We start from the raw sequence: 72,089 nt of genomic DNA on the forward strand, positions 1-72,089 counted from the left end.
AGTTTTTTTAGTATGACCTGTTTATGGATTCTTTACAAGAGAAAATTCGTGCTTTGCCTGTTGAGTTGAGAGAACGCATTTACCGAGAGCTGGTCAAAATACAAGTCAAACGTAAAGAACAATTGCATCCGTTACGTCATCGGTGTTTGAACCACTGGTACCTGAATGATATAAGAGAACTGATTCGTCAGAAATTGTTTCAGTAGTCAGACCTTGTTCAACACTTTGAGTTAGTGAATGATCGAAATGTTTTTCATTTTGGTTACTTCGAGATTCACCTAGTGCAATGCATTGAGGAAGACGAGTTAAAGGATTACAAAGGTCTATTACGTGGAATCTGCTTAGCGGAAGAGGAAACTTCTAAACGAAGTTTGAACTGTAGGTTACAGTTTGGAGCAGTTAAATTTCCAACTGGAGAACGAAGATCTCTGGCTAGAAAGTACGTGTATTGCTTCCGAAACAAAGAGACTATAAAAACAGGAATCCATGCCACGACTTTTGTCAGATGTGATTCAACAGATTCCGTGGAAGGAACTCGATGACCATATTCAAACTGTATCCGTTCAATTTGGGTCGACAAGTGGTGTGTGTCTTAGTGACTTATTTTCTAGGATTTCGTTTACCAGCCGATTCCTTGTGGACTCTTTACGAACAGTACTTACCACCCCAATGGCCTTAAATGGTCACGAAAGACTCCTTTTGCTCAAAGCCTTGCGTTTTCATCTGGATACTTCTCGACCTCTTCGGGAAAAAAAGATTCGTCAACTTTTAGCTACCGAAGATGTGTATGACGTTGTATGTGTAGCTTGTCACTTAAACCCCCACTGGACAGATGTACGTGCCTGGAAAAAAGAGGGTTTTGAGGCTTGGACCCAAGAAGTGGCCCAGTATGCTCGAGAGTTGTGATCCTTCCATTCAACGTCCAAAGAAAAAAAAACACTTTTCAACCTGTGTTAGTAACAGTACCAGAATAAAAACTCGTCACTCAAGATAGGACTATCGTGAACATTCCTGAAAGACCCTTTCGGAAGGATACTTGTGCGACCTTACCCGCTGTTGAACTGGTCAGAACATTACCCAAAACATGTTGTACAGAAACTAGTTTCTATTCCACGTTGATGGATTTCATGTGCCTTTTATCATTGTACTTAAGCCTTTGGCTTTTATGTATTGTTGTCTTTCGTGTTCATGTTTCAAACATCAATAAACGTGTCCTGAAAAAAGTATAAAAACTCTTGTCTTTCTGTTTTCGTGTAACAAGTGACATTCCTAACACTATGGCTACCTCTGTTGTCTCTGCTCCCTCTTCCTCCACTGTCAAAGTCATCGACGAACACTTAGATCGTGCCAGTTGGGAGGCTTTGTATCTTCGCCATCCTTTTAGCATGCCCATTGCTGGAATAGTGGTTCAGGCAAAACCGAATTCGTCAAACGTTTGATCGAACATAAACATCATTTGATCGATCGGCCACCTCAACGCATCGTGTGGTGTTACAAAGAGTGGCAGTCGGCGTACAGCCTCTTGCGAGAAAGTCAAGGCGATTCCATCATGTTTGTGGAAGGCATTCCTAAAGAAGACGACGGAATCGTCTCTGACTCCCGTCAAACCCGTTTGGTCATTTTCGACGACATGTTAGGAGAAGACGAAGAAGAAATTAAACTTTGGTTCACGCGCAAAGGGCATCATCGTAATGCCAATGTCGTTTCCATCACTCAAAATTTGTTTCAACAAAGTAAAGCCCATCGCACCATCAGTCTCAATGCGCATTACGTGGTCTTGTTTAAAAGCCCTCGAGATAACAGTTAGGTTAGCCAAACAGTTAGGTACGCCTTGGCTGACTCAGGCGTACGACGATGCCACTCAAACTCCACACGCTTATTTACTCGTCGATTTGAAACCTACTACCCCTGATGATTTGCGATTTCGTACCCAATTGTTTCCCCACTGGTGCCAAGACGGAGGGCTTGTCCTGTACACGTCTCCGTCCAATAAAATATCTATAAAAACCTCAGACACTTTTCGTCTGTCTCACACAGTTTGAACATGACGTCCCTTCAGTCGCATCTTCCCGTCAAATTGATTCCTGCCTTGTATGGCATCAGTCGAGAAAAAAATCCACAAATACGGGCTAATGTCTTAGAAGCTAGTCTCAAAGAAGTCTTACGATGGTTCACGGTGACAGCACGTCAATTGCTACAAGGGATCATTCAGATTCCTCATCAAACCAAACGCTTTTTTGATCGAAACAAAGTCGCTTTGACCCAACTGGCCGATCTCCGCATCGACACTCGGACCAAAAAACAAATCAGTTTGAAACCTGGAGGGAGCGGTACTCTAGAAGGTGTCATCATTCGCTCTCTCTTAAGATGGGATCCTAATGCTCCCAAAGTTTTCCCCAAGAAGAAAGCCAAACGAAGCTCCAAGAAGAAGAAAAAGAGCCACGGTGTCAAGACCAGGACCCCAAGGAGACCCGTGTCTCCAAGAACTTCTCGAATGGCGAGACCCTCCTCTTACCAGTCACCACCCCGGAAAAAGAAAAGCCCCCAGAAAAAGAAATGGAGAAAAAGTCCCCAGAAAAGGTAAAGCCCACAGAAAACTAGTCGCAAGAGAGGCACTTCGGCCAGGACACAACCTTACACTCGCAAACCACGACCTGCAACGGCGGTGTCCGCGTCTCCGGTAGCCTCAGGTTCATTCACTTCTCCATTGATGACACCAAGAACTGAGAAGTACTTGGAGACGTTGATCACAACCTTACACTCGTAAACTACGACCTGCAACGGCGGTGTCCGCGTCTCCGGTAGCCTCAGGTTCATTCACTTCTCCGTTGATGACCCCAAGAACTTCCCCAGTGGCAGGACCTTCCAATTTAGCGGCAATGGCCGGTGCTCACAAAGTACCTTCTCCCAAAATCAAAGTCCAAGAGAGATCGGGCATGTTACAAAGTTTACTGGATTTGTCCAAGCAACAACTGGCTCGATTTAGTCCGTTGCGTACTCTGCACGACGTGTCATGCCTGTCCTCAAGTTGATACGACGTAAAGACAATCAGTGGCGAGGCGTTCCAGTATCATTTGACAAAGCGCTTAGCCAAGCATCGACGTTACCCTAAGAAAAGAAACAGTCGTTCAAAGAAAAAGAGGCGTCAACAAAGGGGAGGATTCCTTGGCGATTTTAGAAAAAACATTGTCACCTTTATGACTAAGCGATAGTCCCAAAAAAGAGATAAAAGGGCGTGTGTTAAGTCATCGACGTTAGTGTATGTATGGTGAATGTCCCGGGACCCACAAGCAAAGATGTCACCCTCCAGAAAACATTCCTCTTCTAAACCCCAAAGAAAGAAAAGGAAAGGACTACCTCCACGTTTAGTCAAACATAAGGACATGTTATCTGTTCTGTCCAAAGATTATCCACCCCTGCGAAAAAAACTCATTCAAACGGCCTCCAAAGAGGTCATCGATACCGTGTGCGAATGTTATTTGAACGTGTTTAAAGGCACGATCCCTTTGTCCAAACACGAGAAACAATGCTTAGGCAAACATTGTCACGTTCTTCGCCAAATGGTTCAAAAGAAAATCCCCATCGGACAAAGAAGAAGATGTTGGTCCAACGTGGAAGAATTTTACCCCTCTTGCTAGGCCCCTTACTGAAAGGAGTCTTGGGAACCGTGTTGGGAGGACTGGTGGGAGCAAGATAAAAAGGCCCTCGGAAGTCCCTCGATCTCAGAATTGACCCTTGACATCCCATGGAAGGTCGAAAACTAGCTTTAGTGCCTTACAAACGATGGATGGAATACCATCGTTGGCAAGAACAACGCACCCCGCATTTACCTCCCAATCCCACTTTGACTGAGATGTCCCAGTTACAACATGAATTGCAGTCCTTGATGGATCGCCAAGATTTGTCCGAAACAGAAAAATCGCAAAAGTACGGTCAACTCTTGCAACGACTGCAACTCTTTCACCAGAAAGCTTTAGACGAAACAGCTCTTCCCACTCTGAAAGATTTTAAGACCTTGATGAAAAGTCCATCTCCCACACTACCACCACTACCACTACTACCATCCTCAGGGGTCACCAGAGACGCTACCCCACGAGTACCTGAGGAAGAAGAGATACGAGAACTGTTTCAAACACCGTCAGCAACTCCCATTTCTAGTAAGATTGCAGCATCCTTGTTGACCCCGTCCCCCACACCCCAACGAGAAGAAATGAAAGCTTGGGTTAAGAAGATGATGTCCACTCCTCCTTCGACAGAAGTGAAAAAGAAAGAAGGAAAACCAGAAGTGAAAAAGAAAAGAAGACCAAAGCCATTCCATTGCCACGTCCACCACTACCTTCGACTTCTACTCCCGTAGCCCATCGGACACGTAAATCCGTTTCCAAACCACCCTTTCGTCCCACCCAAAGTAGCATCCTCGAAGAGTGGGTGCCTTATTAAGAAACAAACAAAAGTCGCACCCGAGTGGAAGGCATCGATCATCAATGGCAAGCCGACTTAGCTGATGTCTCTCATTTGGCCAGCTACAATTGTGGCTACAAATATTTGTTTTGTGTCATCGACGTCTTTTCCAAATTTGCCTGGGTAGCGCCCTTGACTTCCAAATCGAGCCACGAGTTAGAGCGAACCCTGCAACGGGTGTTGAAACAAAGCGGTCGTCATCCTCTTCGATGGCAAACGGACAAAGGCACCGAAAAAATCTGAACCAAGCTTTCCAAAAAGAATTAAAGAAACGTGACATTCATTTTTTTACCACCGACAATCCCGAAACCAAAGCTAGCATCGTGGAACGTTTTCAACGCACTTTGAAAGAACGCATGTGGAAATATTTTACGCATCACCACACTCTGAAGTACATCGACATCTTACCGCACCTGGTGCAAGCGTACAACCAATCTTACCATCGAAGCATTGGACGTGCCCCACAAGAGGTGACTCCCGAGAACGAAGTGCTGGTGTCCGATCGCCTATTTGGTACGTCCCCGACGAGGACTGTCCCCAAGAAAAGTGGAGTGTTGGACGTAGGAGATTGGGTACGCATTGGCAAAACCAAACGCACTTTCGACAAAGGTTACTTACCTAACTGGACCACCGAATTGTTTCGTGTCACTGGACGAGGGCATGGCCGTTATCCTACTGTCTATAAATTGGAAGACATGAACGGAGAAGTGCTCAAAGGAACGTTTTATTTGCCCGAGTTACAACGTGTGACCAAAAAAGAAGACGACGTGTACGACATCGAAAGCATTCTCGAACGCAGAACCCGTAAAGTGGGCAAACGACGTGTCAAAGAAGTCAAAGTACGTTGGAAAGGATATCCACCTAGTTTTGATTCTTGGATCGACGCTTCGCAAGTCATCGACTATAAAAAGAAGTGACCATCATGCCCTTTCACACAGACGCAGCTACGGCGACCACTCCTTCACCCAGTTCTTCTCTGCAAGATTTACAGAAACAGCCCTTGTGGGTGTGGTGTGGAGAACGTGTGCCTAAAATGCAAATCGTCTTTTTCTGCCAAATCTTCGTGATGTATTGTGTCATCGGTGCAGCCATTGCCAATTTGAGTTTGCAACAAGGAGACAAACAATTGTGGACCATTTTATTGAGCAGTTGCATCGGTTACCTGCTTCCCAATCCCTCCTGAAATTCTCTTCCAACGGGAACAACGGGAACCTTGTGTCCAGTGCCAGTGCCAGTCACCACTCCAATAACAACAACAACCCCATTTTGAGCGGAGACACTCCTCTTACTTCCAGTAACCCCTCGGACAGTCACAGAACTCTGAGTCACACTAACTACCAATTTTACTTAACCTTACCCAGTGACAGTTCCATGGAGGTGTTTCCCAAGAACACTTTGTGCTGTTACACGGCCAAATTACCTCAGGCCATCAAGTTAGATCAAGAAGCTCATTGGGAAGTGGCTTTGGTAGAAATCATTCACCCGACCCAAGTCCTCAATGTCCTTCCCATCAAAATATTTTTTACGGTGGAAGTTCATGATTAGCCATTGCAAAGGTACTTGGATGCCCATGTCAAATATGATAAGAAAACCCCTAACACAAAAAGTCAAAAGTCGACCACTTATCACTTGTTCATTCCTCCAGGCTATTAATTTAGTGGTCAACATTTAGTGAGCACCATAGTTTCGATTTTTAATGTCGTGTTCCTTAAAGCTTTGGAGAGTGTCAACAAATTGTCACCCTGGAATACTACAAAGTAGCTCGTCGCTTCCTAATGAAATTTCCTGAGCGGGAATAAAATCATGTCCATTTTATTTTGTCAAGATTTGTTTGACATGTTGGGTGGGGACACGAACATGAGGATGGCCATGCTCAAGAAAAACGAATTGCCAGTCATTTCCGACAAGGATTCTTTTGCCAAGCTATTTCGTTCCCCAGTAGAACTGAACCAAGGACTGAATCTGATCTTTGTGTACTCGGATGTGGTGGAGTATAACGTGGTGGGACACACCTACGTACCGTTACTGCGTGTCATTCCTTTCAAAGTGGATTCTGCCACGAACGCTGACGAGGAAGGTGAAAACACCTATCACTTACACCGCGAATTTGTACATCGTCACTATTTGCCTGTCAGCAAGTCGTATTTGGACACGGTCAACATTGCTATAAAAGGAGATCTGGGACAAAATATTCCATTTACCAAAGGAAAAGTCACGGTGAAACTCCATTTTCGAAAAAGATTCTCTAACGACTCGTAAGTCATGTATCCAGTGTACCGAGGGGTTGCTCGACAACGAGGACACGGTTTAGGATATATGTTAAAATCGGCTTTTCGTTCGGTGGCTTCGGTGTTGAAACCGATGGTGACACGCGGATTGCATGCCTTGAAAGATGCCGCACTGACACAAGGCAAAGAATTTCTCCAAAATGTCATCATCGACAAACAAAACCCAAAAGAAGCTTTCTTGAGGGCAGGCAAAAATGTCTTGTTACAAACGGGCAAAGACATTTTGGGCCGACGAGAAACTTCTATAAATGCCCTAAACCCTACTGAGTCAGGCATTCCTACTTCCTTGAAGCCACAGTAAGGACAAGGCAGAAAGAGACGACAAAGAAAACACCCTTTCACCAGACTTCACATTTCTAAATCTAGAAAGGCAAAGAAAAGAAGAACCGTTCGAGACTTACACGTTTTCGATTATTAAAGTATTGAGAAACAGAAAAAATGATGCACCGAGAATCTTGCGCTTGTTCCAAGTCGGAACTGGATCTGTTTTCCATGCCACACCATGATGACCATGCAAGAATCTCAGTGGGTGGAATTTCATCAGGTCTGCTCTTTGACGGATTCAGCTCCCATCGAGTTTGAATCAAAGGACAACCCCAAGATTACATCGATCTGAATAGCAGTTACTTGTACTTGAAAGTGAAAGTGATCGAACCACCCAACACTGACCTAGACAATGATGATGCAGTAGCTCCCGTCAATAATTTCATGCATTCCTTGTTCAGCGAAGTGGACTTGTACTTGAATAACAAACTGGTCAGCAGGATACTTACCCTTACCGAGCGTACCTGGAAAATCTCTTGACGTACGGAAAAGAAGCCAGGAACACTCATCTGGATGCTTGCGTGGTATGGAAACCTGACAAAGCGACTAAGTTCGACAGCATTACAGTTGCTGGGGATGATCAAAATACAACGGGATTTGTAGAACGACGAACGAAAATTGCTAGAAGTCTTAGTTTAGAACTGATGGATCGTTTGCATTTGGACATGTGGTTGCAAGATAAGTATTTGCTCAACGGTGTGGATATCCGTCTGAGACTGAATCGTGTCAGTGCCGCTTTCCATTTGATGGCTGCTGCTGATGCCACTTACAAAACCAAAATCGAATAAGCCAGACTCTACGTGCAACGTGTGGAAGTGTTGCCTAAAGTGGGAAACGACATCAGTCACACGTTGACCAGAACGACCGCCAAGTATCCGATACGTCGTGTGGAAGTGAAAACGTTCACCATTCCTGCTGGACAGCGATCCATGATCGAAGATCATCTGTTCCAAGGACAGCTACCTAAACGTTTGATTGTTGGTATCGTCAAGAATACAGCCTTCAACGGAGCCTACAATGAAAATCCATTCCGGTTTCAACATTACAATGTGTCCAAGATTGAAGTCATTCGCGATGGCAAGGCCTTGTGTACCAGACCCTTCGAACCTAAGTTTGGTGACAGGGATTATTTGAGATCGTACTTGTCCCTGTACGAAGCCACCGATCAGTTAGGGACCAACACCAGTCACGGTATATCCTACGAGGAATATGCAGGAAGCTATGCTTTGTGGGCTTTTGATTTCACTCCAGACCAAGGTAGCGACGAGGGACATTTCCACCCTATAAAATCCGGTCAGGTTCGTGTGGAACTTCAGTTTGCCGAACCTATACCCGTAAATAACACGGTGAACGTCCTCCTGTATGCAGAATTTGACAATGCCATAGAAATCAACAGTTTGAGAGAAGTCGTTCTAGATAATTAGAAGCCATGGCAGACTGTTCTCCCTCTTTACCTAGTGGAGAAACTTTGGACATGGAATGTGAGGAGACTGTGGAAGAAGAAGAAGAATCCCAAGACGAAGAAGTTATCATGATGAAGTCAAGATGGCCGGAACAAGAAGCCCATTTAGTCTCCAGTTTTGCTACAGTCCTGGCAGATAAAATGAAAGAATTGATCAAGGAAGAGTGCTATGGGTGTCACAACGATCATCCTAGTCAAATTCAACACGACAAATGTCTGATGTTGAGTCAAGAAGAACAATTGGACGAATATCTGGACAAAGCTTGGAGTCTGATCGAGATAGAATTCGTATTGAATGCGTGGTATAAAGGCTTGGATAAACATTCTTCTCCTCCATTAACGTCTCTGGAGTGCCGTCGCATTGAATCTCTGTTTGACCAGAGTAAGAAGTCGGAGCTAAACGCCTTTTACTTGTCAGACGTTTTCAAGCAAAAAGTCAGGATCGAATTGATCACTTATCATTACCTGTGAAGAAGAAAAAAACCACACAAAACATGGATACCTGGGAACTTTATTACCTTTTGAACCACAGCTCGTACACGGCTTCTTGGAATCCTGTCGTCTGTGCTGAAGATGAACTCCCTCATCGCAAACCTCAAGACCATCAAGCTTATGTGATCAACACGGACGACAGTCATCTCCCAGGAACCCACTGGGTAGCCGTCTACTTTCCTCAAGAAGGATGTGTGGAATATTTTGATTCGTATGGATTGCCTCCTTTGGAAGACGATATCATTGACTTTATGAGAAGAAATGCTCAGACCACCCGATTCAATAATGTGAAATTACAAGGCACAGATTCCTTGGTGTGTGGACAATATTGTGTGTATTTTCTGCATCATCGCAGCCTGGACTATTCTTTAAAACATTTAGTAACTCATTGTGATCCTCGTTCTTCTTCTAGAAACGATGTGAAAGTAGATCGATGGTTCTGTGACCATTATAATTATATTTTGTCTCAAGCTAGGAAACGTAGTGTCCATCAATGGCCTAACGACTTCCAAGAGCGGAAATCACAATTTCATTCACAACGTTGTCAACCTTGTCCAAAATAATGTGTTAGTCAAAAACTGTTTGGTATTTGAAAAAATGTTTAATGTTATATTGAATGGTTAATGTTGGAAAATTTGTTACTTGTTAGTGTTAAGTGATTTTGAATAAAAACGTTGTGTTTTGAAGGAAAAAGGTCTTTGTGGTTTGTTTGGCTATAGGTATCCGAATTCATGCTCTTTGACTTCTCTCTATCCCTCACATGACACTCATTGAACGTTCCGACTCGAAAACCGTCTAGGTATGTTTTCCTTCACGTCCGCTCTTTGACTTTAAAACCGGGGGCAGTCTCCAGTCTAACCATCCATTGTCGACTCAAACGTTCATGAAAGACATCTCTGATTATATCTAAACATATGCATTACAATTTTAAAAGATTTACCGTCTCGATAAAATGTGTTTGATCATATGATCTAGGTATTAATCCGACGATTAATATATAAATTTAGGTTTCGAAATGTACATTTGGGTAACATCACAGTAGTTTGGGCCATACTTTAATATTTTTTGGTACTTGTTGGCAGTTCTGGTAGTCTTTTCTTGCTGCCCATTGTTTGTTGCCAGGAATTGACAGGAATATTTTGCAGTCTGTTAGTTCATGCTACCATTGGAGTTAAATTTGGTTTGAAATGCACGAAATAGTTTATTTTTTCATTCCAGAGTAATGGTGGGTTTATGGTCATTCCAGAGTAATGGTGGGTTTATGGTCATTCCAGAGTAACGGTTGGTTTTATGGTCATTCCAGTGTAATGCTGGGTTCATAGTCATTCCAGAGTAAAAGTGGGTTCATGGTCATTCCAATTAAATTTAGGCATGTTGAAGTCTCCTAAAATTAAACATGGGTTTCTTTAATATTGCTTGCTTTTTTCTCTACTGCTTTCTTCAGTTCCTCAAGACCTGTCATTTTCACTGGATTTATAGAATGCAGTTATATTAAAGTATGCACCAATAATCACAGCTTAATGGAGCCACTTTTAAAATTTGTCTTTAAATTTGGTTATTCTGTGTAAACATGATCATGTTTTAGATACATATACTGTAGTCATCCCACGAATATCGTGGGCCAAATCACAAAATAAGACAAAAGAAAATGTTTTCGAATTCTGCTTGAATGTGTGAGAGGATGTAAATATATATTTTAAAAACTGTCCTTTCATATTGAATTTTATTTTATTTTTTAAGTGATAACTTATTTAAGACAGCTAGATTATGTAACTATAATCGCATGTTCTTTAACAAGACCGTCACCGATACGTAGTACTAAATGAACATTAAGATTACATGGGAGAGTTGTGTCCCCTAGGTTATGAAAAGCTACAACACTTGTCAGTTGTGCAAATGATTGCTTTTTATTTTGTTAATTGCTCGTTTATTATAAGTCATTAATAAATTTCCAATTATCAGAAATGGGTGGTAAGGGTCAGAGGAAACTCGGACTACAAAACTTGTAGTAGAAATAGTATAGATTTAATTGCACTGTCTTGTCGATTTCAAACTGTCATAAGAATTCCATGGAAAATTTGTTTTGTGTTATTGTTAATTGCATATTGTAATTGCTAAACAATATGTCTGTACCCAAGAAATATCAACCAAACGCTTACATAACTACGCGTATATTTCCCCACTAAAAATTGCAGAGTGACGCAGCAAAGCAGGCAAGATGTTCAGTACGCCATATTCTAAAGATAATATGTAATAGTCCTGTAGAAATTATGGAGAACTCGCCCTGGGACAACTCATCCTAGGTGTAAGGAGAAGTCTCCCCATGGTGCTCGGAGAAGTCAACCCACTGCGCCTGGAGAAAAATCACCCCAAGGATCATATATACTATTTCTGAGATGTCGCCACATGGTTGTTAAGGCTTTATTTATTGTTGTTTTTCTTTAACTTAATAACTTATTAAATATATAAAATTTGCAATTTTCAACTTTTTCATTTGATCAGCTCCACTTCTGTGTTATCTGTCCCTTTTGCTCTGCACTTCAAATCATTAGATCATTTATTTGGAAAAATAGAACGGGTGTAAGCATGATGTGACATCTGCAGTTTTGTATAGGAAAAGGTTCCAGCCTAATAATCAAAGTCATCCTGAGATGACTTTATGGCATGGACCTCTATAACCCGAAATCGACAGAAATGGTGCTGACTGTCAATAAGCCAAATGGGTTATAGTTTCATCTAACTGAACAATTTAATCTGATTTTTCATTTGAGATTTGCTAACCATTGACCAATGATATCAAGTATCAAGTAGTTCAAGACTCGACAAAAAGCATCATTGTCGCCTACTCAGGAAATGCGGTCACTACTGTGTTCAACATGATGGCTAATGTGCATATTTGGAAGTTTCTGAAAACTCGCATGTACTAAGCCCATCATTTAGATTATTTCTTCTATTTTGTCAGTGTTCGTAATTTTATTATTTCTCAATAAAACAAACTATTTAAAGTTGAAAGAGAAGTTTAAAAAATATTTCACTACTAAATTGCCAATGCAAAATAAACAGGATTACGTTATTTTATCACGCATACTAACAGGATTTTGTTACCTTAAATGCATATTTAAACTGTTCGACGTACTTGGGACATGATGAGAAGATGATCTTTAAAAACAAAGTTAAATGTCACATTTAAATCCTGGTATAAACTGAATAATATTTCACATGGTCTGAATCAGCTTGGAAGTTTGGAGAATCAGCCAGAAAATCAAGGCCGAATCAGTCAGTAATTTGTACCGAATCAGCCTGGTCCGAGTTTGAGAGTAATTACCACATTAATGAATAATGTTGGTATAATAGATATATCGTATCAAAAACGTTAACAGCAACATTTGTTTAAAAAAATTCTCATGGTGTTTTGGTGTGTGTTATAAGAAATCTAACGAGTTTATATGAACACACAGACTTTCAATTATAAGTGATTAATTTTCTATTATTGACATTACACAAACAAGATGAATGCAGAATGGGAAGGAAAGGTTTATTATACAATGAGTGGAAAACAGTCTTTAACATAAGTGGGGAAGAAAAATCCATATTCATCCAATGCAGTTACATAAAAAATCAAAGGTGCATAATAAATTGATGTTGGAAACATTGAATGAAAAAGCATAAATATGTCTGTAATATTATATCATTTGGTAGATAATTCCATATTTTTCAAAGAATGAGAAAAAAAGAGTAAAAATATTGAGGATTGTACCAGTACCCATGTTAATATACTTTTACGGTATAAATGTCGGAGTTCAGCAACAATATAAAGTAACGATTTCAAATCAAATACATTTGCGAAGGCCGGTGCTGTTTGTAACAATGACCAACATTTCACACTCCAGTGATTTTATTAAGTTTTATACAGACATGAAACTTGATGGGTGCATTCAGTTCCTCCTGAAATCATTATGACTCTATGGTCGTAAAATAAGTACTGGAAAAGAGTGAGAAGAATCAAGCTTTGCCAAATTCAACAAATAACTCATTTCCTTAGAATAAAAGTGAAAAATGTAAAAAGAACTAACAGTATTGGAAAATAAATCCCAAATAATACTAGAATACCTAACACAAGTCTTAATTGTAAAAGTTCTTAAAAAACTTAAAGTGACATTCCAAAATAAATCCAACACTGAAAGTGTTGATGTGCCTGTGGTGGCCCATGTCTTTGTGATATGCTAACAGTATTTTGTCTGATCACAAATAATACAATCCAAGAATGTATCCTTATTTGAAATGTCACTATAATCCAAGTCTCTATTTCCAAGACTGTTATTGCTGAGCATTTTGTATTTCCAGAGAAGGATAGCTTGAATGAAATAATTTGATTCCCTAAATTCAAGCCCAATGAAATGCCAGACACAACAATAATATAACTGATTATAATTAGATCTTACAGCATGAATGAAGAATTTCTTGATAAATAAGATTATTTAGTCCTCTATTTGACCTCTTATCTCAAATAGCATTTTCTAAAAAAAATATATTATATAATGGAAAATTACATTCTGGAAGGTTCTAAATGTGTACAAGATAAAATCTTAGTTATAATTAAAAGGTCTGTTACTAAAATTATGATATAATATGTGGCAAACAACATGTTACCGATCCGGTGGCCTAGTGGTTTGAGCATCCGCCACGGATGCGGGAGGTCGTGGGTTCTATCCCCGGTCGAGTCATACCAAAGACTTACAAAAATGGTACTAACAGCTGCCTCGTTTGGCACTCAGCATTAAGAGGTTAGTGTTAGGACTGGTCGGCCTGTTGTAAGGATAATGTGTCTGGGTGGGACATCATGTTACATGTCTGCGACATGATGCCCCAGTGCTAGATATCATTATAAACTGTCACACTGCAGACATTGTAGCGATATGACTAAAAAAATGTTAAAGCTGCTTTAAAAATCCAAATCACACACACACACAACAAAAGGTTGACCTGACATTTCATGGGAAATTTCCATTGTTCTTGATTCAGATAAACATGTTGTTTACAAACTAAAATCAATGATTCAGGTCAGATAGAAAATGAACTAAATTTGAACAAGGTCTAATCCAAAATAGGATTATCCATAGCTGCATATAATGAATGAAAAGAACTAACAAACAGTGCAAATTAAATAATATATACACAACCACAAGGATGCAGGTTCGAATCTTGCCATTGGATCAGCTTAGGCTGGCTACACTTGTATGTTTTTGGCCATGGCACAATTATGTTAAGCTCTTGCATTTAGTTCCTTTTATCTGGCAGAGTTGTATATATAGTCATGAAGATTGATAGGGTTCTAGGTCACATTGCCCTAGCTTTCACTCTCCAATGATTACATTGTTTTTTAATCATAATCAGGGTTATCTATGCAGTCATAAAACATGGTTGTATCTATTCTGTAGTACTATACACACAGCAGATGTTTGAAACAGTGACCTGTTTTTCATGCTATAGTGACATTTTAAGGTTTATTGGATTATGTCACAATGGAACAGGCAACATATAATATTCCATGGACTTCTGGTTAATTTACTTGTATTTTGTCTTCCACATAAAACAAATTAAAAGCATAAGTGAATAATTTACAATAACTTAAGTCATGTAAAAATTATATGCAAGATGTTATCTCGATGCAGTAGTAAATATGTTCTTTTTATTTGTACCTATACAAATTTATTTTACCCAGTACCTAACCTTTAGCTATTCTACTGGAGGTGGAAAACCATCAATGTAATGGCAATGTACCATGTTATACAACAATTTATTGTACATGTATTGCACATTTAGGAATGTGGTCATAATTTCTATTTTCAGGCATTAAGTCATGGAGTCAAAAGAGGAAACTGTCAGCCCACCCAAATCGAAATGTGCCAAGGCAGGGAAAGAAGGCAATGGAAAGAAGCTGTCTCCAGACAGGTCTAGAAGGATGATGTCCCCACTAAAGAAATTCAGCTCTCTCAGGCTTGTGTCTCCAATTGACATTGACCAGGAGCAGAATGATTTGGAGGTGGCTTCAGTCCTGGCTGAAGGTATGGTGAAAATTCATAGTTCAAAGAAACCATTTTGAGATCTTCCCTTGGACATCCTAGGTGGTAAACTAGTTTTAGGATGCTTGTTGTTCATTTTGATTGGACATTACTGTATCTAGGACGACTTTTTTTTACTTACAGTTTCAGTGAGGGAATGATGATGGTCAGAATAGGTACTCCAATGTGGGCTTATTGGCTGGTAAAATGCATGGCCAAAAGTTGATTTGTACTCATCTTCAACTTCTATCTAATCTCTCACATGACACTGAAGAATAAAACTACCTCAGTGAATTTTTCTATCCTTCTATCATCCTGCAAATACAATTAAAAGACACTGTTAGTTATTTTACAAGAATATTTGGATATAGCTGACCTGAATGGCCAAACGCATCATGTTCTAAATTTGTGCAACCTATCCCCCCACATCCAATTGCTTTGAGAAAGATAGGCTTCAGTATAACTCAATCAAATGTATACAGAGCTAAAATAGAATTATAGTACTTTCTTTTCTTACAAAAAATACAGAAAAAATAAAAAAGGATCCATTTTAGTTTCCTTTGAAAATTTGTTGTCATAATAAACATTGGAAAGATGACAGTCTTTCTCATGTGTTCAATTAAAATAACAAATAAAATGTGTTCTTTTAAGCGCTTTTAATTTGAAAAGAAGAAAACTCATGGCTACCTGACAGAATTGAAATGTGTGTTTGATTATCATAAATAAAACTTATATGAGCTCTGAAATCAGACATCAAAATTGGACTAAAATATACATATTTTTTTGCACTTGAGCTTGTATTGTTTGAAATGCATATTTTTCATTATAGAAAAGACTTACCTTATAACTCTCCTTCATTATCATTATTTACATTTGTTTTTATCTTCTCTGTTGATGATTTATCACATCTATTGTTGTATTTCTATCTCTGTTCATCCATCACTTGAATTCATCAACACCATTGAAGGAAAGTTATTATATTTCTTTAACAGCGTTGTGGGAAGAAGACAGTAAAGATTAAAATCCAATATGAAACCATCAAAGGGAGGGACTAGCAGTGTTGGGGGTCAAACGTCATATAGATAATATAGACTCTGACTGGTAACCTTATCTTCGTCTGTACTAACTGAGGTAAGGTGAAATTATATGGCATGATGGTAACAGAGATTTTGGAACTTGAGTGCAGCTCAGGGGCTGGAGTGGGTTATTGTCCAAGGTCACATGTTTATATTAATATGGACTCTTGCTAGCAATCTTAACTCTATCTACACTGACTGAGGAGAGTGACTCAGCTTTATTTGATGTTCAGGAGAATGGATAGGTGACTGAAGTTTTCAATCAGGATTTAAGCTTGGTGTATGGGTTGCAGAGAGCCAAAAAATAATAAATGTTTGGATATTTGTGATGGCTTTCATCATTTATCATTTACTTTCCTTTCATTGCTTAAATATTATTGGACAGTGGTGTCACAATCATACGAATCAGTCATTCTGTTACATTCGGGTAGTTGTTATTATTGCAAGGTTTGTCGTCAGAGGGAGAAAAAAAACTTGATGTTATATAATTTAAGACAGGTATGTGGATGATACTTTTCACAAGGTAGCCTCTGTCTGATTTTAAAATAATAAATACATTGATAATAATTTCAATGTTATCCATTTGTGTGCATCAGGAAAAAATTAAAATTGCCTTCAGTTCCTAATTTCCTCAATATATACCTTGGACAGAAATTGGAGTTAGAGCAAAAGCAGTTTCTGTTTATACCAAGATGCTTGAGATACCTTGATCCCAGCCTGACATACCTGAAGATTGGTAACCCAAGAGTAAATTTGTAAGTGAAGTCACAGTAGATGTAAAGATAGATATGCAGGCATATACAATAAATAGATCAATAGATGAATAGATAGAAAGATGAACAGATAGAAGTTTGTTGAAATATTGGTATTAATCATTATAATCTCTGTCTTAAATCAGGGGGTTCAAGGGATCCATTTAGTGTGTCTCCAGTGAAAGAGAGAAGACAGGAAACTCCTGTTAGGGTAAGTATAGTATACTTTATTCAGTTAGACCAGCATCCCATATAAAATATGATACTAGTAAATATAGTGTGTGCCATGGTATATAGAAATTAAATGTGGTGTTCAGTATGTGTATACATACATAATTTCCTATAAATAATCAGCGCATAATATTATAAAGGTGTTACTACCAGTAAGTGTATCATTCACCATTCATATGAGTTATTTGAGATTGTCTAAGATCAAAAGCAAAATTAATGTAGTAAGGAAGGATTATTATTATTGTAATATATTAATATGACTCGTATGGGATATAAAAAAATGTCTTCAAACAGATAGAAATTATAAACTTCAATAAAATATTTCTTTCTTACATTGTGATAAGCTAGAGAAACACAAACAAAATGGAATTCTTTATTTTCTGGCATAATTCACTATACCTACTATTTCTCTTAATCTTGCTATGCCTACCTGTCTCTTTTTTTAACATATGTGCTGAGCACTTAATCTTAGTAAGTATATTTCTATAAAAAAAAAACTGGTAATCCAGATGTTGGATATCTTTCTAGTTCTAATTCAGTCATTTACATGTTATAATACACACATTTATGTGAATTGTCAATATCAGACACACAAACACACGACTCCCCACCCCCACCCAATCAGCAAGAGAAGGAAGCATGTTTATGTAATATCCATACAGAATCCAACAGTATCAGGTTTCTTAGCAAGAAACATATCATAGGACCTTTTAACCCAAACCAGAGCAGTTTGGAACTTTTAATGCCTTGACAGGGTCCCTAGCCCTGAGATCAGGCGACATTTTGTACATAGTAAAGGGCGTCAGCTGGTAATCAAGTTTTAAGGCCTTGACAGAGACCCAAGCCCTAGGTTCAGGTGACATTTTGTACATAGTAAAAGGCATCAGCTGGTAAGCAAGCTTTTCAGGCCTTGACAGAGTCCCAAGCCCTAGGTTCAGGTAAGCAATAAGGGTGAGTATTGCCAGGAAAAAATGTTCTGCAACATATTGCAATATGGCATGTCTGTATTGCGATATGTATCAATACATATTGGTCATTGATAGCATTTATGACTTGAATGTTGATTTTGCATATTTTGTACTGAAATAATGAGCAATTTCCTTGCATTTAATACAATATGAAGAAGAAAATGAAACCGTCTTGCTTTTAATTCCACCAAAACACCCAGTAACTGTAATAATCACATCACTTGTTTGGAAAGCAATAAATATATCAACATGTGAAAACTTCTACAAGCACGAAACCAAAATACTGGAAAAAAGTTATAGAATTATTTTGCCTGATTAGAAAGTCTTCAAATCAAAATGATCTAAAGATTCATTTCTTGCAGTACAATCATGACAAGGGATAAACACAAGAAAAACTACACATAATCACAAATTATAACATTGATAAATATCCTACTTTGATTATAAAAATGAATAATATAGTAAATTAATAATATCAGTGATTCCAAACCTTTCCTGGTTTAAACCTGAGAGACTGATTACTTAGCAGGCAGCAGAAATAAAATCACAGAAGAACCCAATTTGGCGGACTAGAAACAGTATATTTTTTACTATCAAAATTAAACGAATAATTCGATAATTGATGTAATCCCTTGTTTTCATCCATAACTTGGCAACACTGTCAAACTATAAATTTCTCCAATAAAAGAAAGAACACAAAATATTTAATGTGACTAGATAAAACAAAGCCTTTTACAACTAAACAAAATTGGAAGATGTCAGCTTATTTAGTTGTGTTTGAAACAAAGGATTAGCAAATTAACATTTTTCTAGAGAAATTTGTGTATGTGTCCTAGCCCTCTTAAATGAATCCATCAAAGTCCATAGGTCATTATGTTTACAAAGGAGACATTAAGGTACAGTCATGTTCTTCTTCAGAAATAGTAGCTTATCAACATTCTCTGCAGTGATTGCTGCCCTTTGGCTTGAAACAATATCTCCTGCAGTACTTAAGACTCTATCAGAAGGGACAGATGTTGCTGGTATGCAGAGCAATTCTCTTGCATAACTGGATAACACAGGAAACTGATGTTGAGGATTTCGCCACCATTGTAATAGGTTCTGGGCAAGAGGAATGGACTCCTGATCCTTGTAGCTCTCAATTTCTTCAGTTACTTTTTCAAGAACAATCTTAGTATTTTTCTCCACTTTCACAATATATATATATCATTATTATCTCCAGAAATGGAAGCAAGACCAGCATTAGTTATCTTTGGAGAAAAAGAACTTGCATCTGTTAGATGAATGCAAGCATCAGCAGATGTAGATAAGACAGAAACAGGGTCAACTTTAGCTAATGTGGATGAGTCAGAAGCATCTTCATCTGTCTTTATTCTTTTCATTTGGTGAGATGTAGTTGTGCTGATATCATCAGCTGATAATTCAGGAAGAGGTGGGACATCGGTAGCTGAATCCTGTTGGCATGATACCTGTTTAACTTTCATTGGCAGATTCTGTTCGTAAGAAGTGGATGCAGCCAGAGCCAAGTGGTTGAAGACTTCAAACCGACTGTTGTTAGTCAGAAAAGGGAGGTTTTTGAACCTGGAATCCAGAGCAGTTCCTATCTGGTGCAAACTCTTGTTTCTTTCATATCTGGTCGAAAGATCATTCACAATAGTTGCTTTCTTGTATTTCACCATTGTTGAATCATGATCGGACGGTGCCATAAGTGTAGTCAACAGTTGATTCTGCAGTGGAAGAATGATGAATATGGTGGGTGTTTCTTATGTGCACAACACTGTTGTGATTGTCCTTAGTGGTTTTAAACACGTCAGTACTTCTTCAGCATTACTAATATCAGTTTCCGCCAAGGTACTTACATCTTTGTTCACACCACTCTGATGGCTTAGTTGTTAAAGCATCCGCCTCGGAAGCAGGAGGTCATGGGTTCAAACCCCAAATGAGTCATACCAAAGACTTATAAAATGGTACTAACAGCTGTCTTGCTAGGCACTCAGCATTAAGAGGTTAGTGTTAGGACTGGTCAGCCTGGTGTCAGGATAATGTGACTGGGTGGGACATCATGCTACATGTCTGTGGCATGATGCCCCAGTGCTAGACATCACTATAAACTATCACACTGCAGACATCATAGCGATACGATTGAATTTTTTGTAGAGTTTCATTAAAAATTCTAATCACAAACACACGCACACTCTTTGTTCACACTGCGCACCTCTATGCTGGTTAGGGCAGCATATACAGCTGGTCGTAGTTCCAAAAACCTTTCAGTCATGTCAACTGCTGTCAGAGTTTCATTGGGTACAAACATCTTGAATTAGATTGCGTTTTGGTAAATTTAGGAGCTCAATTTTGTCTCCTGCAGCAACTGCACTGCAGTGAAAAAAGCTGACAATTCTTCTGATCCTGCCAAGAAGTCCACCAACATCATTGATTTTCAGGCTTTTCTGGGCAGTTAAATTAAAGTATGTGCATAGCAACCAATATGTGGGTTACATTCTGCTTCTGATGTTGCGACACCGATGTTTGAAGCATTGTCAGTTACTAGTGGAGGATTGGATGGAATTTCCCCTTCATTAACAGCTGACAACAAAACCGCAGCAATATTTGCACCTGTGTGAGCCCGTGTTTGTAGCACATAACTCTGAAGTTTCCAATCAAAAGAAATAAAAGATGCAGTTACTGTAACGTATGATTCCTTTGCTCTGGAAGTCCAACTGTCATTGGTTAGTGCAACTTTATATGCTAAGTGCAAGCATGTTTTTATGTCTTCCTTGACTTGCAAATACATATCTGGGATAATTTTCTCAGAGAAGACCTGTCTAGATGGCACAACATATCGTGGATCAAGCACCAATGCCATGTTCAGAAATCTTCTATTTGGTACAACACTGTACGGCTGCAAATCGTGAATGATGAAACTAGCAATGGCACCAGTGATAGCTGTGGACCTTTGTGATGAAGATTTGTATTTAGTCTGTGCACCTAGCATATCCGCAATCTTTGTCGATCTAAAACAATACATACACTTTTAATGGAACCGTCGGCTCTTGCGTTAGAGGTTTTGTCACTCTGTTGCACAGTACAGATGGATGGTGATGCCGTAAATGAGTCAAGAGGTTTATCGTACCGCCTGCATGCATGCTTGTTTTCAGTTTTGCACATATGATACACAGCGACAGTTTTGTCAAATGTATTAGAGATAAACTCCCATTTTAGTGAAAACTTATTCCAAACAGAACTCTTTGCTGGTGGGTTCTTCACTAGCTCATACACAGAAGCCACCATTTTGGTAACAACGTTAACCTAAGAAAGACATTGGTGTGCACAAACTTATTTCGCTAATGTTGGTGAAGAAACAAAAACGTTATATTGGTATTACTATACTCATATTGCAATATACCGTTTCGTTCATTTTGTATCACAATTTACCAGAAAACTGGTATATCATTACACCCTTAGTAAGCAAGCTTTTGATGCCTTGACAGGGTCCCAAGCCCTGGGTCCAGGTGATATTTTGTACATAGTAAAGGGCGTCAGCTGGTAAGCAAGCTTTCACAAATATTATTATTCATTAAACTTACCTAATTTCAGATGCAGATGTCTTAGGAGTGTTTCAAGGCACAAGCAGGCTCTGGTTACCATGACCTAGTTTTCAAGTTTACAATTTATCATCTCACCTCTGTCTGCGTGGGTCCGAGTCTAGGTTTTTGCCAATGAGGGTATGTGATAAAGCTTGCCAGTAGCTTCTCATGGGTCTGTGGTTCTAACTGGGGTTTTCCTGGGTTCTTCCTATGCCATTAATACTGGCCGCCATGCATAGCCTATCGTGTGCTGAAAATGGCGTTAAACCCTACAACAAAATACAGTTTATCAAAAATATGTCTGGCACACTGAAACCATGAGCAAGATAACTGAGGAACTATTGAACCAAACCAGATCTCATTGTATAGACACATGCCCTTGAGAGATCCGAAGACCCAGCTGGACTTTGGTGACCTTGAATAACTGTACAAGGTTGCATAATATTTTCTGACCTAGAATATACCTTCAGCTTCTGAGCAAAATATCTTTGCCATGTTAATCTGTACAACTCTGATATACAAATGCCTTCAGGCATTCTAAATTTGGGTTAAGATTCTGCATTCCTTGAACTAGTTGACATCTATTTTCTTGAATTGGACATTTTCTTTGTTAAGTTACTAACACAGTTGCGTTTTGTACAACAGATTAAAGCAGGCTTTCCTTTCCTTTGACATCCTTTACCATATTCTTAGTGTTCATGATGACGTTTATGCAAAATGGGGGTGTGGGTTGGTAAAGTTGTTTTTGCATTTAAAGACAGTTATCTTCTAGTCAACATTGACCTGCCCACCCCATAACTGTTGGAGCTGATGTTATGTTTACTCAGTCTCTTATTAGACTCCAAACTGTTCTGCAGTTTGACGTTGATGAGATCCTGGCTGATTTTAATTGTCAGCATTTTGCATCATAGTATAATGGAGTTATTGCCTCTGGTTGTCAAACCCATTCACATTCGTTCCTGCACAATAATTTCATTAATTTTAATGTGATATTGATAAGTCAGAGTTGTGTTGTCAGCATTTTGTTTTTATAATACAGGGTTTATTCTAGGTTGCACAGTCCTAGGATTCATGCTTGTTTCTAAATGATTGCATCTAAATAGCATCCTAATACTGCATACAAATTATGCATTAATTAAATCCCTCCTATACTCAGAAAATTCTCCCCTTGTTCGTATGTAAGGATAATTCTGTCCAGTGTCACATGTAGGGGAACCTTCCCCATTTGTCATATGTAGGGGGACTTCCCCCTCCTACATATTCATTTCTAGAGGAGACCCTGGTAGTATACAAAGTGAACATTGTTAATATTTCATTGAAACTTTTCTCCAAATTACACTTGTCTGATGGATCCTCAGAAGTGTGCACTCATAGAAATTTAATATTGAACGACAGCCTATAGTTTGTGAATTATGTATTAATAAGAAAAATTATTTTTTCAGCCAACAACAGTCAAGACTAACCTACAAAGAGGAAATATCCTGACCATCACCCCTATATGTCCTAATAAGTTGTATATGAATTAATAATGCTTGCGATCTGTTCTGATTTAAAAATCAATAATTGGTTCATCACAATTGATCAACCAGTGATTTTACTTGGTTGGAGACAGTTTCTGTATTTTTATGTGGACAATGCCAGTTTTGCATACTTGGTAAAGATACGTTTTTATATCATATTAAACTGAATGGTTTACTGCCACATGTGTTGCCTGAAGGAGTTTCATTAAGAAAGAAAATAGCAAAAGAAGTTGAACAGTTATCAGGGAACTCAAAGAGCAGTGTCCCATATGTGGGGCATTGGATGACAGGCATATTAAGCTTCTGAAAGGTGAAGATTTATTAGGTCAAATTAGACTGCCTGTTCTTGAGGGAGAAATTTGAAATTTGTTAACATTTTTCTATGATTGTGGAATTTCTTTGATAACAATGTATTGCAGTATTTTATCATGGAATTTTGCATAGACAATTTTGATAATTCTTGGGGGTTTTCCTCATGGTCTGATGTGTTCCATCCTTTTAAGAAGGAAACTTTCATCCAGAAACATTGGGTTTATGGATGATGATATGGAACCATTCCAGTCATTTGAATGATATTGACAAGGAAGCATTTCAGTTGGTATTGGAATTTTATATGGAACTGTTTCAATTGGTTTAGGATGTTGATAGGGAATAGTCCCAGTCTGTTTAAGGATATAGATGTGGAACCATTCCAGTTGCTTTAAAGAAACTGATATGGAACCATTCCAATCCATTTAAGGATATTGATAGGGAACCATTCAAATTGGTTTAAGGATATTGATAGGGAACCATTCAAATTAGTTTAAAAATATTGATAGGGAACCATTCCAGTTGGCTTAAGGATACTGATATGGAGCTATTATATTAAATTCATATTCACTTGAGTGAATTGAATATATCTTAGCTACTTGACTGATTAAAAAATAACACTTAATAACATTATGAAAGAAACATGAAAATGCATAGTTTCCAGGTGCTAAATTATAATAAGAAAAATAAGCAAATCTGACATCTTAGAATAATACAGAAACTAAAATCAACAATACAGATAGCCAACTTAAGAAGATGAGAGAAAATCTCAGCATTGTTTGTGCATTGTACCAGGATTGGACACAAGACACAATTTTGAAAATTCCATGTAAATAAAAAAAAATCACAAAAAAATTATTTGCTCTATACTGTACTGGCATAATCTAACCAAATATTGACTGGTGCAAATTTTCGAGAATCATGCACGCTATATTTTCAAGAAATGTTGAAAATCCCCATTTTGTACCTATATTGTGTTTTTGACTGGTGAACTATATCATTGGTTTCTGTGTTGCTGTTGTTGACTGGGGAACTATAATCATTGGTTTCTGTGTTGCTGTTGTTGACTGGTGAATTATATCATTGGTCTCTGTGTTGCTGTTGTTGACTTATTTTGACTTATTTACACTATCATTGGTTTCTGTGGTTTAGGCTATTTTTTAGAGAGTGTTGCACAACTTAGGGTATTATTGCTTTATTCATTCTATTCTTATTTGATGCTCTTTGCTTATCAATGTAAATCAGGCACAATCAAGTGGTTGATTTTTCCAACTCTGTTGACAACCATATTAGATAAAGGTAGCCGACAAACACCAATTTAAATTGAACTAGTGGTTGAGTTTCTTGAATGAAACGAATATGTCTAGTCACATTGGACTGGATTTTGTAGTTACCTTGTGCCATCTTTCTGCAGTGGACAAAAGTTTTTGTGTACATATTTAATTTTCATATTTAAAAAAGACTTTCAAATCACTCTCTACTTGCTTTTTCTTTCATGCCAATATATATTGTGCATGGTGACATGAATAGTCTCATAAAAGAAACTTATTGGATTCATATTTTAGATACTTTGTATCCTAATGGGCTTAATACCAATGCACTATATAAAATTGTATTATATTTTATTTTTTTTAAAAATTGATAACAATATAATTTCATGTATGACTTTGTCTCAATTATTTTCTTCTTCATATAATAAGCTAATTATGATGACTTTGCATGACCTTTTTAAATGCACACATCCTAACCTCATCTGATTAGGCAAGATTCAATTTTGAAAAATGTGTCCTAACTTTAGATATTCTTTCATGATGCACTTTTGAGAGGTTCCTAACATTGACCCTCTCAACTTTGCTCTATAATACTGTACCCTATAATACCGTACTTTACAATACTTCAGTCTATAATACTGTACTTTATAATACTTCAGTTTATAATACTGTGCTCAATAATGCTTCACTCTATAATACAGTACTCTATCATACTGTATTCTACATTACTTAAGTCTATAATATATTACTTCATAATCCTTCACTCTATAATACTGTTCTCCATAACACTGTACTCTATCATACTGTATTCTACATTACTTAAGTCTGTAATATTATACTTCATAACCCTTCACTCTATAATACCGTTCTCCATAATACTGTACTCTATCATACTTTATAATACTTCACTCTATATTACTTTATTCTGTAATACTGCACTCTACAGTACTGTTCTTCCTAAAAATGTACTCAATAAAACTGTACTCTGTACTCTATAATACTGTTCTCTCTAAAACTATCCATAATACTATACATTTGCTGGAACTATTACATATTATACATAAGTTTCAGTAAATTACAGATTTGTTTCTAAATCGATTTAAGAAAAGAGATTTACTTTATAATACATGTCACAACATGTGTGTTGTACTCACATTGTATTTTATGGCCATGGGGTACTTTTGTCCGTTGTATTTAGGTCAAACATTAAGTAAAATATTTGACATGTTGATTATCACTGATATTAATCGTATATTACATCTGTAAGTATCTGCTTGTGTAGCAGAGTACTCTTAGGAATGGGCAGATGCATGCAGACATCCAAGTTATTGGTAGGAAATATTCACTTATCATTTATCAATATAGCCTTCATTTTTAAGTTCGCTTCAGCTTTCTTCATTGAAATAGTGGCTCTGTAAGAGGATGGCCATGTATAACGGGAAGAAAATTGTAAAATGTACAGACAGTGGCTATATAAGATAGATTCCTTGTGTGAAGGGGAGAAAAGATACAAAGTACCAATGGTGACTGTGTAAGAGGAATGGCCTTGTGTGAAGGGGAAACAAATTGAAATTTTATTAATTTAATGCAGGTTGAGAAGACCTTTTCTTATTTTCTTAAAAAATATAGCTTCTTTTGAGATGGGTCTCACAAAATTATGACCACTGTATTTAAAATATAGTTTTTTTAGAAAGGTCCCAGAAGATGATGACCAATGTATTGTTGTGTGGAATATGATAACATGAGTACTTTAGAAAGCAGTGTTGAATTTCTGACATTCTTTTAACAGTTTTTTATTCAGCAAATCTTTATTAATATTGTATGGAATTTACGTAATCATCTTTTTAGATCTAGACTTAGAAATTCATTTTGAAACCTTGCTAATATTAACCCATCATTCCATTTTCAGACTTGACTCTGCACCAGATGGCAGCACAAGGGGAGCTCGTGATGCTGAAGCAGGAACTAACTGAAGGTTGAAAATTTAAACTTGATATTGGAAACAGTTTACCTGATTACTAAGTGACAATGATGGAATATTTTGATGGAGGTTTTCAGTGAAAATAAATATTATAGCAGAAGAATATCGTTGGTTTACATACAGTTAGTTTGAACATGTTGGATTGCTCAAACATATTTTTAAAGACCAACCAAAGAGTTTACAATATTATTTAACCCATTCACTTAAACTGCGGATCTCATAAACTGATCTGCAAGGTCTCTTTCATGTTGAAACTACAGATTTCATACTGATCTGCAAGGTATCTTAGGTATTCAAACAACAGATTTCATACTGATCTGCAAGGTATCTTAGGTATTCAAACAACAGATTTCATACTGATCTGCAAGGTATCTTAGGTATTCAAACTACAGATTTCATACTGATCTGCAAGGTATCTTAGGTATTCAAACTACAGATTTCATACTGATCTGCAAGGTATCTTAGGTATTCAAACTACAGATTTCATACTGATCTGCAAGGTATTTTAGGTATTCAAACTACAGATTTCATACTGATCTGCAAGGTATCTTAGGTATTCAAACTACAGATTTCATACTGATCTGCAAGGTATCTTAGGCATTCAAACAACAGATCTCATAAAGTGATATGCAAGGTCTCCTTCATGTTGAAACTACAGATTTCATACTGATCTGCAAGGTATCTTAGGTATTCAAACTACAGATCTCATAAAGTGATATGCAAGGTCTCTTTCATGTTGAAACTACAGATTTCATACTGATCTGCAAGGTATCTTAGGTATTCAAACTACAGATCTCATAAAGTGATATGCAAGGTCTCCTTCATGTTGAAACTACAGATTTCATACTGATCTGCAAGGTATCTTAGGCATTCAAACAACAGATCTCATAAAGTGATATGCAAGGTCCATTTTGTGTTTTCTCATGTTGCAGCCTTCATTAGCTGATGAAAAATTGCTGCCAACCCACTGGTTCCATGTGAGCTAATTTCATGGCACACTAGGGTAAAGAATGAGAAACCAGTACATCTGGTCAGTTGGAGATATAGGTATACTGGATAAATTTAATCTACAAATTGTATATTTTATTATATTAAAAGAAATAATAGAATCCCCGTGAAAAATAAATAGCTGTGGAGTTATATGGATGCCTGAAATCCACTGCATTCTAAAAGAATAAAAGAACTATTGAAAAGGAATTTAACACTATCCAACGAACATGCTGTTTCATAAATAGTTGGGTTACAGATTTAGCTTGGAAAGTAGAAAAAGTGTTCTTGCTAAAACCTTGGTAATCCAGTTAACCATTCAGCTACATTCAGCTGATGTGGGTAGATTTGTTCCAGTTCCAGCAATCCACTGCTGGAACTCGTCTCTCCTCAGGACTAATTTCACGAGGAGCTGTATACAGCATGCCACAGCATCATCTTTGGAGGATGGGTCTAGTTTAGATATTGTCTTTGATGATAGGTCAGTGGATGAGGATCCTGATTCTACTTCTGACTGGTCATCAATTGCAGCAACAGATTCTGAAGCACAGACCCTAGAGGAGTTATGTATGGACCTGGATCAGCTGGACAGTCAGCATCATTGTCCTGATCAAAAAAAAATGGCCATTTTATGCTGAATTTAATCAAATTAATAAAAATATGGCCTATAATATAGATATCATATTTTGTGTATTTCTTCATGTTCCACCTTTTATTACATAAATAACTTTACTAAGGGTGTTTATTTAATGTCTTACTGAGGACTGATCTTCATGTCTCTCTGCATTTACTGTTCAATCACTGCCTACATTTTGTCTTCATGAATGATAAAATGCAGGACCACTTTTTTTAAAGGACCAGTAGATTTTCAGGTTACTGGTCCTTTAAGCTCACATGATTTTATCGCTAGCTCCACACACTGCTGGTCTGCAAAGTCCCTTAGGAGTTTAAACTACAGATTTCATAATTTGATCAGCATGGTCTCTTTGGTGTGCAAGCTACAGATCTCAATAACTGATTTGCAGGTTCAGATCTCATAAACTGATTTGCTGCTACAGATCTCATAAACTGATTTGCAGCTACAGTTCTGATAAATTGATTTGCAGCTACAGATCTCATGAACTGATTTGCAGGTTCAGATCTCATAAACTGATTTGCTGCTACAGATCTCATAAACTGATTTGCAGCTACAGATCTCATAAACTGCTTTTCAGCTACAGTTCTCATAAACTGATTTGCAGCTACAGATCTCATAAACTGATTTGCAGCTACAGCTCTCGTAAACTGATTTGCAGCTACAGATCTCACAAACTGATTTGAAAGGTCCCTTTGGTGTTCAGGCTATTGAGATTCAATCGTAAATTACTTATGCATGTTATTGTTTAATTCATTTTTATAAAGAAATTAGTACAATAGAGCTTTCAAAAATGTTAAATATGCCTATACCCAACAAATATGATTGGCAAACAGATGTGTACCATTGATACACTGAGTGAACATATTCTCAGTCAGTCATATTTTGCATAGATATGCCATCTTAATCTTTCTTTCTTTTTTTAAATGCTTGTCATTCAGTTCTAATGGAAATACTTTTGCTTACAAAGGGTCTGTCCACTTTGCAATAATTATAGGTTACTGCATTTGTATGGGAAAATGTGAACAAGTTTTTCCCAAGTGCAGTATGTCCATCCGACAAAACGAGTTCATATTTTCCCATACAAATGCAGTAACCTTTTTATTATATGCTCATTTTTTTTATTCTACCCAAGGTCTAATTATATAAACAAAAATACACTACAAGAAACAAAGTAACTGAATGTATACCATATTCCAAACTAAAAACAGAAGCGCAGATTCATCATTACACAACAACAACAGTACTAATGAGCACATGACTCCACCAAGATAAATTTGAACTTAGTTGCATGCTAGACATTACTTTCGAAAGAAAATGGCGTTTTGGTCTACTTAAAATTGAAATTTGGAGTCTTGATGTGAATGAATTTGCATTGCAACAACTTTTCCATTTGATCTGGAATGAATAGATTTTGGTATTTTTGTCAATCCTACGAAATTTCATGATTATGGACTGGATTTACCTGTGCCAGTTCCACATGAAGTACCGTATTTACCATGTTTTCAGACACCATTTGTTTTTGGACACCAATTGGGGGGGGGGGGGAATATACTTAAATGCCTTGTAAGTTTTTGGACGTTGTTGCACTATAATTTTTTCTACAATTTATCCTTTCGGACACAATCTAGGAAGATCGGCTGCTTCGTTTTAATGTAAAATTCACAGTGTGTTTACCATTAATTTAACTGATACAAAGTTCGCTTTCATTCGTCACCAATTATTTAATGTGATCATGAACTTCCATGAACTAATATAATTTATAATTTATAACAAGCTCCTTGTCATATATACATATTCCCTAAACACTGACTGGAATTTGTAAGTCACGCTGAGTGAGCACCCATTGAGCTATCTTATCATCCATACATTGTCCATATGAAATGGGTTGTCCACACTTATGCAAATGTTCGGTCAAGTTCAGATGTGCAGAAAAGTCAATTTTCATCCAGGTACTCGCTGTGGATTTCAGAATCTTGAATTTTTCCGCTGTAGGTCTAATTCCCAGACGTTTTGCATCGTTAATGATATCCTGCTTTTGCTTTAATGTATAATGTTTATAGTGACCATGTATAGAACCGGGTGGAGCACTCTCGGGTTCAAGATAATCAGACTTGTCATCTAGACCATCTTTCTTTGTAGGCGGTTCTTTTTGTGATGCATTGTCAGAATCATCAATTCGAGATCGCTTCTGTGGACTGCCTACTTCCCTCTTTGGAGACGATTTTGGCAAGGGAGAGCCCCTCCACGAACTAGGCAGTGCCTCCTTGCTTGTTGTATAACATGATAATCTTATCCATCAGAATTATTATAGTACTAACAATATTATGTTTCACAATGACAGCTATTCAGTATATAAAACTTTTGATAGTGGTGGGTATATTATTTATGCTTTCTGTTTTAATAGCTTGATTTGGCTAAAAACCAATATGATTGGTTGTCAGTGTAGACATTGTTACACACAAAACCACTTCAAACAGGTGTGGCAGTTACGGCTTTGATTACAAACCATGATCCCTGCTTTATATCATTAAACAATACATCAGAGAGTCGGTATGGTTTAGTAAAATTCATCGGCATTGTGCAACAAAACAATCCCCTGAAGCATTGCATACCAAGGTTTAAACATAGTTATTGTTCTACAGGTAATAAACCTCTTTGTAGACAATAAATATTGATTGTGGGTGCTAAATTTTCGGTACATCGTGTGCACTTTTAATCAAATCCAGATCGCTGCATTTTATTTCCGAACACACTTGTCAAAGAAATCCCACAAGTTATATTATTAACAATTATCACCCAGACACCTTAAAATCTCCACCTTGCATCAAAACAATCTTTGAGCAGTCGATTGTTTCGAGTTGGCAAGCTCTGCTCATTTTGAAGCTACCCTCGGCTAGATGGAGAAAAAAGAAGAGAGAACTACAACAAATAGATCACCTTTATTTTTTTAAAATACCAACAAATTAATCACACCAACTCGTATATTGCAACTTGCTTGTTATTTTTACCATTCCTAGTTGTGCATACAACATTCATCTTATATGGAGCCTCTCACCCTTGGTACTCTAAGATTAGCCATCATACATGTACCGGTATTTCTACTCTCGATTCTAAAATATTTCTGTCATAAATATCTTAAGAATTATAATTCCAAAATCTTTTTATTTAGTTTATATTAATATCATAATTACACAGAAATAAAGCTTGCATGCATTTGTAATGTAGATTTTAATGATCACTGATTAGCAGAGGGTTAAACTGTGGATTGCAATATTACTAATATGGCTGTTCTTTTGGAAAATACGCACACAATCGTGGCTCTAATACATGTATGGCTGTGTTTTCTGGTGGATGGACATGTATCAAATAGACAAAATAGGCAACTAATGTCTGTTTTTCCTTCATTATCCTTTCCGTGGTGCTAGACAAAATACTTGTTTTACTTCATGGCAGCACGTCGTCATGTGAGCTAACGGTAACTTCGTTGCGGATGGGGGGGAGGAATAAATCTATCTTCACCTGTATGTTTTCAGACACCTAATTAAAGAATTTAATATGTATTCAGACGACCAAAAAAGTAATTATTTGTTGCAGTACAAAAACATACAGTAAATACGGTAGATCAGATTTCAACATCATATTGACATCTGCAAGTGTGTTTCTGTTCTGTCATTGAATGTTTGAAATCATAATGTGGGAAAAATATGAAGTCTTTCAATTGCAATTATCAAAAAGACGCTATGGAATATAATATTATTTCATTCTGAGTGCAGTAGGGGGGATGTAATTGCACTTGGAATATAGTCGAAATTACAGTAAAATTTCAAAATGTGTAGTCAGGCTTGAGAACCCATAACAAAGCTCATGTAATTCAGATTTGCAGAACTAAGAAATATTTTCAGGAAATTCAGGATGTAAAATTAAGTATATTTTTGCCATTCTTATTACCAGCTACAGAAAACAGTTTATGCCTTGTCACTTGCATGTTATTTGTAAGGACCCTGTCTGGCATCTATAGCTAGACTAAATCCGAAACATTGTATCAAAAAAGTTAATGCGGAATGTGGCAGTCCACAAAACATCTGCTTTAGTTCATTCAGTTGGTTTACTTCATCCACAAACAATTAAAATTAATAAAAAATGCTGGCATCTATGTCCATTGTTTGTTTACAATAGAAAGTAGTTCCTTTATTCACATGAGTTTAATATGAATTGCATGCGAGTTCAATATAGTAAAATACTGCATGATTCTGACAATGTAAGGTTGACGGAGAAAAAGATGAACATATAATAAAATAAGACTACTGTGACAAAAGTAACCTTTCTGTTTTCTGTCTCTCAAACTATCTAGAGCTCATTGTTTTGGTTTTTTTCTTTCTCGTTGTAAGGAGTGAACAAGACGTAGGCATCAATTTGTTAACAATGACAACATTGCTTCTCACCAAGTCGTAGATATCACTTTGTTAACACTGACAACAACATTTGCATCTCACCAAGACTTTGGCGTCACTTTGTTAACACTGATGACACCATTTGAATCCCACTAGATTCACTTCTGAATTCATCTGTGGGATAAAGGATTCCTGGGATTTTCTATGGAGCTAATACCAGTTTGATTTAATCTGTGGAATTAAGTTTTATTTGGCATTTTTGTCTGTGGAGCAAATTCCAGCCTATGGAGATAATACCAGGTTGTAATTTTTGCCTTTGACAAAGTTGCCACAGACTATATCACATTCAGTGTATGACATTTCATGCAGTGCAGAGTTGGACAAAATCTTTAGTGATGTTTTGGTCAAATGCATTGTTCTACTTCAAATAAATGTATACTGCTTTATTCAGATGTGATATATCTACTCCTTTCGTTACTGAGTCAAAAAAATGTTTAACTGATGCTAACTCTTTGCTTTCACAAATAAAGCAATTTTGTTGAGTAATTCTTAAATTATTTTTTTTTTAAAAACCAAAAATGCAGTATTTTAAAATTTACATTCCTTTTTACTTTAATTGCATTTCACTGTATTTTCTTGTTTAAAAATTGGTTATGCCACATTGCTTATCTACAATTTTCATAGATATAAAATGGATTAATTTGCAGGTGGTGGGGACATTGACAAGACAGATGATGGTGGATTGACGGCTTTTCACTGGGCTTGTGCACACGGACAGCTCCCAACAGTCGAGTTCATGGTTCAGAATGGGGTGGACATTAATGTCATAGATCACCATGGAGAAAATGGCCTTCTCTTTGCCAGCTGTAATGGTTTTACTGATATCGTAAAGTTCTTGTTGAGGCACGGAGTAGATGTGAATTACTCGGATGAGGTTGTTTATTTCATTATGTAGTTATTTACCATGCTATGTCATCTTTTTATTATTTGAGTGCAAGCATTGAAACTGACCTTTGTATTTAATCCCATGGCTTATGGCATTTAATTAGAGTCAGATCTGTCTTAAGAAGGATCTTTCGGTTGTAAACTAGCATGGCTGCAGCTGTTGTTGCATCACACAACGCCAAATCAAGCCATTTATTGTTTACAGCCCCTGTTTGTTCTACAAAACTTACATCCATACTCAGAACTAATCATCCTCTCGTGAAGCTTGTTTCATTCATTTCTTTATTTGTTTTCCAAGTGATGAAAGCCTTGCAGAATCATAATGCTAATGATCAATTAATATTCCACTAAAAATGTGACTTGTTCATAAAATCCAGAACAGGAATGCTGTACTGTTGGCTACCTAGTCATATTGGTACAAAGGAAAATGAGAAGAGACATAAATCTGCCCTGTCACCCATTTCTGAATGATTTTGAAATATTGATCTTTAATGTTATGTACTTTCTGCAAAATGAAAAGACAAAGAAGCTTTGAGACATCAAACTAGTTGCAGGAGAATGGTATTCATCATAGAGAACATTTTTCAGATGATGAGTGGTACTGAGTCAGGGACATATATGACACAGATGACCCATCAATACATGCATGGAGAACCTTAACCAATGTGCATACCTTGCCAGCACTTATTGACACCTCAACCATTGTTCATACTTTGACAGTGCTTACTGACACCTTAACCAGTATGCATACCTTGCCAGTGCTTATTGACACCTTAACCAATGTACATACCTTGCCAGCACTTATTGGCACCTCAACCAATAAGCATACCTTACCAGTGCTTACTGACACCATAATCAATATCCATATGTTGCCAGTACTTACTGACACCATAACCAATATGCATACCTTGCCAATGCTTACTGACACCTTGACCAATATACATACCTTGCCAGTGCTTACTGACACTTTAACCAATATGCATATCTTGCCAATGCTTACTGACACCATAACCAATATACATACCTTGCCAGTGCTTGCTGACACTTTAACCAATATGCATACCTTGCCAGTGCTTACTTACATCAGAACACATTCCAGTCAAGTGTATCAACTTCCACTCGGTGACACAAGCATTTTAATGTGAATGTGTTTATCAAGGTGGTAGATAATGTGATACTTGATAAAAGCATGTACCTTGTAAAGAATGTAGTTGGCAAAATTGGATCCAATATTCTAAATATTTTACTTTTTTCACTTCGTATTTTGTATTATATACTATGATTCTTCATCAGTTTTATTGGGTATACATTTTTGCAGATTTATTGATTTCTGTGTGCCATACATATCAATACCTAATGAACAGTGTGATACCATAGGACTCCTTCCCCTATCCATGAATTTAAGTTTGGACATAAATTTCATTTTTTCAGAATCATGGACATTGATACCCACAAGAATAAACATTCTCCATACCTTTATACATGTATGGTATTGTGCTGATAACAACCCTATGGATACATTTATACATGGATGGTATTGTGCTGATAGCAAGCTGATGTATACATTTATACATGGATGGTATCGTGCTGATATCAACCCCATGCATACATTTATACATATATGGTATTGTACTGATATCAACCCGATGCATACATTTATACATGTATGGTATTGTACTGATATCAACCCTATGCATACATTTATACATGGATGGTATTGTGCTGATATCCACCCAATGCATACATTTATACATGAATGTTATTGTGCTGATATCAACCCGATGTATACATCTATACATGGATGGTATTTTGCTAATATCAACCCGATGCATACATTTTTGCATGTAGGGTATCGTACTGATATCAACCCTATGGATACATGTATACATGGATGGTATTGTACTGATATCAACCCTATGCATACATTTATACATGGATGTTATTGTGCTGATATCAAGCCAATGCATACATTTATACATGGATGGTATTGTGCTGATATCAACCCGATGCATACATTTATTTATGGATGGTATTTGCTGATATCAACCCTATGCATACATTTATACATAAATGGTATTGTATCAATATCAACCCAATGCATACATTTATACACATATGGTATTGTACGGATATCAAGCAGATGCATACATTTATACATGGATGGTATTGTATCAATATCAACCAGATTCATACATTTATACACATATGGTATTGTACTGATATCAAGCAGATGCATGCATTTATACATGGATGGTATTATGCTGATATCAAGCTAATGTATACATTTATTTATGTATGGTATTGTACTGATATAAACCCAATGCATACATTTATATATGGATGGTGTTGTACTGATATCAACACTACACATACATTTATACATTGATCGTATTGTGCTGAGATCAACCCAATGCATACATTTATACATGTATGGTCTTTAAAGCAATTTTGATTGTACCTGTTAGTCTTGCTGTTTTGTCTGTACTCCATAGCCACATCAGAATAAGTATACAAAGAAATCTCATCAACGCTAATGTCACATTCAGTTTCATACATAGTATGTCAAATTCTCAAGCTTAATTGGCCACCAACTGGATTTAGTTTAGGAAAGTACAAATTTCCTCTGGACTTTGAGATGCTATGGCTGGCTACAGTCAATGTACCTACTCCAGCAAGGACTATTTCTATGTGTCAGCTTTATATAATGTCAGCTACATAATGTGAAATAGTAAATCCATTATTGCCTCTCCCATGGGGACTGTTCTTTATTGTTGTGTGCTGGAGCAAAGTGTCTTGTCTTGGGGGTCTGTTTTGCGATATTGTTGTCTGTTATGGAAAAATGCCTTTGCCTTTGGCTTGGGCACCATACAGACAACACTTTGGAGAATGGTTCCATCAGAAGACAATAATGTAGTATTACATGTATACCAAGGATGATTACCACGAATTTATTCATTATTCCTAATTTCTCAGTCTTAAAATGAGGTGTCATACCTAATGTATTCACAAACAGGCCTTAATGCAACAAATCTAGCAATGTCAATAAAACTGATTTAAAGCAGTTACTAAAGTTTTATGTTGGCTTTGTATTGAATCCTAATTATGTTCTCTACTTGACTTCTGTTGTCTACTTGACCTCTAGCAGTGGCAAGCATATAATGCTTTGTTGAAATTTTAAAGAATGAATAAACCACATTACCCTTGACCAGCATTTTTTTTTTTACAGACTGGAACCACTGCCCTGACGTATGCTGCATACAACAGTCACCCTGCCAGTTTAAAGGTTCTGCTAGAGTTTGGGGCTGACTTGACTCTCGAAAACATAGACCACTATACAACAATGGACTTTGCTGTTGGACAAGGTCATAAAACAGGTATAGGTCAACCTGAAGAAAGTTAGGTTCATATACAGTAAACATTATTGCAACAAGACCCAATGGCCCAGTTATGCAGATAAAAAGAGGGTGCATGCATCAACCCTATTTCATTTGTTACTATGATGCAATAGGTTTTTCCAGTACTGTGCTCTCTGTGTACCATGCTCTTTCCAGACTGGCATGATGTATCTGTACCATGTTTCTACAAGACTGGCGTGATGTCTCTGAACCATGTTCCTACAAGACTGGCATGATGTCTCTGTACCATGTTCCTACCAGACTGGCATAATGCTTTTGTACCATGTTCCTACCAGACTGGCATGATGTCTTTATACCATGTTCCTACCAGACTGGCATGATGTCTTTATACCATGTTCCTACCAGACTGGCATGATGTCTCTGTACCATGGTCCTACCAGACTGGCGTGATGTATCTGTACTGTGCTCCATCCAGACTGGCATGATGTCTCTGTACCATGTTCCTACCAGACTGGCATGATGTCTCTGTACTATGCTCCATCCAGACTGGCATGATGTTTCTATACCATGTTCCTACCAGACTGGCATGATGTCTCTATACCATGTTCCTACCAGACTGGCATGATGTCTCTGTACCATGGTCCTACCAGACTGGCGTGATGTCTCTGTACTATGCTCTGTCCAGACTGGCATGATGTCTCTGTACTATGATCTATCCAGATTGGCATGATGTCTCTGTACCATATTCCTACTAGACTGGCATGATGTCTCTGTATCATGTTCCTACCAGACTGGCATTATGTCTCAGCACCATGTTACAGTGTGCCCCTTACTCCTCCAAGACTGGCATTTTGTCGCTGTAAAATGTTAGCGTTAACATTATGATCATAAACTAAGTAATTTAAAGAAGCAACAGTTTTCATACAATCATGTACCAAAAGTTCCAAAAGATATACATAACACCATAACACCTTCCCTCATAAAGAAAGATTTATGCAATAAAGCTTCTTTTTCTATATCAATCAAACAAACATTTGATGATAACAATAAAATACACAAGAATATGTATGATGAAGAACACAAAAATATATACAAATAATTAAAGCAATACAGAACTGTTAAACAGGTTAAAGTGCATCTTTGATCAGGTTGTCTCTTCCCTTGATGTGTCCAATGTCGATGTTGTATTCTTACAATATCAAACCTGTTCTCAACAACCTCTGATTTTTGTTTTTCATTTTGTCGATAATATTAAGAGGGTTTGTGATCACAGAAGCCAATAATCAGAGAGGGATCAGAATTAATGTACACTTCAAAATGTAACTTTAATTTATCGAATGGCCTTTAATTTATCTGATGCCTCCTGACTTAGAATGTAACACGAGCTTGGTAAACTCACTTTTACTTAAATTATCAAAATTGCTTCACTTAGGCAAACAATAAATTTCCGGATAGTATCCAGGAGATCTATCCATCTGTCACTATATAATAACATCATCGATGCACACATCACAGCCATCTACGTCAAATGTTACCATGTTCATTCAGATTTTGAATGTTGAGAGAGAGTTTTTATACCAAAGAGCATTACTTAATCTAAGTGGAGTACATCTGCAGTTGCAAAGGCCGTAATTTTCTTTTTCTCTGTTTGTAAGTGGAATTTTCCAGAAACCTTTCAACAGGCCAAACTTGGTAACATATTTTGCATTTCCAATCTTGTAAGTAGAGTCGCAAATTCATGGTATTGGAAGTGAATCAGTTTTGGTGATACTGGTCACTTTTCTGTAGTCATTGCACATATGGAAAGTATTATTTAGTTTCTGCACTTATATACACATTGAACACCAGTTGCTTGGTTCAATAAAACTTTTCTCTAACAAATATTCAGTTTCCTTTTCCAAACATTTCTGCTTGAGGGCTGTTCCAATATAACATATATCCCCCCAGGGCCGTCACTTCAAAAGAACTTCTGAAGGAGTTTGTGTTTCAAACTGTTTTGATTCTAACAGTGGAAGGATGGTTAGGAAAATCACTTATGTTGTGGGTTGTGTTAACAAAATGAGAACTCTCTGGTGGGGTTGTCAGAAGAAAAAAAAAACAAATATATATTTAAAATCACATTTAACTCCTTCCTAGTCATCTAATGTGAATAAAACATTGTGTCAGAAAATGATGCCAGTACACTTAAGTGAACGTAATTTGTACGAATTTGTGTACTTTTAAAGTAGTGATACACGTTCCGCAAATTACATCAACATCACGGATATAAAACCTGTGCTTTACTCAGTATGCAATTTTTATTAAACTTTTAACTTTAAAAGTGCATTTCGTGACATAATTTGCGATGCTATTAGCGGTCTCGCAGCACTTATATGACATCCAAATAGCTGGATACTTCGGTTGAACATGAATGGCTGTTAAACTAAATTGATTGGTTTAGCTGGAACTAGCATTTTATGGACGTTTTAACCTTATTTTCATCATGGAAGTTTTGCAAATGCGTGTTTCGAATAAGAGCCATACAGGAAACCAAAATGGCTGAATAACAGGGTTCGTCTTCAGATGACGTTTTCAATCGGCAAATACTGGCTGGTGATAGCTATGATGACAATGAATTTCATTTATATCGGTCTGTTGGACATTGGGAAAATGTCACTGGAAATACCAGCATGTGATTTTGATCCCAAAATTGATGTTGAATGCAAGTCCGATGTACGAGTTGGATGGTCAAGAACATCAATGTCAGCCTCTAGGTCTTACATGTAGGACTAGATGGACAATATGCCAGTTATATTTATTCAAGATACCCATGTCTGAACAAGCAGACTATGGGAATGTTGGACTTAAAACCCTAATACAGCATAAAGAAAAGAGAAAAAATCTGGCATAAGAGGCAGCAAAGCACTGATACAAGGAAGTAAATCTTTGACAGTTCATGTTAGTGAAAACTCTGTGGTCTCAGAAATGCTTAATCACGCATATTTGGATGCCAATTTTTTATTGGGGATGCAGAAAATCACTTAGGTGAGAGTTTGTACGCATGTAATAGGTGGGCGGCAAAATTCAAAGACTTGCCAGTCCTGCTTCAGCAACCTGCTTAGTGGGAAAATGTGTAGATCAATTAGCTGTGCTGATATTTACAATGAAAAAATTTAGTGTCTGAAAGCCCCCTCATGTACATGTCACCAATATGAGTACATCAAAGAAACATGCTGCAATATCTAGGCGGCAAGATCAAAGGCTTTAACTGTCAACTGGGTGAAAAAATCTACTGATATTTACAGAGATATCCAAGAGAGAATACCCATGGGGCCATACCTGTGAGATGTTGAAAATTTAACAATCATAAAGAACAGTAACTTGTTCAAGCTAGTTATGCATATGCGTTTCAGACAGCAGGCAATGAAAGGAGTTCACAGCACAGAATAATATTCATACACAAAGGAGGAGGATCATATTATATTCATACAGATTAATTCTCATAGGGAACATCAGAGAATCCCCATACAACATAATTACGTATTTGTAGATCTGTAGTTGGCAGAAACCCGTTGGCAACAAAAGCATAACATGACAAACTTTTATATCATGCAGATGTATTACCAAATTAAGTGCATGCTCTCTATATGCAACATTTAAATGACATTAAACATAAGAGACTGACTGATCTGTGCAAACTCAAAGCAAGATGGATATAAAAAAATCCTGTTTGTGTTTGGTTCTAACTTCTTCCTATGTATATTTTCATAATGGTGATATTTTCTGCAGACCTTTTTGCACTTAGTTCCAAGCCATCATTTCGTATTTGTAATAAAATTGGATTAATGATATCTAGTACACTACTACTCTGTTCATCCTGATTCTTTTATACCATCTCCTTTAGTTTTACTGGTACCAGTACTTTTAATAAAATTGTAACTTCTATTTTCTTGCAATCAAGAATCAGGATGAACAGATTAGTAGTGTAGTAAAGAATCCATATATCAGAATGACATCAAGTATTTTTTCATCAATTTCATCATCAGTTAATGATACTGCTTAAAAATGTATTGTACTAAATAATAAACTTTTTTAGTTATCCATTTTGCAATACAAATACCAAGAGATGCCTTGGAACTAAGTGCCAAAAGGTCTGCAGAAAATACCACCATGATCAAAATATACATAGGAAGAACCGAACACAAACAGGACAAATTTTATCCATCTTGCTTTGAGTTTACACAGATCAGTCTCTTATGTTTAATGTCATTTAATTTTTGCACGTAGAGAGCATGTACATCATTTGGTCATACATCTGCATGATATAAAAGTTTGTCTTTTTATTCTTTTGTTGCTCAGTGGTTCTGCCAACTTGAGATCTACACACACTTAATTATGTTGTATGGGGATTCTCTGATGTTCCCTATGAGCATTAATCTGTTAATAGTTTCTGAATTTAATATGATCCTCCTCCTCTGTGATCGAATATTATTCTGTGCTGTGAACTCCTTTCATTGCCTGCTGTGTGAAACGCATATGCATAACTAGCTTGAACAAGTTACTGTTCTTTATGATTGTTAAATTTTCAACATCTCACAGGTATGGCCCCATGGGTATTCTCTCTTGGATATCTCTGTTCCAAAAAGAAAAGTTTTGAACCAGAGGTCTCGTTAGGATTTTAAAACTAAGAGTCCATGGCTCCCGTTTTGGTAAAAATACGAGACCCACCAGGAAAAGTTGCAGTCCCTCTCAGAAAACTTTGCAAATTATAAGAACTATTGGTTGCCATAGAGTTTAATTTCTACATTCTTTATAACACTGACATAGCTCTTGCTTGTCCGTCAGAGTGAGTCTGAATTTTTTCGATACAAGGAAGGTCTTATTCAAAGCACTAAGCTAGGCATCACACACTTTCTTACACTTGGCCTACTGTCCCTTCCAAACTATCAGTTCTAGCAACTTTAGCACTCTCCTAAATCTCAACCTTCGTCAGTTTGCCTTTGAACCCCAAAATACTCATTCAAGTCTAAGTATCAACATGTCATGATTCCGAGGTCACGTGCACTGCTTATTCCGTTACACTCGGAAATCAACACAATAATGAAAGCTAAAGTTGTTTATTTGATGTACTGTTATAAATGACCACATGTACATCTCTGGGTCTTTCTACCTCTGAATTCAAGCACTGTAAATATCAGTAGATTTCCCCACCCAGCTGCCAGTCAAAGCCTTTTGATCATGCCGCTTAGCTATTGCAGCATGTTTTTTTGATCTACTCTTATAATGGTGACGACCGGGGTGGGGGGTGGGGGGCTTTCAACCACTAAATTCTGTCATTGTAAATATCAGCACAGCTAACTGATCAACACACTTTCCCACTATGCAGGTGACTGAAGCAGGACTGGCAAGTCTTTGAATTTGACCGCCCACCTAAATAAAAAAAATTGGCGTCCAAATACGCGTGATTATAAGCGTTTCCGAGACCTCTGTCAGTTTTCACTGACATGAACCCTGCCAAAGATTCGCTTGCTTGAATCAGTGTTTTGCTGCCTCTTGTGCCAGATTTTTCCCTTCCATAATGCTGTATTAGGGTTTCAAGTCCAACATTCCCATAGTCTGCTTGTTCAGACATGGGTATCTTGAATAAATATAACCAGCATATTGTCCATCCAACACGTACATCGGACTCGCACTCAACATCAATTTTGGGCTCAAAATCACATACTGGTATTTCCAGTGACATTTTCCCGATGTCCAACAGACAGATATACATGAAATTCATTGTCATCATAGCTATCACCAGCCAGTATTTGCCGACTGAAAACTCGTCTGAAGACAAACCGTGTTGTGATTAAACCATTTTGGTTTCCTGTGTGGCCCTTATTGGAAACACGCATTTCTAAAACTTACACGATGAAAGTAAGGCTAAAACTCCATAAAATGCCTGTTCCAGGGCCAATGAACCAATTAAATTTAGTTTAACAGCCATTCATGTCTTACCGAAGTATCCAGGTATCTGGATGTCGCATCAAGCGATTTGAGACAGCTGCGACAGCGCGAATTACGTCGCAAAATACACTTTTAAAGTTAAAGTTACAAGTTTAATAAAAATTGCATACTGCGCAAAGCACATTTTTTTATATCTGCGACATTGACGTAATTTGCCGAACGCGTATCACTGCTTTAAAATACGCGAATTCATACAAATTACGAGCACTCGCGTGTACTGGCATCATTTTCTGACCCAGTGTTTTATTCACGTTAGACCGCTAGAAGGGGGTTAGATGCGATTTTAAATATATATTCGTTTTTTCTTTTTTTTCTTTCTGACAACCCCACCAGCGATTTCTCATTTTGTTAACACAACCCACAACAGAAGTGATTTTCCTAACCAACCTTCCACTGTCAGAATCAAAATAGTTCGAAACACAACCTCCTACAGAAGTTTTTTGGAAGTGCCGTCCCCGGGGGAATATATGTTTTACTGGAACGGCCCTTAGTACAGTGAGTCCTGAATTCTTGAGTTTTGTAGATAAACATGGAATCCAAGCAGAATACATCACGAAATGTAAAGGTTTTCAATCTTGGATTTAGTCTCCCCATTGCATTTCACATTGATGTGCATATTCACAAACATTTAGTATAGTAGTAGGAAAAGTAATTGACAAATTTAGATACATATCATAAACAAGACAAACAGTGTGTGTGTGGGGGGGGAGGGACAAAAGAAGAACAGGCTGGAATGGAGAAGTATAATAAAATGAAAAATGATTAGAAGTGTGCCTCTTTTTTCATGTGTGCAACATTTTTTTTCTCAGCTTCAGTAAGAAATTACATCAAAGGGAAGACAATAAAGAGTGTACATTTAACTTAACAAATGTGAATTTCTCTACTTAAAAGATGTATCAAATCAATTTTAACCTTTTGGTTATATATGTTCTGGTCTGTTTCTGTCCATTCTGGTGATTATGTCCATCGAATCAGTATGGTTGGAAAAAATTGGCAAATTTGGCAGATTATGATTACCATATACATGTACACTGTACTTCTGCCTGAGAGATGTGAATACTTTTATTTCTTGGTTTGTTGATTCTGGTTGTTGCTCAATTCAAATGCATCATTGATGCATTCTCATACTTTGTTACAAATATTTATTACAGATGCATATCTCCAAATATTGGTGAATATAGCTTGAATAAGTTATAACAGTTCTAGTTGGAACAATGGACATTGTTAGAGAAACTTTAAGTGAGCTAATGTGCAAACTTTTCAGAAACGCATGATGAAGGATTGCTTAAGACTTCTCATATGCTCACCATGAAAAATCCATTTGTACAAACTGATGATGACTTTTTCGTAACTGTCAGGAAGGCATAACTGATGATATTCCAAGGTCTACAAAAATTACTAGATTCAAAATTTATAAACTCATACAGCTTTGGCAAAAATGATGGACTAGTATCTTTGCTGCTGTTGCCACAGTTGATTAGTTAGTTGATTTAGTTTGGTTTGGGGGATTTTTTTTGGGGGGGGGTGGTCAACAATATATTAGGTGGAGGAAGAACCCCAAAAGACTGCTGGGCCATCAGTGATGATGATGATGCTGTTGACAATACAGTTAACTGCAATGACATTGAATTTACGAATGCTCTGGGAAAAATGATTCCTTGACTTATATCCATTTTTTAGAATCTCATTAATGATATAAAAATGTTTGACTTGCTGTATTTCTTTTGTTTTTTTAAACATTACATTAATCTTAAAACAAGCATTAAAAAAAGACCGGTAACTGAAATATATGTTCTTACAAGAAATTATGTAGTGTAAATGTAGGCAGAAATAATGCAACATCACTTCCACAGGCATTAATGCTTTTATCTGACAAATCATGAATTATATGTTTACCAAAACATTTATTGAAAAAAATAATAACAAGGAAGCATCTGACCAGACAGTTAAAGCAATATAACATTTAACTATTATTCTAAACAAAAGCAGCATTCCTGAGAACAAAGAAAAACAGCAAAATATAGTGATCACTTTAGTAAATGCAGCTTAGTAAGGATACAAATTCATGATTTATGTATTAGAAATCCCCATTATAAAATCTATATTCATGAATGTTAAATTAGTAGGTATTAAGGAACTCATGAATGACATATACAAATAATAAGTCACCATGACAATTTGTGATTTCACAATATCAGAGACATACATGGCTGGCAGACAAACAAGCACAAGGACAAAAGATTGATTAAATGAATGAATACAAAAACAAATATGCAGTAGATTACATGATCTATAAGTATTCAGTAGACTACATCCAGCCAGCTGTCATTTAAATCGCTTCTGTCCCCAACCCAATATTAAAATTGCTTATACTGCCCACTAACCCATAGCCAGAAATTATGTTTAAAAAATATGCTTCTGTAGGGGGCAGTGTTTTTTGATTAAAACATATATGTTGGTGGATCATAACTTTTTTAAATTGCTTCTGTTGTGGGTCGGTTGAATTTGAAAGTGCCTTCCCCTCCGGGGGGTATATGTTTTACTGGAACAGCCCTCAGAGGATTCATCCTGTAAGGATGCTGTTTATCATGTGTGGAAACTACAATCTACAATTTCCACATCATGGTAGATTTGGATTTCTCTTGTTGGGACATCTGGAAACAAGTGCTCCTATTCACATATTCGATGCTTTAAATCATTCTTTTCTTGTTGCTGTAGATGTGAAAGTTTCCAGTTCAGATTCATTAATATTTCCGAATTTCAAAGACTGGTTATACCAGAGTCACTACAATCTGATTGCACACCATCATTAAAGCTGGGGTTGCAAACTCAAAACACTACGAGGGCCACAAGAGAACTAGTTCATTGGCCTGAAGGCCTCATCACTGAAACCTTTATACACAGCGAAAGTGACTCTTATAAAAGGTTGCTATATAAAAGGTAGCTTGTTGAAATATTGGAAACAAAAAGCAACTGATTTAACAATCATATTTTTATCAAAAGTGGCTAGCTAATGCTAAAAAAAAATTTGCATTATTAATTACTTTGTAAATTCAAGGTGTCGACGTGGGCCACAGGAAACAACTTCAGGGGCCACATACTGCCCACGGGCCACATGTTTGAGACCCTTGATTTGAATCTTCAATATAGGACAGGTACAGCTAATTTGACTGTATGATTAAGATGGTTATCTCTATCAACATACTCCTTTACCATATTTATTTGGCGAAGCTGTTATTTTTGTCTCCCAAAAGTGTCGATTTTATAATTCAAGTCACTTACCTTCTTTTTAACTGTATAGGGACCATAATACATAGCATTTATAGGGACCATAATACCTAGCCTGAAGAGAACTTTGAGGTATGGGAACTAAAATTTTATCACAGGGCTGAAAAGTTATTTCCTTTGTAGCTTTGGGATACCTTAATTTCATATGTGATTAATTAGAGTGAACATTGCTTCTGGCTTTTTCACAAGCCTTTGACAACTTATTTTTAAAATCAGAGACATAATCAAGAAGGTTAATCACTGGTTCCTGTATGGAAAGAAATTTCTCCTTTAACAATTTCAGTGTTCCACAAACAGTATGTCCAAATATAAGTTAAAAAGGACAAAATCCTAAAGATTCATGAACTGACTCCAGCAAACAACAGTAAATTAACACTCTCAACCCAATTTGTTCTGGTATCAAAGCAGTATGACCAATTTGTATTCTTTAAAGTCTGATGGAATCTTTCCAATACCCACTGACTTTCAGGATGATATGCGGAGAACTCAGTTGTTGGATACATAATTCATACATAATTTGTTGGAAAATCCCTGACATGAAATTAGAAACTTGATCAGACTGGATGGATTGGGGAAAGCCATAGAGGGTAATACACTTTATTAAGGTTTATGCTATGGTTTTAGTCTTAATATTCAATAAATGAATTACCTCTGGAAATCTTATAGACACACATTATGGTTAAGAAGTATTAGTTGCCGGACTTGGTCTTAGGTAAGGGACCAACTCAGAGTCTTTCATTATTCTGCTAAATGGTTCATCAAATGCAGGAGTAGGTTGCAGATGAGTTTAGGTATCTTCTGATTGGGTTTTTCTACCATTTGACAAGTGGGACAAGATCTACAATAATTGGAAACATCACTTTTGATTTTTTGGCCAATAAAAATTATTTAAGATATTATGATAAGTCTTATTGATTTCTAAATGAACGGCCAAGTGAGTTTCATTGGCTAAACTAAGAATTTACTGACCAGCAGGTACCTGAGGTTGTCTCCATTTTCCAATAAGGACCCCATTTTTCACAGATTACCAATTTGGTACCCCTGCTGCTTAAATTTCGCTAGTAGACCTATGAAACAAACAAGTGAACTCAGGATCTTTTTCCTGTTCTACAACATATGACTGTTGTTTTTCACCCAATTAGAGAAAGGTGACCTCATCAAAAGTTTGACCAACACATTTGTTAGCCAAAGGAATAATGTCCTTATCAGCATCATTCTCAAGAGCACTTTTTTTCCTTAGCTTTAGTAACTGCATAGGCAGAGTTTAAATCAGGGATTTCATTCTCAATAGTATCCTCCTTTTGATCCAAACAAGGCTGAGCTGTTACAAGTGGATTAACCACAGCCTAATCTTCAGCTAAGTCATTGCCTCGCAATAAATGAACATCCTCAATGGGCAAAGAATTCACAGCATTGAAAGTCACTGATCTTGAAGCTAAGTCTGATGATACACTATTATCAAGTGGAATTTGAATAAAGCCAGACTCAGCTCCCTGCACAAGAACACTGAGAGGAAGAAGACTTCTCAGACAAAGGCAAAGTACTTGATAATAAAAGACTGAGATGCTCCTGTGTCCCTTAATATTTTAATAGGGATAGGATTAGCAGAATGACCAATAAGTGTTATTGAACCTATCAAAATGAATGATTCATAATTTTCCATAATAAAATCAGACTGGGGTTAGCTCGACCCAACCGATGTTTTGTTTCAAATACATGACCATTACTTTCACATCTGAGAAATGAGCATTTTTGGAACAGCTCTGTCTTTATCCTACTGTTTATTTTTTTAAATCAGAAAGAATATGCCATATTTTCTTGCAATGAGTGCACGGTGGAATAGATAAGGATTTCTGTTCAGTCTGTTTGATTATTATATTTTTTGCCAAATTTAAATTTGTAAGTACTCATATGAGACTGATCAGTTTCTTACTAACAGCCTGCTGAGAGGAAAACTCACTGACAAATGAAACTTTGTGAGCCAAGGAATAGAGTCAGCTTTATGAGCAGCATTTTCCAAAGCGACTGCATGGTGTTCATCAGGATAAGTCTTTATGTCACTATGGATGCAGTTCTTGAACTCTTCGATTAACATGAGTTGTCTATTTATAATTTTTTACCAATCTTTTTTATGCACACCACCTGTCAAATAGTTTTTCTTTTCTCCTAGTGAACTTGACATGGGTTTGGCTATTTTCTTTTCTACAATTCCAGAACATCTGTTGATATGCCACATATACCAACTCATAATCTTTCTTCAAGGTACATTTCTTGACCACATCATAATCAGCACTGGCTTCACCTGACACTGAAGTATAAACTCTACGAGCTTTGTCATTAAGTACGATCTCCAATAGCAAAGTCCAGTGCCATTTGGTAATTTTAAATTCTTGGCTATATTTTCAAAGTGATGAAAATATTGATCTTCTTCATTTTCTTTGAAAGGGGTACTAAGATAATATTTTGGTAACATGAAAATCAGAAATCTTATGAGTGGAGTGCTTTCTCACTGCCAGTTCTAATTTTTTGAATTTCAGTTGCATTTCCATCTCTGTCATCCTTTTGCATCTGCAGTTTCTTTTCCATCACCCTTTCTGCACTTGCATCTCTCTTCATTTAAATTTATATTTGCATTTGCTGCTCATCCCTTTTCTCTTTCTCCTTTCTGCATTTGCATTTTCATTTCTATTTCTTTTTCTTATTTTTGAAGTTGAAGTGTTTTGTATTCTGTTTCAGTCTTTTGTTTTTTTTTAATATTCTATTTCAATCTTTTGGGGTTTTTATATTCTATTTCAGTCTTTGGGGGGTTTTATATTCTATTTCAATCTTTTGGGGTTTTATATTCTATTTCAATCTTTTGGGGTTTTTATATTCTATTTCAATATTTTGGGGGTTTTATATTCTATTTCAATCTTTTGGGATTTATATTCTATTTCAGTCTTTTGGGTTTTATATATTCTATTTCAGTATTTGGGTTTTTGTTATTCTATTTCAATCTTTTGGGTTTTTTATATTCTATTTCAATCTTTTGGGGGTTTTATATTCTATTTCAATCTTTTGGGGGTTTATATTCTATTTCAATCTTTTGGGGCTTTTATATTCTATTTCAATCTGTTTGGGTTTTTATATTCTTTAAATTCAATTTCAGAGCAAGATAGCGATTTACTAATTAATCTAAAACATTTTCATCAGAAATTTCCTTTTTCACCAAATACATGAACAAAATATTTGTAATTTCCTGTTTATGCAATTTCATGTTTGTGGGGTTTTTTAGGCATGTAAATTAAGCCATTATTTTTAATAAACATCAAAATGTTGCATTTGTCAAAGAACTTATTTAATAAGCACATTATTTGCATGCCCTGGCTTGCTTAATTTAGGCATTATTCTACTTATTTCATACATTTTATGTGAATTAGTTACTAAATACCATTCTAAAAATTAAATGCTTTTTAAACAATTTTTATCTTCAGTTCCACAAGTGATTGAGAGACACATGCTATCCTTGTTGGAAGGGGTTACATGAAGTATCAGATGGGCATGGTCATTGACATGATATGCAATAGAAGGGAGGATTGTATATCTAGTTTGAGTGGAATTCAGTGTCATCTTGCATTTCACTGACTGAATGTGCTCTTATGCATTGACATATCCCAGACAGCTTTGTTCTGAGTGTTGATTGATATTGATATATTTGGATCCATGTAAAAGTCTGATTTCTGTTTTTATTTTAATGATACTTAATTTTGGTGTTTGAGAAGATATCTCAGAATACGTGAATAACTGCATAAATCTTGCTTGGTATTATTTTGTGTCTCATGAGCTTTAGCCTACATAAAATATAATCAGTCGATTGGGTCACAATGATGTCAGTGATCTTACTTGGCATTATTTCTGTGTCATCATGACCTTTGTCCCAAATAAGATATAATCATTCGATTGGGTCACAATGATGTCAGTGATCTTGCTTTGTATTATTTTGTGTCTCAGTGTGTCATCATGACCTTTGTCCTAAATAGGATATAATCAGTTGATTGGGTCACAGTGATGTCAGTGATCTTACTTGATATTATTTTGTGTGTCATCATGACCTTTCTCCCAAATAAGATATAATCAGTCGATTGAGTCACAATGATGTCAGTGATCTTGCTTGATATTATCTTGTGTGTCATCATGACCTTTGTCCCAAATAAGATATAATCAGTCGATTGGGTCACAATGATGTCAGTGATATTACTTGGTATTATTTTGTGTGTCATCATGACCTTTGTCCCAAATAAGATATAATCACTTGATTGGGTCATAATGATGTCAGTGATATTACTTGGTATTATTTTGTGTGTCATTATGACCTTTGTCCCAAATAAGATATAATCAGTCGATTGAGTCACGATGATGTCAGTGATATTACTTGGTATTATTTTGTGTGTCATCATGACCTTTGTCCCAAATAAGATATAATCAGTCGATTGAGTCACAATGATGTCAATGATATTACTTGGTATTATTTTATGTGTCATCATGACCTTTGTCCCAAATAAGATATAATCAGTCGATTGGGTCACAATGATGTCAGTGATATTACTTGGTATTATTTTGTGTGTCATCATGACCTTTGTCCCAAATAAGATATAATCAGTCGATTGAGTCACAATGATGTCAGTGATATTACACTTGGTATTATTTTGTGTGTCATCATGACCTTTATCGCAGATAAGATATAATCAGTTGATTGGGTCAAAGTGATGTCAGTGATCTTACTTGGTATTATTTTCTATGTCATCATGACCTTTGTCCCAAATAAGATATAATCAGTATTGATTGGGTCACAATAATGTCAGTGATCTTACTTGGTATTATTTTGTGTGACATCATGACCTTTGTCCTAAATAGGATATAATCAGTCGATTGGGTCACATTGATGTGTCAGTATCAATAAATGATTATGGTCTAAAGGTTAAAGCTTTTCTATATGGCAACAGTCTACCATCCCTTGAATGGATAACTATCAAGCATGGAATCAATGGACATTTCTACCATCCTTTGATGGGATATAATTCCTTGGAATTCTAGTTTTTGGAGACAAATTATTGAGATAATAGACATGTTCCTGTGTGCAAATGTTTGCTGGACATAGATTTTGACTAGATGGTGTCTAGTATCATCCATTGTCTGATCTCTAGCTCAAAAGTCAAGATCATATAGAATGGAAAAAGTTTACATTGTTATGAGTCTTAGTTGGAATAATTTCCATGTCTGGTCTGTAACATTTGTGTTAGTGTATTTACATATTTCATGATGCTTTACCGTCCTATTCATTATGACTGTTGTTGACTATGTGGTTGAATTCCTTTGCTCAGAGGTTAAGGTCAAGGAAAGGAAAGTAAATTTGTCACCAGTTTCAGTTTGACTGATTTCTTTGTCAGGATGAACACTTTCGAACTTCAGAAAATATTGTAATGAAACTTTATCCAGACTTTTATGTCCAGTCACAGTGTCGCATACATGTGCATAGGAAGATTCCAGGATCAAAAGTCAGGCTCACAAGAAAGGAAAATATAAAATTGTTGCCGTTTCTCTGCACTGTATGTAAGCTTACAACTACTTGAGAAATTTTAATGAAACTGGTCTCATGATATCAGGACAAAATTTTGTGTTATAAATTTTAGGTCTCTACCTCAGAGTTCAAGGCTGTCACAATACAAACGATGAAGTGCCATTTGCACTTCTCATGGATCATTCAGCAGCTGAACTACCAAGATGCAGCTTTTCATTATTGTTCTTGGTTTGGTTTGGTTTAGTGTTCATTTTTTTGGCTTGGAATCTCCAATATTCTATGGCTTTCCTTCCAATCCCTCATTCTCTTGTTAGCTCGTCTGGCATTTTGCCCTTGAAAAGCCAGTCAAGATATGTAAAGGGATAGAACTCAAATCGCACCCTTAAAGGAAATCATTAATTGGGGTGGTTACATCCCTTTATATAGTTTAAGAGCAGGAGTATGGAGCCCTTAAAGTGATATGGAATCATAAGTAGAAAATGCTCATAAATGGTAATTGCTTAAACTTTTATCATGTTTTTAGTAATTTTTTAATCCATTCTCTTTTAGGAGATAAAAGAAGCAGCAGCTTAGGTTATAATTTATATTACCTGTATTTAGAGGAGGGATGGTGCTATTGTCTTATAATCATAAAAGGAAGATAACTATCAATATCTTACAAGTTATGTCCATCCCTTAATGTTTAATGTAGTATTACCTGATCACATCAGGATTGATCCTGTTTAATGTACTATTATCTGAACACTCCAAGTTTCATTCTGTGTAATAAAGTATTACCTGAACACTCCAAGTTTCATCCTGTTTAATTTACTATTACCTGAACACTCCAAGTTTCATCCTGTTTAATGCACCATTACCTGAACACTCCAAGTTTCATTATGTGTATAAAGTATTACCTGAACACTCCAAGTTTCATCCTGTTTAATGTACTATTACCTGAACACTCCAAGTTTCATCCTGTTTAATGTAGTATTACCTGAACACTCCAAATTTCATTCTGTGTAATAAAGTATTACCTGAACACTCCAAGTTTCATCTTGTTTAATGTAGTATTACATGAACACTCCAAGTTTCACCCTGTTTAACGTAGTATTACGTGAACACTCCAAGTTTAATCATGTTTAATGTAGTATTACCTGAACACTCCAAATTTCATCCTGTTTGATGTACCATTACCTGAACACTCCAAGTTTGATCCTGTGTAATGTACTATTACCTGAACACTTCAGGTTTGATCCTGTTTAATGTACTATTACCTGCACACTCCATCCCGTTTAATGTAGTATTACCTGAACACTCCAAGTTTCATCATGTTTAATTTTGTATTACCTGAACACTACAAGTTTCATTCTGTGTAATAAAGTATTACCTGAACACTCCAAGTTTCATCCTGTTTAATGTAGTATTACCTGAACACTCCAAGTTTGATCCTCTTTAATGTAGTATTACTCAAACCTTCCTATCCATCTGTATTCTCAATACATTTAGATTTTTAATTTTCAGAACTTAACCTAGACAAATATTTCTCCCATCCTTTATTCACTTAAATGGTAATCTTTGGAATTGTTACTCTATTTAAATGGATCGATTAGAGTTTCAGTGAAAGATTACTCTGTTGAATGGTATGGCATTAAATGGAATGCCTACACAGTTTGAATGGAATGTTTACATTGTTTGAATGAAATTAGTATTCTATTTGAATGGAATAATTACATGATTACTGTGTTTGATTGGTATGATTACACATTAAGTAGAATGCTATACTATCAGAAAGGAAGGTTTACATTGTTTGAATGAAATGATTACTCTGAATAGTATGATTACAATTTAAATGAAATGACTACATTGTTTGAATGGAATGTTTACATTGTTTGAATGGCATGATTACTCTGAATAAAATGATTACTGTTTCAAGGCATGACTACTCTGCTTGAATGGTATGATCACACATTAAATGGATTGACTACACTGTTGGAATGGAATGATTACTTTATGAATGGAATGATTTTACCATACATGCCAACTATTATGCTCTTTTGGCATAATCATTTTTGCTTTTCTACACCAAATTATGTTTTACATTCACCTGTTTATGGATTACACTTTTTGCTACGTTAAAAAATAAAAATAAAGCAATAAAATGTTTTGTCATTTTTATTATCATCTCTTTAATTCCACCATTATAAATTTGAGAATATTCTTAAAAAGATGACTGCTGCATAAAAGATGTTCCATTTAATTATACATGGTACATAAGCAAGGTACTTTTGAAACAAAATATTCCAGGGTACTTTGATTTCATGGAGTTCACATTAAAATGATAAGAAAATTCTAAATGGCATCTATGGGTGAGTACTTCATTTTAAAATGGAGTTTTACCTATGATTGTGTTACATAGTTTGAATATATTGTGGGACACTTTCAAGTTATACCACCGCTCCTGTATCCTAGTGGTTAGAGCGTCCGCCTCGGAAGCAGGAGGTCGTGGGTTCAAACCCCGGCTGAGTCATACCAAAGACTTATAAAAATGGTACTAACAGCTGCCTCACTAGGCGCTCAGCATTAAGAGGTTAGTGTTAGGACTGGTCGGCCTGGTTTCAGAATAATGTGACTGGATGGGACATCATGCTGCATGTCTGCAGGATGATGACTCAGTGCTGGACATCACTATAAACTGCCACACTGCAGACATCGTAGCGATATGACTGAAAAATTGTTAAAAATGCGTTAAAAGTCCTAATCACACACATATACTGCACTTTAAAAGTGCCTTCCCTGGGTCCCATGTAATGGAACAGCCCTAGGAATAGCATAAGAGAACTTTCCAAATTTGCTATTCATAGCAACTGTAGGACACACGGTACTAATGGTATGAAAAAATGGGAACCAGCCTGGAAATAGGTGAATATAAAATAGAGTATATATGCATTAGGCTGACCAGGATTGGTTAATAATAATGCAAGTTATTTGTTTTAGAAAAAATAATCTTTTGAGAGCTTATCCTAGTTGTAAGTGAAAAAAAATAGAGACATTGTTTTATTGATAGAATTTCAGTCCTTTAAGAGTCATGAGTTTGGAACACTCATTACCAAAATTAGCACCCGACTCTTTGGTGCGGAATTGAGAGCACATGTTTCAAACACATGCAGGACCAGAAAATGCCATAGCTTGTATCCTTTCCTCTACACAGAAGCTGACATCCATGTTTCATCTATACTGATAAATATAGGTTTGATCATGAGCACTCAAAAATTTTAAGTTATTGAATTTTTAATATCATGGTGTTTGCATAGGTTTACTATGGGAACTGAATTAGTACCGTGAGTCCTATAGACAGCCACAGCAATACACAGTGACTCCACATATGCAAGTTCAATTTACTTTGCTATAAATGCAATCACATGGTTCTATTTGTGGGTGACAAGCAAAATTAATACATTTTATAAACCAGAGTGACTTTAGGTATGATATTAAATGCATATTTAGATACATCAACTGTTGGCAATAAGGGGGAGGTGGAACAGTGTGTAGATTTGACTCTTATCTGGAGTGTTTAGCACTTTGGCTTATATCAATGCGTTGCATATATAAAATTTATACAATTTACCATTTATAGAGTAATTACAGTAAGCAATTTGATATTTCCTAGTTGTGTTTTGAAACATAATGATTCAGATATGATCACTGAGCTCTTTTCCACCATGCATAATGGTGAAGACCTCTCATGACTTTGCATTCCGCTAATTTCTTTCAGTGAATGTTTTGAAAGTTCATATTTTGCATTCTGGGGGTAATTTTGGGTAATTTTTGTCATTTAAATCTCTTTTTCTGTAATAATACATGTACATATAGATGGTCACCTTGACCTTTTACTCATTAGTTACATAATATGACAAGGCTGGTAATAAATTTCAGCATTAAATTGAAGAGCGATAAATGGTGATATTAAAAAAGATGACTCTTATAAGACAGCTTTATTTCAATCTTTTTTCTAATTTTCTTAAATAAAGCTCAAATATTTAAATGTTGCCTGAAATGCACCATTTGTCTTTAGGTGAAGATGAACTTGCAATATAATGTAATATTCACCAATGTAATCTTTGACAAGCAGGACTATGCACTTTGCTTAGTTATGTATTGAACTACTATTCCTAGGGCTGTCAAGAAAATCAAGGGCGAATATAGGACACAGTAGTAATGGTATGAAAAAATGGGAACCGGCCTGGAAATGGGTGAACATAAAATAGAGTATATATGGGTTAGGCTGACCAGGATTGGTTTAATAATGCAAGTTATGTTTTACGAAAAAGAATCTTATTAGAGCTTATCCTAGTTGTAAGTGAACAAAAACAGAGACATTGTTTTATTGATGGAATTTCAGTCCTTTAAGAGTCATGAGTTTGGAACAATCATTACTAAAATTAGCACCTGACTCTTTGGTGCGGAATTGAAAGCACATGTTTCAAACACATGCAGGTCCAGAAAATGCCATGGTTCATATTATTCCTCTACACAGAAGCTAACATCCAGGTTTCATCTATACTGATAAATATAGGTTTGATCATGAGCACTCAAAAATTTTAAGTTATTGAATTTTTAATATCATGGTGTTTGCATAGGTTTATTATAGGAACTGAATTAGTACCGTGAGTTCTGTATACAACCCATTTCCAAGAAAACAGTCTGGTTCCTTCAAATATGAACTTTGCCTCACAGATTCATTATAATAGTGGTAAAATAGCAGACAAGTCTGTACTTTTAAAGAAAATGGCATATGTAAAGTGAAGTGCTTTATGATGTGAGTTGGGGATGTTATATGATGGAAAATGTGAGAGCAGATGGACCTTTTCAAACTTCAAAACATGTCAGATAAAAAAAGGACAAATCGACACTGCTTTACAGAATTGGAATGAAGAATAAATATGAGAGTAATGTTATACAGCACTCTAAGCACATGATCATGCTTAGTTCAGAATTCAGTTCACAATCATTCAGCAAAAGTTACGCATGTAGACTTGTTGAAGTGAGTGCTAATATAAATAATTTTTCAGTATGTTTTGTATTTGTATTATGGTTCTAATCCATAAAGATTTTGACCTTTGTGACAAGAATTATGACCAGCTGTAGAACCAGGTTAGTAGCAAAAATAAATGTATCTTTTTCATGTGTGCTGTGATCCTGGCATGTAATATCTAGATTACACGTTTTCTGACAAAATTATGCTTTTTTTGCCACTTATAATAGCAATAACTTTACTTATACCTCTTTGGGGTTTGGCATCTATGTTAAACAGTCTGAATGCAATGTTTAATTTGTTTTAATGGGATGATTACAATTTTTAAATGGAATCCACAGTTTTAATGGATTATTTTTAAGGCTGTTCTGATGTCCCAAAAATATAATCATCATCTATTAATTTACAGTTAATAATGAATAAATATTTAAGGTTTTGAGGGGACATCATAGGGTCTTCTTTGAATACATACTTTAACTGCTGATCCATTTGTAGCAAGGGCTGTTAGTGCAAGCTTTCAGCAATGATTTAAAATTATTGGCATTTTCTATTGGGAAATCTATCAAAAATATATGGACAAATATATTGATTTTGTAAGGAAATAATAAAAATGATGGTAGATAAGATAGTGATGTGCTAAAATGACCATATGAAAACCAGATTTTCAAGTATTTAAAGATGTACACTAACCAGTATTAGTAGCAGTATGCATTGAAATAATAATGACAGTAATTATTTCTATAGATATATATCACAGGGATTAAAACACATGTTGAGTACATTCATCATGAATGATTTTATGTCAGTTTTAATTACTTTTTTAGAAAAAGACTTGTAATAGAAATGTACATGTTATACTGTGGGAGCCTTGTAGTTCAGTTAGTAGAGTACTGGACTCCAGGGGTCGCGGGTTTGATACAGACCAGTCTGAATTCACTGCCTCTGTGTTCCTTGGGAAAAGCACTTAGATTTCATTTCCTTGGCATAATGTAGCCGATAATGTGTGCCACTGATACAAACAAATACCAAAACAAAACATATTCTTTCCTACGCAAGACAGGGATTGTTAAAATGTTAAGAGGACAAAATATGGAATGACAAACTGACAGGCTGCAAATTTTGCTTTAATATCTAACGATAAAGATATATGCTTTATCAACTCAGTACTTGCTACACAGTTCAGAATTGGAGATCACAGAGTTACCTGTGGTTCCTATAATTTCTAGTACACTATGAACAATATTTTAATATTTTGTTTTGTTAATTTTGTTGATCAGATCATCATCTCATTTGCCTTTCCTCCATAATCTCAATTCCATATCTATTAATATTGTTCAAATACAAGTACATATATGCTGGAGATCTGTTGGAATATTGCAGAAACTATGGAGGTAATCTGATTGAATTGATCCATTAATCAACCACTAGGGAAATGTCTAAAATACAAGAGCAGTGTGTCATGTTCAAATAAAAAAATAGCAAGACAGAACAGAAAGATAAACTGTTAAGACGAAACTTGGGAGGATCAAATATCTGATCGTTTGCCTCCGACTGAAAAATATAGTGCAGAAAGTGTTGATACAGAAATAATTGGCATAATGTCATTTACTATGTCATATACGTCTTAAATCTGTCAAACTGGCCCTAATTGCAGCCTTTCTGCCTTAATAAAAAGACTTATTTCTGTAGTAAGAAATTGTCAGAACATCAGATAAGAAATTAAACAAAATTATATATATATATATATATATATATATATATATATATATATATATATATATATATATATATATATATATATATATATATATATATATAATAATAATAATAATAATAATAATGTTATTCATAAAACCTTTGGTTTAGCATTTTTCTTTCCCTTTTTGTTTGGCTTAGTAGTTTTTCCAACTTTAAATGACAGGCTTTGGGAAAATTTATCGTCCAGTTTGTGTCTTCTGTCCTGTCTACCAGAACGGCTCACAAGAAGCTCTTTGGGCAGTCTGCTTTGATGCTCCTTGCTTTCAGGAACTTCAGCATGCCAACGTTTATTCAGCAGATTCCTTTCTTGGACTTTGGGTGATTCTTGGGACTTATAATCATCAATGATATATTGATCAATTTGTGATTCCGGTAATTCATAGCCTTGCTTTGGCATCTCATTGTCACTTGGGGTGACCCATGGTATGGATGGAATTTCATCAGATGAATCTGACAAATCAGAAGAGTCTGAAAAATAGCTCCTTTCTGTGATGTCACCCTCCCTGATAAAATCTGTTGGAGAGGAGGCAAACTCCTGTCTGTAAGCATCCAATTGCTGGCTATTTGAATCTTGTACATACCTTTGTAGATCCTGCTTCTGTCTGTATCTACCCAAGCCATATCTATTCATTACCTCTTCTGGTTGTCCCATTCTTGGATCTTGAAGCATGGTGTCTTCATATTCATCTAATCGATTACCATTCTGTTGTTGGATCATACGTTGTTTGACTTGACATTCGGAACAGTTACATCCTAGCTTTGGCATATCCTGAGATTGACGGTTAGAATATAAGTCTGAGAGTCTCAATGGACCAGGCTCATTTGATGTCAGTGTACCACTAAATTGTTAATACAGAGAAGAAAATACACATTTACAAACATAATTCAGAAATCATTTTTAAACATTACGGTCTAAATAATGATGAGTCAGGAAGTACATTCACAAATCATTGTGGGTGTTAATGTATTCCTAGTCATACATCTGACATATTTTCTTAAAATTCTATACTTTATTTTAAAGTGAATCCAACTCTTGTATGAAACCACATTTAACAATCATCAAAAAATGTGAATGATGCAAACCAAGATCTGTTATCAATTAAATGATGAAACATCAAATCAGAGAGAGCCACAAATGCTAACTAGCCTAGCATTTTCCTTAAAATCAGCCTGACATAGCAATTAGCACTTTCCCCAAAATCAAATGCTTTTACAACTTTATTAGAATAATTTTTGGTTGAATGTGAAAATGCCACAAAAACGGCATATGTCTACAGCTGCTGGCTCATTATTTGTATCAAGTTCTTATATACATTATATATACTAGGTACATGTAGTAATCAAGTTCTTATATACATTGTAGATACTAGGTAAATGTAGTAATCAAGTTCTTATATACATTATACATACTAGATAAATGTATCACAGTTTTACATTATACATACTAGGTAAATATAATATCAAGTTCTTATATACATTATATATACTCGGTACATGTAGTAATCAAGTTCTTATATACATTGTAGCTACTAGGTAAATATAGCAACCGAATTCTTACATTTTACATACTAGCTAAATGTAGTAATCAAGTTTTTATATACATTATACATACAAGGTAAATGTAGTAATCAAGTTCTTATATACATTATACATACTAGGTAAATATGGCAACCAAGTTCTTACAATCCACATACTAGGTAAATGTATTAATCAAGTTCTTATATACATTATACATACTAGGTAAATGTACTATCACATTCTTACATTATACATACTAGGTAAATATAGCAATCATGTTCTTACGTTATACATACTAGGTAAAAGTAGTAATCAAGTTTTTATATACATTATACATACTAGGTAAATATAGCAACCATGTTCATACATTCTACATACATATCGCTCCAGCGGCCTAGTGGTTAAAGCATCCACCTTGGATGTGGTAGGTCGTGGGTTCAATCCCTGGCCGAGTCATAACAAACACTTACAAAAATGGTACTAACATCTGCCTCGTTTGACGCCCAGCATTAAGAGGTTAGTGTTAGGACTGGTTGGCCTGGTGTCAGCATAAGGTGACTGGGTGGGACAAACATGCTACATGTCTGCTGCATGATCCCCCAGAGCTTGACATCAGTATAAACTGTCACAATGCAGACATCATAGTGATATGACTGAAAAAGCTGTGTTAAAAATCCAAATCACACACACGCACATACATTATACATACTAGGTAAATATAATAATGAAGTTCTTACATACATTATGTATACTAGGTAAATATAGTAATCAAGTTGTTGCATACATTATACATTCTCTGTAAATATAATAATCAAGTTTTTTGTACTTTATATCTATGTAGGATCAGTTGTGGGGTACTTAAAATCAGTCAATGGTGGCTGTACTTAAAACCTGTCCGATGCAGATAAAAAGAAATTGGTGGAGAAAATTCAGGAGCTGGTTGGAAGCAACGCTATAGAGGTACTTACCAAATTCATTGGCAGCCAAGTACAGAGGGAGCTTCTGCTTGGACTGATAAGGGACTTTGCAAATGATGTTAAAGGGGGATAACCCATATGGATCATGGGGCCACTAATTCATTTTTCATAGAATCTAATATTAATAAGTTAAAAAATGTAATTGCTGCATTAGGTTCACATATAATATATCCACCTAATAACCTAGCATCACAAAAAGAGTTCATATGTTATTTTGTTAGTAGGGGATTAAATACAGGACATGAAAATCAAAGAAAATAAATATTTTGTTGTCAGGTTTAGTAAATAAATTGAAGATTATGAAATTACCCTGCTTGACTTTATTCAGGTGTATCTGAGGCTTGTAAAACCCACAAGGAATTAAAATAGGCCTTGCATTATTCATGTTATTGCATAATTTAAGATATGGTTTTTAAATTCACCAAACATATTGTTTTAACCAACAACAAAATCTGTTTTCTACAAAATGGGTACTTTACCTGTTGTCAGTTTGGTTGTTGAGGTATCTGTACCTGGCTTTCTTAGTAGAGATCTTTTCGAGAGAATGAGAGGAAAATAACTCCATTTATTGAAAGCCTTGTTTTTTTTTCTTTTATGTTTAATAAAGATTGTTACTGTTGAGTAACAAATTTGCCATAAAAGTAACAAATGTGTGTTTGTGTGTTTTTTATTTTTAATGTAGTTTTAATTTTTTAGTCACATCACTATGATGTCTGCTGTTTGGCAGTTTATAATGATGTCTAGCACTGGGAATCATGCCATAGACATGTAGCATCTTCACACCAGGCCAACCAGTCCTTACACTAACCTCTTAATGCCGAACACAAAACAAGACAGCTGTTTGTACTAATTTTATAAGACATGGCATGACTCAGCTGGGCATTTGAACCCATGACCTCTCGCACCTCAGACTGACACTTAAGCCACTTAGGCCACCGGAGTGGTCAAAAGTAACAAATAAATTCTTACTGTATAAGTGTTCTAAGGTAGTCTAAAAGAAACTGGAATGATTATCTTTATAACTTCTTCAATATCATTTTTGGTGGATAATTTACAAGCCTTGGTAACTCACAAACTGCATGATGATACAATTAAGGCTTACTGCTAGTAAATTCTGTTAATGACATCTTTAGTTTCAGCTGACATTTTATTAAATATGTACCAAGAACAGTTCAAGCATGTCTTGAAGTGGATAATATATACCAAGAATAATTCAAGCATGTCGTGTAGTGAATAATATGTAAATAAAATCATGTTCATTAAATTGTTGAGAATAATTCAAAATAATATTATGTAAGTTATTAAATATGACAGTGTACATTTCACCATAAAACAATGATTTCAAAATGTTAGCATTTCAGGCATTTAATGTGTTCATATTTCTTATTGAAATGTTCTTGTCTATAATTACCAAATACTTTTCATTCTGCTGGTCAACTCTATATATTCCACAGGCAATAACTTTTTATTTCCCAACTGTTATCTTCGAATTCCAGAGAAATGGATATATATCTCTTTTTATCCTTAACAAAGCAAAATATTTTTTCCACTCGGAATTGATCTATTATTAGCTATTTAAATTTTCAAAACATAATGTGAACCAGGGGTGCATCCTTGTGGTACATCTGTGCTAGGACCATTGAACAAACTTTGCCTGGCAAAATTATCATTGTCCTGAAAAGACCAACCATTTTGTCTTGAAGTGACAAACTTTTATATCCTAAAGGAATGACCTTTTTGGGAAGGCAGCAATATTATTGCCCTGAAGGGACTGATCATTTTATTCTGAAGGGACATGTTTTGGTAAGGTAGCAATGTCATGATCCTGAATGGACAGACTTTTTGGGAAAGGCAACAATGTCATTGTCCTGAAGGAACAGGTCTATTCTGGGAAGACAAGAATATCATTATTCTGAAGGAACAGGCCTATTTTGGGAAAACAAGAATGTCATTATCCTGAAGGAACAGGCCTATTTTGGGAAGACAAGAATGTCATTATTCTGAAGGAACAGGCCTATTTTGGGAAGACAAGAATGTCATTATCCTGAAGGAACAGGCCTATTTTGGGAAGACAAGAATGTCATTATTTTGAACGAACAGGCCTATTTTGGGAAGACAAGAATGTCATTACCCTCAAGGAACGGGTCTATTATGGGAAGACAATGTCATTATACTGAAGGAACATGCCTATTTTGGGGAGTCAGGAATGTCATTATCCTGAAGGTACAGACCTATTTTGGGAAGAAAATGTCATTATCCTGAATTAACAGGCCTATTTTGGGAAGACAATGTCATTATCCTGAAGGAACAGGCCTATTTTGGGAAGAAAATGTCATTATCCTGAAGGATTCGGCCAATTCTAGGAAGACAAGAATGTCATTATCCTGAAGGAACAGGCCTATTTTGGGAAGACAAGAATATCATTATCCTGAAGGAACAGGTCTATTTTGGGAAGACAATGTCATTATTCTGAAGGACTAGGCCTATTTTGGGAAGTCAAGGATGTCATTATCCTGAACGAACATGCAAATTATAGGAAGACATGAATGTCATTATCCTGAAGGTACATGTCTATTTTGGGAAGTCAGGCATGTCATTAACCTGAAGGAACAGGCCTATTTTGGGAAGAAAATGTCATTATCCTGAAGGAACAGGCCTATTTTGGGAAGACAATATCATTACTCTGGAGTAACACGCCTATTTTGGGAAGACAAGAATATCATTACCCTGAATAAACAGGTCTATTTTGGGAAGACAAGAATGTCATTATCCTGAAGGAACAGGCCTATTCTGGGAAGACAAGAATGTCATTATCCTGAAGGAACAGACCTATTTTGGGAAGACAAGAATATCATTATCCTGAAGGAACAGGTCTATTTTGGGAAGACAATGTCATTATTCTGAAGGAATAGGCCTATTTTGGGAAGTCAAGGATGTCATTATCCTGAACGAACATGCCTATTATGGGAAGACATGAATGTCATTATCCTGAAGGTACATGCCTATTTTGGGAAGTCAGGCATGTTATTAACCTGAAGGAACAGGCCTATTTTGGGAAGAAAATGTCATTATCCTGAAGGAACAGGCCTATTTTGGGAAGACAATATCATTACCCTGGAGTAACACGCCTATTTTGGGAAGACAAGAATATCATTATCCTGAATAAACAAGTCTATTTTGGGAAGACAAGAATGTCATTATCCTGAAGGAACAGGCCTATTTTGGGAAGACAAAAATGTCGTTATCCTGAATTAGCAGGCCTATTTTGGGAAGACAATGTCATTATCCTGAAGGAACATGCCTATTTTGGGAAGACAATGACATTATCCTGAAGCTACAGGCCTATTTTGGGAAGAAAATGTCATTATCCTGAAGGAACAGGCCTATTCTGGGAAGACAAGAATGTCATTATCCTGAAGGAACAGACCTATTCTGGGAAGACAAGAATATCATTATCCTGAAGGAACAGGTCTATTTTGGGAAGACAATGTCATTATTCTAAAGGAATAGGCCTATTTTGGGAAGTCAAGGATGTCATTATCCTGAAGGAACAGGCCTATTTTGGGAAGACAATGTCATTATCCTGAAGATACAGGCCTATTTTGGGAAGAAAATGTCATTATCCTGAAGGAACACGCCTATTTTGGGAAGACAAGAATATCATTATCTTGAAGGAACAGGCCTATTTTGGGAAGACAAGAATATCATTATCCTGAAGGACAGGCCTGTTTTTGGAAGACAAGAATGTCATTATCCTGAAGGAACAGGCCTAGTTTGGGAAGACAAGAATGTCATTATCCTGAAGGGACAGACCACTTTGGGATGGAACACACTCATTTTCCTGAAGGGACAGACCTTTTTAACCCTGAAGAGACAGACAATTTTGGGAAGTAGCATTATATGCAACATTGTGCCTTAAGCACATGGACAGCAGAGTTGCATGCAATAAATGCATGGACATGATTGTGTAAAGTACAGCAGATGCTTGTTGTCCCTTTGACACAATTTTAAGGATAATCAGTGGCTAAGGACAGTCTTCACTATGAAGATGTCACAGGTGCCCAAGATCCAATGTAAGTTGTTGATACTGTAAATATCTTAAATTTGCATGAATTAGAGTTTTCCGATTATTCCTGGAAGACAGAAATACAGGGCTTGGAATGAATACATTTCAATGCAGCTATGGAGAAAGACAAGCTTAAAACACATATCAAAACACTAGAAGCTGGGACTATAATTACCAATTACCCTGGTTGCATTCAAAGGGTATAGCTTCCAGCTGCAGTGAAAAGGTTGTTCATTGACTGAAAGGAAAAAGCATTAAGCAGTTATGCAAATAATTTAAGAATGTTCATTTTGAAAGTGCAGCAAATGACTGTTGTTATAATATATAGGACAATCCCGTTGAGTATATAAAATACGACATCAGCAGGCATGCAGTCAGAAAGGTTAAATTGCATAATGTGTTGGATGGTGTTGAAAGTAATGTGGTTAGGGGCCATCCATTTAGTAAGTACGCAAAACTCTGGCAAATCTTGACCCCCTCCCCCCCATGTACACATGCATACTTTTTAGCACACACCCATCTGTGTTTGTACACTTGACACCCCCCTCAGTGATAATACAAACCTCCAATGTACTAATGATTTCTGCTCTAAAAGCTTTGAGAAAATTAAAATTCCATACTTTTTAGAAATGCCAGTGGTTGATCAGCTAAAGAGGTTTCTTTTCACAAGAGTGCTTTTTTGAATCCCTTAAACATAGGTTTGAAAGACATTCCGCGAGTGGTAAAATTGGAGATATCTATGATTGAAATCTGTACACAAAATATGTTGAAAATTCTGAACCTTTAAATAAACAAGAAAATGTATCCTTCACACTCAACACTGATGGTGCACCTGTGTTCAGAAATAGTAAAAAGTCAATCTGGCCAATATTCCTTGTTATAAATGAACTACCATTTAAAATTAGGGTGAAAAAAGAAAACATGATCTTAGTAATTTTATTTGTAGAGCTTTTCTGCTATGTACAGCAGCTGATCTTCCTGTCCATACCATCGATAATCAGATCGTAACAGGCTTTTTTTTTGTTCAAAAGCTTCCTGAATTAAAACCAGAGTGTATTATTAAAGGGTCAGAAGATGAGAGGTTATACAATTTGATTGAATCCCCTTCCATTTTAAAAAGATGTGAACAGCTGGAGGAAGATGTGTATGTTCTTCAAAGTTTTCACTGTCAACTTTTGAAGGAAAAAGAATTCAATTCCCTAACGATATTTTTAGGTGCCCATAGAGTAATTGAAGTTAATGCATTTCATACACTGCAGTTGAGACATTGTTTAATGTATGGAAATAATTATAAACGAATGACAAAATGCAATAACTCTACTATTAAGTATACAGTGAACAGAAAGATTTGTTTTGGCCATGTTAGTTTTTTTCTACATGCACTTCAACAGATGCCAAGAACCAGAAGGGAGTCTTTGCCTTTGTAGAGATTTTACAGTGTCCAAATTACAATGAAAAGCTAAAATTCTTGCTGTGGAAAAAGACAATTGATGTTGAAGTAGTTCCAGTGAGTTGTATGTTGACAGGTTGTATGCTTGTAAAATTCCCTGCTGCAAAATATGCTTACATCTGTCTATATCCAAACAGTCTTGAGTCAGATTAAGTTGCATGGTTTTATGTTTCTGACACATAAACTGAGACTTATTGTCTTGCCTGCAAAAGCATTGTGAAATATAACTATTTGTTACAGCAGAAATAACAACAATAGTGGCATTTTTGAGAAAAATGTTACACTTTAGTGTCATTTTTTAAACATTTTGTTGGACAATTGCTTTTGTGTCTTTAGTTGCCTAGGAGTTTGGTAAGACATTCAGTGTTTACATGTTCTCATGCTCTTTAAGTTTTATGTGACTTGCTTGACCAGTATGGTATGTATAGGCAGTTACATAATAGATGTTTTGTTGACCTGATTATACCTATTTCTGTCCCATTTCCATGCATGCATAACCAACAAGCAAGCACAACCAGAAAGAATAATATCTATCTCCAGTTAAATTTTAAAGTGTTTGAAATAAAAATATGTACAATTTATATAATAACTTTTGTACTTTATTTGCCCATGCATTTCTCTTCATGTTTGAAGAGTAAATCAAAAGTTGCATGTTTATATACAAGGATCTATTACTGATTTTGACGTCTATATGTATTTTTCTTCCCTCTGTTTTTACTAATTATCATTCATATGAGCAACATTTATTTTTGAGCATTTGTTGTTGATCATAATTTCTTATCTTCTCATGTATTAAGGTTAATGTGTATCAAAATTGAAATCCTAATTTTTGAATACTTACAAGTTATTCTTAGATTTTTGGCAAGCCTATAGATTGGGTTGTTGGGACGGTGGAACAAATCGGATTTGGATACTCAAACATTTAATAGTTTCAGTACATTTCAGCATTCAGTTGTCTTTGTATGTCATTATTAAATAGATTCATGTATATACAAAAAGATTTAGATGTGTCATTTATTTGAGACTTCTCAGTAGACTGGAATAAAACAAAGTGCTGAAATACGCCTCATATTATTTGTCAACGTTCTATTTACACTTCATCCACAGCATGCAGATTTTCAGAGTTCAGAATTACATCTCATCTACCATACTGCAATTTTCTAAGTTCCAAACTACGCCTTAACTGTGAATTGTAGTTTGCTAAGTTTCAAAATAAGCCTGTTCTTGCCAGTATGCCAGCATTGTTTTTGGAATACGCCTGTAATTTTCTAAACTCTTAGACAAAGGACGCCTGTATTTCATACTAGTATTACGCTTCTGGGTCTTGTACGCCTGTAAAAGTTGCATTACGCCTTTAAATTCAGCATGTTATGCCTCTTCTACTGCTCCTGTAAGGCGTAATACACCCATACTTTTCGTACGGAATATTTAATCCACGCAGGAACCATAAAGAATTAATAATAACGTGTTTAATAAAGCAGATACTCTACCGACGTTGAATGTCTGGCTGCATCGAAGAAATAAGCTGAATAACTTTAAACAGTTTGTATATTGCCCACTAAAGGTTACGTATTAGACAAATTATTATTAAGGTCCCCCCCCCCCCATTTCCTATGCATTTGTACATTATCAGTAGACACAGACCCCATTCACAAACGTATGCATTTTGGTTATCCCCCCACCTCCATGCATACATACTAAATTGACGGCCCCTTAGTTGGACATTCAACAGATGCATAGTTTCCTGAGAACAGATTAAGGCAAAGACAAAGAAATATCATGAAGTGAAACCTTGAAGCAACTGTTTAAAGGTTGCTGATCTACAGTTGTAGAAATTATTATATTAACACTAGGTAAGTCAATAGCAAGGTTGGTAAAATTGATGTTTTGTCCCTTTCTCCTCTAGTTTAACCTCAAACTCTTATTGCACCAACATCTCCTGTTCCGTCTTCTATTCAAGGCTAATCATTATCTGACAATATCATGAAAGGTTTGAATTGCTTAGATAACTATTTTGTTATTTATCAGCTTGAAGAAGTCTTTTTAAAGCTCTGATGTCAGCTTGGCTTTTAGATCTGTATTGAGCCTCGTATATGGAATTATGCTTTGATCAAACTGTAATGTCCTTTAGACTAATTACAAATTCCTAGGCTTTCGGGTTCCTATAATGTAACTAGCCAAGTACAATCAGTGAATTTTCTCTCCAGCTGATCTATCAAATATGCTGATATGTACTCAACCAGCTTTCTTAAATTCGTAGTGCTTATTTAGTTACTAGTCGCTGTGTGCTTCATGAAACTTCTTTGGGGGGGTGTCTAGTTTTTTTGGTGAATATATCACTTTAGCAAGCTGTCAGTGACCTCTGCCCATTGGGTGAGATCTGGTAGAGTGATCCACTTCAAACCACCAGCTGGCCTACTGTGCTTTGTGGTCATATAGGTAGTTGACGTAAAAATAGGTTATCAAGTTGTTTGGCCTTTCTCTATTAGCAGGGTTCCCATGCTACCGGGAAATCGGGAAAAAGTCGAGAGAAATGATAAAATTGTTCCCGACCGTGAAAAGTCCTGGAATTTCGCAAATATTGATGTAAGTCGGGTAAACCCCGGGAATTTTCCGCCACCACTTGATGCACAAAACAATCACGTAACTGAGTCGTAACTAAACTGATCGTGAGTTAAATTTATTGAGTTCTAACCAGAATATTCAGAGGGTGCAGTATGTATCATTTGGGTGCTTGCAATAAACATATATGCTGAGTCAATCCAAACGCACAGTGGATTAGATTCGTCTAGTAGACTTTTATTTTCAAAGTCAGCTTGATATCCGTATCTTTCCTTACGTGGAAGCTATTTAAACCACTCTAGCATCACAAGAGGAAAACATCGTGTTGGCAAAGCGTAGCCGCTTACCGGCTGGCCTAGCAAACTTTAAACGCTGTTAGATCGAGCGATACATGCATGAAATGGATATGAAAATTACTTATTGTCTCAGAAATTGTGAGTATTAAAATCGGAGTTGATGAAATGTGACCTGGTACGCGCGATTTGCATTGCTAGTCGCATGAGTACACAAAATCTAGCAACCTACATCATTTTCAAATGTTGTAGAGAAATGTAAATAAAAATATTAAATGAAAGTCGTATACTGATTGTAATCAAAATACAAAAACGAAAGACACAAAAGTTTTTCATATTTATATATTCCGAGAACAACTTCTGGAGTTTTGTCGCATCACGGACTACCAAGTTGACACGTGCTCTCTGCTTGATAAATCAGACTGGCCAGATTGCTGGTTTTTACAAAATGTATCTGACTTTAATATAATTGAATTTCTCTACAACAACATTAAAATGGAGTTTGTTTTTTATATGACGTGACTAATGGACTTCCGATGTGGACGTTTGGGATTCGTGAGGTGACTAGTAATGCAAATGGCGAGTACCGGGTCAGGTTTCATCAATTTTTTAGTTTGGTCTAGGCTGTCAGTGAAATAAAGACATAACGAGAAAATAAATCATTTTTCTATCGATTTCCTACAGGTATAAGTCGATATAACATAAGTTTAAATTTTCTAGGTCCGCTGATAAGCGACTAACATATGTCGCTACCGCACCGCGGCTGAAAATTCCAAATTTTCGATATGCAATTGCAACGAACCCACACCCCAACCTAAATGTACCAAATATGAAAAATGGGGTGGGAATATTCGGAGGAAACCCGGATTAGAAAAAGGACTGCTATTCGTTTTAATCCAAATTTGTACTCCAAATTGTTGAATCACAGAGCTGAAATGACAACTTGTCGTCCCTTGTATTATATATTAAAAAAGTATTCGAGCCCCTGTATCAATACAGGTTTGGGGAATGCTTTAAAGAATTACAAGAAGATAAGTTGATTTTACAGAACACTCAGTCCTTGTTCATACAACATTATATAATTCTGAAGGTCTTTTGTCAACATTTAAATCAATCCTTTTGAAAATGTTTTCTAAATGATGGATTTTTAACCAGATCTTCTTAAGGTGATTAGGGTGTTTGATAAATCTTGCTTGGGATTTTATTGGCACAGATAAATTTAGGGTTAAACTCTCTTCGTTGCAAGACAAAATTCTAATTGTTTACGTTTCTTGCTTTTTATACTGTAATAGGAATGTTTACTTTCTATAAGATGCAAATATATATATATATATATATATATATATATATATATATATATATATATATATATATATATATATATATATATATATATATATATATATATATATATATATATATATATATATTGCTTTAGAATGCTTTAGAATTAAAGGTTTGAAAGGAAACAAAACGAATGCATTTTTATTTTGTTGTTCCCACGTAGCAACATAATGCAGTTCAGCAAAATAAAGTTAGAATTTTTATTTTGTACATTGAAATGACTTTACATGCCAATTTAAAGGAATATAATCAAACTTGTTTCGTGTGATACATTTTTTTTTGGTTTTTGTACATGATCATCTTTTGTGGCTTAGATGTTTCGGAGAGTCTTGAAAGATAAACTTCATTAGGTTTAGAAAATGCATGTTTTTTAATCTAAGATGTTCTTTATTTCCATTCAGTAATGGTCATATGTGAACCTTTAAAAAAATAATTTCATCCTGTAAAAACCCTGGAAATGTCCTGGAAATTTATCTTTAGAAAAGGGTGGGAACCATGCGTTAGAGTGTCCTTCACAATATTGATTAGATGCATGTAGATTTCTGACAGATGCTCAAGCTGGTGTCTTTTTCAAGAATGTGTACCATTTCAATTTTTTCAGACAAATTTCGCTCAAGTCTCGAACACAACCACCAGGATAAGCAATATCTGTCTCAAGTAGTTGGTGTGGTGGTCCCTTATGTTTTTGGCAGTCGAATATTATCCACATTTTGTTGGTGTGCCTGTAGTCTTTGTCAGAAATGTCAGATCAGCTAAACTGTAGAAGGCCTCATTTGGGAGAGTGCGAACTTGCTCCCCACTGCTCTAGTATTCATACAGGGTTTTTTTCATCAGGAGATCAGTATCATGCCAGTTGCATCATGATAGGACTTGAAATTAGAGATACGCTTGACACCACAATTTCAATTGACTCGTCGTCACCATACAGTTGGGATACAGAATTTTAGTGGCAACCAATAGCAGCATTTGAATCTATGGATTTCGTACGCACAATCCTGATGAAGAGTACACCAAAGTCATGTGAACTTGATCCAATTCCAACATCACTGCTGCTTGAGTACTTAGATCCAGTATTGCCTTCACTAACTGATGTTATTAATACCTCTCTCTCATCCGGGTAATTCCCATCATTTTTCAAAACTGCCATTGTAACGTCTCTGCTGAAGAAACCAACACT

At 36.0% G+C, this 72,089-nt stretch overlaps 1 protein-coding gene across 1 annotated transcript; it reads left to right on the forward strand.

Annotated features, from left to right (window-relative positions):
* Nucleotides 1–14,881: 14,881 nt before the first annotated feature.
* LOC149800826 (uncharacterized) lies at nt 14,882–37,141 on the forward strand. Its single transcript, XM_089956744.1, has 6 exons — nt 14,882–15,092; nt 17,064–17,128; nt 23,143–23,206; nt 26,710–26,775; nt 33,504–33,730; nt 36,968–37,141. The coding sequence occupies exons 1-6, from the start codon at nt 14,888–14,890 to the stop codon at nt 37,139–37,141; spliced, it is 801 nt and encodes a 266-aa protein (XP_089812870.1). The 5' UTR covers nt 14,882–14,887.
* Nucleotides 37,142–72,089: the final 34,948 nt, after the last annotated feature.

Source organism: Sinohyriopsis cumingii, chromosome 4 (assembly GCF_028554795.1).
Source record: "Sinohyriopsis cumingii isolate HCF-2022 chromosome 4, ASM2855479v2, whole genome shotgun sequence".
Taxonomy (NCBI): Eukaryota; Metazoa; Mollusca; class Bivalvia; order Unionida; family Unionidae; genus Sinohyriopsis; species Sinohyriopsis cumingii.

Coding starts and splice junctions, on each gene's coding strand:
- LOC149800826 (XM_089956744.1), top strand. CDS start 14,888: ATGGAGTCAAAAGAGGAAACTGTCAGCCCACCCAAATCGAAATGTGCC. Junction 17,129..23,142: donor GACAGGAAACTCCTGTTAGG/GTAAGTATAGTA, acceptor TTATTTTTTCAG/CCAACAACAGTCAAGACTAA. Junction 26,776..33,503: donor GAAGCAGGAACTAACTGAAG/GTTGAAAATTTA, acceptor ATTAATTTGCAG/GTGGTGGGGACATTGACAAG.